Source organism: Eptatretus burgeri, chromosome 6 (assembly GCF_056783735.1).
Source record: "Eptatretus burgeri isolate ZD-2024b chromosome 6, Ebu_testis_v1, whole genome shotgun sequence".
Classification (NCBI taxonomy): domain Eukaryota; kingdom Metazoa; phylum Chordata; class Myxini; order Myxiniformes; family Myxinidae; genus Eptatretus; species Eptatretus burgeri.
The window spans coordinates 73898990-73971078 of NC_140966.1; the positions used below are offsets into that span (position 1 = coordinate 73898990).

The 72089-nt window shown below is 43.0% G+C and overlaps 2 protein-coding genes and 1 pseudogene across 2 annotated transcripts in view; 1 reads left to right on the forward strand and 2 right to left on the reverse strand.

The window, feature by feature from the left end:
- LOC147025063 (peroxidasin homolog) overlaps nt 1–3070 on the reverse strand; it is a 21451-nt gene extending 18381 nt beyond the window's left edge. The window contains exon 1 of the mRNA XM_085885629.1: nt 2810–3070. Coding sequence (XP_085741755.1) covers nt 2810–2864 — 55 coding nt within the window. The 5' untranslated portion in view covers nt 2865–3070. The remainder of the gene's footprint in view (nt 1–2809) is intronic.
- Nucleotides 3071–27192: 24122 nt separating this feature from the next.
- LOC147025064 (uncharacterized) lies at nt 27193–33302 on the forward strand (annotated as a pseudogene).
- A 139-nt stretch (nt 33303–33441) lies between these two features.
- Nucleotides 33442–58746, reverse strand: LOC147025065 (T-cell surface glycoprotein CD4-like). The gene is made up of 7 exons (XM_085885645.1): nt 58506–58746; nt 53589–53951; nt 53250–53483; nt 50402–50671; nt 50058–50297; nt 35146–35253; nt 33442–34740 (listed from the first exon to the last, which is right to left on the reverse strand). The coding sequence occupies exons 1-7, from the start codon at nt 58558–58560 to the stop codon at nt 34709–34711; spliced, it is 1302 nt and encodes a 433-aa protein (XP_085741771.1). The 5' UTR covers nt 58561–58746; the 3' UTR covers nt 33442–34708.
- Nucleotides 58747–72089: the final 13343 nt, after the last annotated feature.

Below are 72089 nucleotides of genomic sequence, written 5' to 3' on the forward strand. Positions count from 1 at the left end.
AACAAATTCTTCACTCACATCAGAACTATCAGACATGAGGACATAGATCTTCTTAGAGACTCGTGACTTACTTCCGGGATGTAAAAAAACTCATGTCAGAACAACTGTAGACACAAAGGCACAACGTGAAAGCCCGTTTTGATATATTTATGCTAATCAGCCGTGAACAGCTGATTTTGCACACGGACGTTGGAATGTGGTTCTTCCTGTCGCGCCGCGAGTTCGTATCGACGGCATTTTGCCGCTATCGCTCAGGCGGGCATGAGGGTGTCGCGATGTTGATGGCGCTGTGGTGGGGATGGCGTGGTTGTAGAGTTGTTGGCGTTGTGGTGGAGGTGGTGTGGTTGTTGAGTTTGTTGTTGAGGAGATGTTGTTTGTTTAAAATAAAAGATATAAAAATAATAACGGCTAACTCAAAGATGCACAGCCCGGCACACGAACAAGTCCCGTTATACATCGGTGGGGGAACCTAACCTGAAACATATACTTATCGAAATAACTGATCTCTGGGGAGCCTGAATGGTGGTTTGTGAATTTCCACAACCGTAACAATACATATATATATATATACACACACACACACACACACACACACACACACACACACACACACACACACACACACACACACACACACACACACACACACACACACACACACACACACACACACATACACACACACACGTCGATACTTTCAGGTCCGATCGGTCTCCATTTCATTTCTTGAATCCCACCCACGTGTGGAGAAACCTGATCATTTTTTGTGAAATGGTTCATTGGGAATTTTCACAATTGACTCTGTGAAGCCAAATCTATGAGGGAAAGTCCCTCAACAGGATCTGGCCCCTCCCTTTTGTACATTTCTTAATCCAGTTGAGGAACAGATTACTATAACCTGTATAACTGATTACTCTAACCACTTACAACAGATTACTATAACCACTTGAAACAGATTACTATAACCTGTACAACGGATTACTCTCACCACTTACGACAGATTATTATAACCTGTACAACTGATTACTCTCACCACTAACTACAGATAACTATAACCTGTACCACAGATTACTTTAACATGTACAACTGATTAATCTCACCACTTACTACAGATTATTATAACCTGTACAACTGATTACTCTCACCACTTACTACAGATTATTATAACCTGTACCACAGATTGCTTTTACCTGTACAACAGATTAATATCATGACAATTTCAATTCCTAGAACGTGGAGATTAGATCGCTGAAAAAAAAACAATAATATATATATATATATATACCTCTGCCACCGAAGGTGAAGGAGGTTATGCTTTTACCCCTTTCTGTCTGTCTCTCTGTTTGTCTGTGTACAGGATATCTCACAAAGTTCTGGGCGGATCCGAATGAAATTTTGTGGACATGTTCGGTGTATGATAAGTCCGAACTGATTAGATTTTGGTGAAGATCCGCATCCGGATCCGGCTATTAGAATTTTTGAAGTGATTCTTCACCATTGAGAGATTGGGCCAAAAACGATACATAGCACGATATCTCAAAAAGTTGGGGACGGATTCGGACGAAACTTGATGGACACGTCCGGTGTGTCATAAGGATGAATTGATTCGATTTTGGTGAAGATCTGAATCCGGATCTGGATACGAGAATTATTTAATTTCCAAAGTGATTCTTCACCATTGAGAGATAGGGCCAAAACGATCGAGTTCTGTATAACATGATATTTCAAAAATGTTTTGGGCCCGACATGTTCTCGTGGATCAGGCATGACGTGGCGGAGGGATGCGCTCCACCGAGTGCCCTTCTAGCCTCGTTTTGTGTTTGTTACTTGAAGGTTATGTTGTTATCCCTATCCGTCTCTGCTTGTTTGTCTTCTGTGAGCAACATATTTCAAAAGGTTTTGGACGAATTCGGACGAAACTTGGGGGACAGGTTGGGTGTTTGACAAGGACCAATTGATTTGATTTTTGTGAAGATCCAGATCTGGATCTGATAATTTCATCGGTGAGTCTTCACCATTGAGAGATAAAGCCAAAAATGATACATGGAATGATATTTCAAAAAGTTGTGGACGAGTTATGACAAAACTATGGGTATGAGTTGGTTAGGTGACAAGAACAAGCCGATTTGATTTTGGTTAAAATCCAGCCCATCGGTGGGTTACAAAATGTGAACTGTTCAGCCTTGTGGAGGTACGCACACTACCGAGTGCCATTGTAGTTATATTTATTTTTGTGTATACAACCTCTGCGTATGTTTCGTCGTGGAGGCTCACCCTACCTTAGAATAATAAAAAGGTGACAAGACATATTTACAGTCATCCATAAAGTATATTTTTCAAGAACAAAGAATCTGAACTTCTATATAAAACAGAGAATGACATAAGATGAATATCTTATATCTGTTCCACTAACTACCAACTACCATTCAGATACTCACAAATACATTTTACCTTACAATTTTTTTTTCATGAAATATGTGGAGGCCCCCTGGTTGTGGAGGCCCCTGGGCAACTGCCCTGCTTGCGCATGCCTAAATCCAGCCCTGCTTTATATGATATTGTTTAAGGTTAGTTTGGTAACCTCCTGCACCGCTGAACTTACTGCTGAACCTGCACCCATGATGTTACCCCTTCGTCAAAAGAGCAGACAAAGGATTAACGTTCGAAACGTCATGCACATCTCGATCCCCACGTTGATTAACTCACTTACATCAGATTTCCGTTGTTGACCTCCATTACACTCAGACCGAAACGCACCTTCACAAAGACTAATACTCCATTCGATAAGCAGCACAATAATATTACTCACATGGAAGCAGAAACATCAAAGTAAGGAGAAGACTTTGAATGTTGAAGTTGTCCATGTTAGGTTTGTTAAAACCACGAGAATATCAGTAAAAATGAACCTGAACAGACTCTTTTCACTTCTTTCGCCGGTCCTTAGGAGGTTTTGAACTCTTGCTGTACCTGAACACCTGACATCAAAACTGTACGCACAATGCAAAGGGAGAACACAAGACAAGTGGGAAATGGAAGGGTTTTTTAAAATATTTTTTTCCATTCTGTTCTTGCTAAACGTGATTGTGGTTTTTGTGAGCTGAGTGTGGTTGTACACAACAATCTCGACAATCAGCTGACTGTTTTTTTGTATTTCGTTTTTAATATGAGGGAGGAAACAAGAAAGTATACTTCCTTTTTGTTGTTGGAAAATTTATAGTTTCTTCTTCCAACTGCTTTTTTATTTTTTATTTTTAAATACCAAATGGTGAATGGACAATAAACTTCACTATGATGAAGGAAATCATGGACTCGTGCATTGCATTGTTTTTACAAAAACTTGTGTGGAAGTCGAGTTGAGGGATGAACACCCTGTTTGGTCATATTGAAATGTTGGGAAGGAATGGAACCCCCTGTTGTTGATGTGTTGTTGCTATAAACATGATCTTGTATCCCCTTTACTAAAGCTGCCTCTTTTATTATCATTTTTATTCTATTCCATATCGAGAGTTCCAGGCTGTACAAAGAACTCAACTGAGGCAGATGGGTGATTTCCTCACGATGGAGGGTGTGATTCGGATTATAATACCGTATTTAAGAGGTACAAGGAACTACCAGTTGGGTTTGGAGCCTGACAAGAGTCCCAGCAGTTGGGCACTCAACCTGTGAGAACGTTTCTGCAGTTCGGACATACCTGAGGAGAGAATTGACTGCAGTTTGGACATACCTGAGGAGAGAGTTGACTGCAGTTCCCACATACATGAGGAGAGAATTGACTGCAGTTTAGACATACCTTAGGAGAGAAATTACAGCAGTTTGGAGATACCTTAGGAGAAAATTGACTGCAATTCGGACATACCATTGGATAGAATTGACTGCAGTTCGGACATACCTTAGGATAAAATTGATTGCAATTCGGACATACCTTCGGATATAACTGATTGCAATTCGGACATACCTTCGGATAGAATTGACTGCAGTTTGGACATACGTTAGGAGACAATTGACTGCAGTTTGGACATACGTTAGGAGAGAATTGACTGCAGTTTGGACATACGTTAGGAGAGAATTGACTGCAGTTTCGATATACCTTCGGAGAGAATTGACTGCAGTTTGGACATACCTTAGGAGAGAATTGACTGCAGTTTGGACATACCTTAAGAGAGAATTGACTGTAATTCGGACATACCATAGGATAGAATTGACTGCAATTCGGACATAGCTTAAGAGAGAATTGACTGCGGTTTGGACATACCTTAGGAGAGAATTGACTGCAGTTTGGACATACTTTAGGAGAGAATTGACTGCAGTTTGGACATACCTTAGGAGAGAATTGACTGCAGTTTGGACATACGTTAGGAGAGAATTGACTGCAGTTTGGACATACCTTAGGAGAGAATTGACTGCAGTTTGGACATACGTTAGGAGAGAATTGACTGCAGTTTGGACATACCTTAAGAGAGAATTGACTGCAGTTTCGATATACCTTCGGAGAGAATTGACTGCAGTTTGGACATACCTTAAGAGAGAATTGACTGTAATTCGGACATACCATAGGATAGAATTGACTGCAATTCGGACATAGCTTAAGAGAGAATTGACTGCGGTTTGGACATACCTTAGGAGAGAATTGACTGCAGTTTGGACATACTTTAGGAGAGAATTGACTGCAGTTTGGACATACCTTAGGAGAGAATTGACTGCAGTTTGGACATACGTTAGGAGAGAATTGACTGCAGTTTGGACATACCTTAGGAGAGAATTGACTGCAGTTTGGACATACGTTAGGAGAGAATTGACTGCAGTTTGGACATACCTTAGGAGAGAATTGACTGCAGTTTGGACATACCTTAAGAGAGAATTGACTGTAATTCGGATAATACCATAGGATAGAATTGACTGCAATTCGGACATAGCTTAAGAGAGAATTGACTGCGGTTTGGACATACCTTAGGAGAGAATTGACTGAAGTTTCGACATACCTTAGGAGAGAATTGACTGCAGTTTGGACATACCTTAGGAGAGAATTGACTGCAGTTTGGACATACGTTAGGAGAGAATTGACTGAAGTTTGGAGATACCTTAGGAGAAAATTGACTGCAATTCAGACATACCATTGGATAGAATTGACTGCAGTTTGGACATACCTTAGGAGAGAATTGACTGCAGTTTGGACATACGTTAGGAGAGAATTGACTGCAGTTTCGATATACCTTCGGAGAGAATTGACTGCAGTTTGGACATACCTTAGGAGAGAATTGACTGCAGTTTGGACATACCTTAAGAGAGAATTGACTGTAATTCGGACATACCATAGGATAGAATTGACTGCAATTCGGACATAGCTTAAGAGAGAATTGACTGCGGTTTGGACATACCTTAGGAGAGAATTGACTGCAGTTTGGACATACTTTAGGAGAGAATTGACTGCAGTTTGGACATACGTTAGGAGAGAATTGACTGCAGTTTGGACATACCTTAAGAGAGAATTGACTGCAGTTTCGATATACCTTCGGAGAGAATTGACTGCAGTTTGGACATACCTTAGGAGAGAATTGACTGCAGTTTGGACATACCTTAAGAGAGAATTGACTGTAATTCGGACATACCATAGGATAGAATTGACTGCAATTCGGACATAGCTTAAGAGAGAATTGACTGCGGTTTGGACATACCTTAGGAGAGAATTGACTGCAGTTTGGACATACTTTAGGAGAGAATTGACTGCAGTTTGGACATACCTTAGGAGAGAATTGACTGCAGTTTGGACATACGTTAGGAGAGAATTGACTGCAGTTTGGACATACCTTAGGAGAGAATTGACTGCAGTTTGGACATACGTTAGGAGAGAATTGACTGCAGTTTGGACATACCTTAGGAGAGAATTGACTGCAGTTTGGACATACCTTAAGAGAGAATTGACTGTAATTCGGATAATACCATAGGATAGAATTGACTGCAATTCGGACATAGCTTAAGAGAGAATTGACTGCGGTTTGGACATACCTTAGGAGAGAATTGACTGAAGTTTCGACATACCTTAGGAGAGAATTGACTGCAGTTTGGACATACGTTAGGAGAGAATTGACTGAAGTTTGGAGATACCTTAGGAGAAAATTGACTGCAATTCAGACATACCATTGGATAGAATTGACTGCAGTTTGGACATACCTTAGGAGAGAATTGACTGCAGTTTGGACATACGTTAGGAGAGAATTGACTGCAGTTTGGACATACCTTAGGAGAGAATTGACTGCAGTTTGGACATACCTTAGGAGAGAGTTAACTGCAATTCGGACATACATTAGGAGAGAATTGACTGTAATTTGGACATACCATACGATAGAATTGACTGCAGTTCGACATACCTTAGGATATAATTGACTGCAATTTGGACATACCTTCGGATATAATTCAATGCAATTCGGACATACCTGAGGATAGAATTGACTGCAATTCGGACATACCTTCGGATATAATTGACTGCAATTCAGACATACCTGAGGATAGAATTGACTAATTCGGACATACCATAGGATAGAATTGACTGCAGTTCGGACATACCTTAGGATAGAATTGACTGCAATTCGGACATACCTTAGGATAGAATTGACTGCAATTCGGACATACCATAGGATAGAATTGACTGCAGTTCAGACATACCTTAGGATAGCATTGACTGCAATTCGGACATACCTTCCCATAGAATTGACTGTAATTCGGACATACCATAGGATAGAATTGACTGCAATTCGGACATACCTTCGGATAGAATTGACTGCAGTTCGGACATACCTTTGGATAGAATTGACTGCAATTTGGACATACCTTCAGATAGAATTGACTGTAATTCGGACATACCATAGGATAGAATTGACTGCAATTCGGACATAGCTTAACAGAGAATTGACTGCGGTTTGGACATACCTTAGGAGAGAATTGACTGCAGTTTGGACATACCTTAAGAGAGAATTGACTGTAATTCGGACATACCATAGGATAGAATTGACTGCAATTCAGACATAGCTTAAGAGAGAATTAACTGCGGTTTGGACATACCTTAGGAGAGAATTGACTGAAGTTTCGACATACCTTAGGAGAGAATTGACTGCAGTTTGGATATACCTTAGGAGAGTTGACTGCAGTTTGGACATGCCTTAGGAGAGAATTGACTGCAGTTTGGACATACGTTAGGAGAGAATTGACTGCAGTTTGGACATACCTTAGGAGAGAATTGACTGCAGTTTGGACATACGTTAGGAGAGAATTGACTGCAGTTTGGACATACCTTAGGAGAGAATTGACTGCAGTTTGGACATACCTTAGGAGAGAATTGACTGCAGTTTGGACATACCTTAGGAGAGAGTTGACTGCAGTTCCGACATACATGAGGAGAGAATTGACTGCAGTTTAGACATACCTTAGGAGAGAAATTACAGCAGTTTGGAGATACCTTAGGAGAAAATTGACTGCAATTCGGACATACCATTGGATAGAATTGACTGCAGTTCGGACATACCTTTGGATAGAATTGACTGCAATTTGGACATACCTTCAGATAGAATTGACTGTAATTCGGACATACCATAGGATAGAATTGACTGCAATTCGGACATAGCTTAACAGAGAATTGACTGCGGTTTGGACATACCTTAGGAGAGAATTGACTGCAGTTTGGACATACCTTAAGAGAGAATTGACTGTAATTCGGACATACCATAGGATAGAATTGACTGCAATTCAGACATAGCTTAAGAGAGAATTAACTGCGGTTTGGACATACCTTAGGAGAGAATTGACTGAAGTTTCGACATACCTTAGGAGAGAATTGACTGCAGTTTGGATATACCTTAGGAGAGTTGACTGCAGTTTGGACATGCCTTAGGAGAGAATTGACTGCAGTTTGGACATACGTTAGGAGAGAATTGACTGCAGTTTGGACATACCTTAGGAGAGAATTGACTGCAGTTTGGACATACGTTAGGAGAGAATTGACTGCAGTTTGGACATACCTTAGGAGAGAATTGACTGCAGTTTGGACATACCTTAGGAGAGAATTGACTGCAGTTTGGACATACCTTAGGAGAGAGTTGACTGCAGTTCCGACATACATGAGGAGAGAATTGACTGCAGTTTAGACATACCTTAGGAGAGAAATTACAGCAGTTTGGAGATACCTTAGGAGAAAATTGACTGCAATTCGGACATACCATTGGATAGAATTGACTGCAGTTCGGACATACCTTAGGATAAAATTGATTGCAATTCGGACATACCTTCGGATATAACTGATTGCAATTCGGACATACCTTCGGATAGAATTGACTGCAGTTTGGACATACGTTAGGAGAGAATTGACTGCAGTTTGGACATATCAAGTTAGAATTGACTGCAGTTTGGACATACCTTAGGAGAGAATTGACTGCAGTTTGGACATACGTTAGGAGAGAAATGACTGCAGTTTGGACATACGTTAGGAGAGAATTGACTGCAGTTTGGACATACGTTAGAGAATTGACTGCAGTTTGGACATACCTTAGGAGAGAATTGACTGCAGTTTGGACATACCTTAGGAGAGAATTGACTGCAGTTTGGACATACGTTAGGAGAGAATTGACTGCAGTTTGGACATACGTTAGAGAATTGACTGCAGTTTGGACATACCTTAGGAGAGAATTGACTGCAGTTTGGACATACGTTTGGAGAGAAATGACTGCAGTTTGGACATACCTTAGGAGAGAATTGACTGCAGTTTGGACATACGTTAGGAGAGAATTGACTGCAGTTTGGACATACCTTCGGAGAGAATTGACTGCAGTTTAGACATACCTTAGGAGAGAGTTGACTGCAGTTCGGACATACATGAGGAGAGAATTGACTGCAGTTTGGACATACCTTAGGAGAGAAATCACAGCAGTTTGGAGATACCTTCAGAGAGAATTGACTGCAATTCGGACATACCATTGGATGGAATTGACTGCAGTTCGGACATACCTTAGGATAAAATTGATTGCAATTCGGACATACCTTCGGATATAACTGATTGCAATTCGGACATACCTTCGGATAGAATTGACTGCAGTTTGGACATACGTTAGGAGACAATTGACTGCAGTTTGGACATACGTTAGGAGAGAATTGACTGCAGTTTCGATATACCTTCGGAGAGAATTGACTGCAGTTTGGACATACCTTAGGAGAGAATTGACTGCAGTTTGGACATACCTTAAGAGAGAATTGACTGTAATTCGGACATACCATAGGATAGAATTGACTGCAATTCGGACATAGCTTAAGAGAGAATTGACTGCGGTTTGGACATACCTTAGGAGAGAATTGACTGCAGTTTGGACATACTTTAGGAGAGAATTGACTGCAGTTTGGACATACCTTAGGAGAGAATTGACTGCAGTTTGGACATACGTTAGGAGAGAATTGACTGCAGTTTGGACATACCTTAGGAGAGAATTGACTGCAGTTTGGACATACGTTAGGAGAGAATTGACTGCAGTTTGGACATACCTTAAGAGAGAATTGACTGCAGTTTCGATATACCTTCGGAGAGAATTGACTGCAGTTTGGACATACCTTAGGAGAGAATTGACTGCAGTTTGGACATACCTTAAGAGAGAATTGACTGTAATTCGGACATACCATAGGATAGAATTGACTGCAATTCGGACATAGCTTAAGAGAGAATTGACTGCGGTTTGGACATACCTTAGGAGAGAATTGACTGCAGTTTGGACATACTTTAGGAGAGAATTGACTGCAGTTTGGACATACCTTAGGAGAGAATTGACTGCAGTTTGGACATACGTTAGGAGAGAATTGACTGCAGTTTGGACATACGTTAGAGAATTGACTGCAGTTTGGACATACGTTAGGAGAGAATTGACTGCAGTTTGGACATACCTTAGGAGAGAATTGACTGCAGTTTGGACATTCCTTAAGAGAGAATTGACTGTAATTCGGATAATACCATAGGATAGAATTGACTGCAATTCGGACATAGCTTAAGAGAGAATTGACTGCGGTTTGGACATACCTTAGGAGAGAATTGACTGAAGTTTCGACATACCTTAGGAGAGAATTGACTGCAGTTTGGACATACCTTAGGAGAGAATTGACTGCAGTTTGGACATACGTTAGGAGAGAATTGACTGAAGTTTGGAGATACCTTAGGAGAAAATTGACTGCAATTCAGACATACCATTGGATAGAATTGACTGCAGTTTGGACATACCTTAGGAGAGAATTGACTGCAGTTTGGACATACGTTAGGAGAGAATTGACTGCAGTTTGGACATACCTTAGGAGAGAATTGACTGCAGTTTGGACATACCTTAGGAGAGAGTTAACTGCAATTCGGACATACATTAGGAGAGAATTGACTGTAATTTGGACATACCATACGATAGAATTGACTGCAGTTCGGACATACCTTAGGATATAATTGACTGCAATTTGGACATACCTTCGGATATAATTCAATGCAATTCGGACATACCTGAGGATAGAATTGACTGCAATTCGGACATACCTTCGGATATAATTGACTGCAATTCAGACATACCTGAGGATAGAATTGACTAATTCGGACATACCATAGGATAGAATTGACTGCAGTTCGGACATACCTTAGGATAGAATTGACTGCAATTCGGACATACCTTAGGATAGAATTGACTGCAATTCGGACATACCATAGGATAGAATTGACTGCAGTTCAGACATACCTTAGGATAGCATTGACTGCAATTCGGACATACCTTCCCATAGAATTGACTGTAATTCGGACATACCATAGGATAGAATTGACTGCACTGGACATACCTTCGGATAGAATTGACTGCAGTTCGGACATACCTTTGGATAGAATTGACTGCAATTTGGACATACCTTCAGATAGAATTGACTGTAATTCGGACATACCATAGGATAGAATTGACTGCAATTCGGACATAGCTTAACAGAGGAATTGACTGCGGTTTGGACATACCTTAGGAGAGAATTGACTGCAGTTTGGACATACCTTAAGAGAGAATTGACTGTAATTCGGACATACCATAGGATAGAATTGACTGCAATTCAGACATAGCTTAAGAGAGAATTAACTGCGGTTTGGACATACCTTAGGAGAGAATTGACTGAAGTTTCGACATACCTTAGGAGAGAATTGACTGCAGTTTGGATATACCTTAGGAGAGTTGACTGCAGTTTGGACATGCCTTAGGAGAGAATTGACTGCAGTTTGGACATACGTTAGGAGAGAATTGACTGCAGTTTGGACATACCTTAGGAGAGAATTGACTGCAGTTTGGACATACCTTAGGAGAGAATTGACTGCAGTTTGGACATACCTTAGGAGAGAGTTGACTGCAGTTCCGACATACATGAGGAGAGAATTGACTGCAGTTTAGACATACCTTAGGAGAGAAATTACAGCAGTTTGGAGATACCTTAGGAGAAAATTGACTGCAATTCGGACATACCATTGGATAGAATTGACTGCAGTTCGGACATACCTTTGGATAGAATTGACTGCAATTTGGACATACCTTCAGATAGAATTGACTGTAATTCGGACATACCATAGGATAGAATTGACTGCAATTCGGACATAGCTTAACAGAGAATTGACTGCGGTTTGGACATACCTTAGGAGAGAATTGACTGCAGTTTGGACATACCTTAAGAGAGAATTGACTGTAATTCGGACATACCATAGGATAGAATTGACTGCAATTCAGACATAGCTTAAGAGAGAATTAACTGCGGTTTGGACATACCTTAGGAGAGAATTGACTGAAGTTTCGACATACCTTAGGAGAGAATTGACTGCAGTTTGGATATACCTTAGGAGAGTTGACTGCAGTTTGGACATGCCTTAGGAGAGAATTGACTGCAGTTTGGACATACGTTAGAGGAGAATTGACTGCAGTTTGGACATACCTTAGGAGAGAATTGACTGCAGTTTGGACATACGTTAGGAGAGAATTGACTGCAGTTTGGACATACCTTAGGAGAGAATTGACTGCAGTTTGGACATACCTTAGGAGAGAATTGACTGCAGTTTGGACATACCTTAGGAGAGAGTTGACTGCAGTTCCGACATACATGAGGAGAGAATTGACTGCAGTTTAGACATACCTTAGGAGAGAAATTACAGCAGTTTGGAGATACCTTAGGAGAAAATTGACTGCAATTCGGACATACCATTGGATAGAATTGACTGCAGTTCGGACATACCTTAGGATAAAATTGATTGCAATTCGGACATACCTTCGGATATAACTGATTGCAATTCGGACATACCTTCGGATAGAATTGACTGCAGTTTGGACATACGTTAGGAGAGAATTGACTGCAGTTTGGACATACGTTAGAGAATTGACTGCAGTTTGGACATACCTTAGGAGAGAATTGACTGCAGTTTGGACATACCTTAGGAGAGAATTGACTGCAGTTTGGACATACGTTAGGAGAGAATTGACTGCAGTTTGGACATACGTTAGAGAATTGACTGCAGTTTGGACATACCTTAGGAGAGAATTGACTGCAGTTTGGACATACGTTAGGAGAGAAATGACTGCAGTTTGGACATACCTTAGGAGAGAATTGACTGCAGTTTGGACATACGTTAGGAGAGAATTGACTGCAGTTTGGACATACCTTCGGAGAGAATTGACTGCAGTTTAGACATACCTTAGGAGAGAGTTGACTGCAGTTCGGACATACATGAGGAGAGAATTGACTGCAGTTTGGACATACCTTAGGAGAGAAATCACAGCAGTTTGGAGATACCTTCAGAGAGAATTGACTGCAATTCGGACATACCATTGGATGGAATTGACTGCAGTTCGGACATACCTTAGGATAAAATTGACTGCAATTCAGACATACCTTCGGATATAACTGATTGCAATTCGGACATACCTTCGGATAGAATTGACTGCAGTTCGGACATACCTTAGGATAGAATTGACAGCAGTTCGGACATACCTTAGGAGAGAATTGACTGTAATTTGGACATACCATACGATAGAATTGACTGCAGTTCGGACATACCTTAGGATAGAATTGACTGCAATTCGGACATACCTTCGGATATAACTGATTGCAATTCGGACATACCTTCGGATAGAATTGACTGCAGTTCGGACATACCTTAGGATAGAATTGACAGCAGTTCGGACATACCTTAGGAGAGAATTGACTGTAATTTGGACATACCATACGATAGAATTGACTGCAATTCGGACATACCTTCGGATAGAATTGACTGCAGTTCGGACATACCTTAGGAGAGAATTGACTTTAATTTGGACATACCATACGATAGAATTGACTGCAGTTCGGACATACCTTAGGATAGAATTGACTGCAATTCGGACATACCTTCGGATATAATTCACTGCAATTCGGACATACCTTCGGATATAATTCACTGCAATTCGGACATACCTTCAGATAGAATTGACTGTAATTCGGACATACCTTAGTTCGGATACCTTAGGATACCTTAGGAATTGACTGCAATTCGGACATACCTTCGGATAGAATTGACTGCAGTTCGGACATACCTTAGGATAGAATTGACTGCAGTTCGGACATACCTTAGGAGAGAATTGACTGCAGTTCGGACATACCTTCGGATAGAATTGACTGCAGTTCGGACATATCTTCAGATAGAATTGACTGTAATTCGAACATACCATAGGATAGAATTGACTGCAGTTCGGACATACCTTCGGATAGAATTGACTGCAGTTCGGACATACCTTCGGATAGAATTGACTGCAGTTCACCATGGAAGACTTCCACAGTTTTTTTATGGCCAGGGCTCAGGTTTTCATCACCTCCACCCCACAGGCGGATTTTGGTGGGGCATGGGAGTCAATAACCCCTCCCTTCATTCCGTCAATGCATCCATTTGTTTTCCTGCATTTCACTGTCATAATTATTGTAATTAAATTGTTTAAGGCTCACGTGCAGGCACCGTCTAAATGTATTGCCATTTGGAAGGAAGAGGCACAGCAATTGGGTATCTTCTAAATCATAATACACTTGTTCGTCCATCTGTCTGTGTGTCACATTCCGTTCCACCATTGGTTCACCTGACTCCACCCACAATGTCAACCTGAAAAATCATACAGCCGCCATATTGATGCGCAGCTGTTATATTTACAATCACCATGCCCTCCCTATAAGTTTGTGCTTCATTGTAAAATAACCAAAGCGACTGTTAAAAGGATCATCAAATATCCAAAGGATGGAGCCAATAGGCGTCGTGGGCCATGTGAAGATCATAGTACATATTGGCTTCAGTGATCAAGGTATCGGGGACTGTTGTCTATACACCATCCAAATCACTTCCGGTTCCGGGATTGGAGCGTCGAGAGGTCTCCTTCGGGGCTCTCTGCTGACATTCTCAAAGTTAAGTTTCCGGTCGTTATTTGTCCCGTTTTAACTGTTTCATTTTCTCACCTACATGTTACTGTGTGTTCCTAGTTCGGTTTTGTTTCAAAAATCGTGCTATTTTGTGAGTTTTTGTCGATGTTCTTACCGGGTGTTTGAGGCCGAGGCCTTGGCCTAGGCTTGAGGCCTACCGGTTCCCCTCGGTGTTCGATCGTTTTTTTTGTTTGTTTTTTCTCCCCATTACCTTCAATTTATATCCTCCCCACTTTCCTAACGTCCCCCATTCTCCCAACTAACCTCTCTATTTCTTATCTTAAAAAAAAAATAAAAAACTGCTAACCTTCTTCGTATTTGCACTCCGGCCACCGTAAAACCCTTCATTCCGCAAAACGCAAAAACGCAAAAAAATCTGAAAACCCACTCCGTGGGAGTACCTCCTGTGCAGCTTCCCTTCGCAGGGCAGCTCACCGGATGACGGTATTGGGGCAAAGCCTTCGGGACCCCCAATCTTTGATAGGAGGGAAACCACGGGGTAACATCCCTGGGTCAGATTGCGGGAGAGTGTGTCGGAGTGGTGCTGAGGTGTCGTCCACCAGACGGCAGTCTCCTTGGGCTAACCTGAGGCGGTCCCTTCGGGTGGGTGCCTGGAATGTCCTATCCCTAAGAGAGGATGATCACCTGTCTCTGTTATCATCTGAGCTCAAGCGTTTGGACATCGGGATTGCAGCTCTCTCTGAGGTTCGGAGACCGGATTGCGGCGAGATAATGGTGGGTGGTTACACCTACTATTGGTCTGGTCGCTCTGATGGTTACCATGCCCAAGGAGTTGCTGTAGCTGTGTCCAATAAGCTGACCCCAATGATAATTGAGGTAACACCGGTCAACGAGCGTATTATGAGATTAAGGATTCGTCACTCCTTAGGTGTCATTTCCCTGGTCTCTGTTTATGCTCCGACTGAGGCGAGTGATCTCACCGTGAAGGATGCATTCTACGCCACACTCGAGTCTGTGGTTGATCAGTGCCCCAGACGAGATACACTTCTAGTCTTGGGGGATTTCAATGCATCGACTGGAACTGATAGGGACGGTTATGAGGTGTGTGTTGGTCCCCATGGGTCAGGAACTATGAACCAGAATAGCACTAAGTTCCTTGACTTTGCAAGAAGTCGTGGACTTAGGGTGGCTGGTTCATGGTTTCAGCGCCCACAAGCTCATCGCTGGACTTGGTATTCCAACGCTGGCGGTGTGGCAAAGGAGATTGACCATGTCCTCATTGATGGTCGCTGGAGGATGATCCAGAACTGCAGGGTCTACCGGAGTGCTCAGTTCCTCAATACTGACCACAGGCTTGTTGTAGCAACTCTAAAGCTGCACCTTAAATCCTGGAGAATGGTACCATCCCAGCCGAGGCTGGATGTTGCCAAGCTCAGGGATGAGAGAGTAGCTGAGGAGTTTGCGAACAGGCTGAGTGGACACTTGGGGGGTCTGGGTGCTTTGGGGGGTCCTGAAGAGTTGTGGAGCGCCTTCAAGACCACCGTCCTTGATGTTGCCGGTGGATGCCTTGGAGCTCACCGCAGGGCAAAGAAGTATTTTGTCTCTCAAGGGACACTGGATACCATTGACCAGAGTCGCAGAGCCAGGCTGAATGGCAGAGCTGAGCTGTTCAGGGAGCTGTAGCGTAAAACTGTACGTGCACTGAGGGTGGACAAGGAGGCCTATGTGCGAGGAATCTGTGAGGGGGTAGAGCATCACCTGTGGACAGGTGATTCTCGTCCCGCTTACAGGGGAATTCGCGCATTACGTTCATCCAAGCCCATCCCTCGGAGCACTACAGTTCGAGCAGAGAGTGGTAGGCTCTTGACAGAGGAGTCTGAAGTGAAGGCCCGCTGGGCCGGTTACTTTGAGCGGTTGTACCAGGCTGATCCCCCAACTGTCGAGTTGGACGTCAAGGGTGTTACAATCACTGTTGCTGACCCTCGAATCAACTGTGGTCCACCTACGCTTGTGGAAACACGGGCTGCGGTGAACCAGTTGAAACGGGGCAAAGCTCCAGGGATTTGTGGCATCCATGCCGAACTTCTCAAGGCTGGTGGAAATGCTGCACTCGTGTCGTTGCATGCAGTTTTGTGCTCTGCCTGGAACACAGGCATCATCCCAACTGACTGGAAGAGGGGCCTTGTTGTCCCTCTCTGGAAAGGGAAGGGTGATCGCCAAGACTGCAACAACTACCGAGGGTGACGCTGCTCTCAGTGCCGGGCAAGGTCTTTGCTCGGATAATTCTCGATAGGGTTCGCCACCATCTGCTTGAGCACCAGCGTCCAGAGCAGTCAGGCTTTACACCAAAGAGGTCAACGATTGACCGTATCCTTGCACTTCGTGTCCTCACCGAACGCAGACGAGAGTTTCGGCAGGGGCTGCTTGCAGCCTATGTTGATCTCTGTAAAGCATTCGATTCAGTGAATCGGGATGTCCTCTGGAGGATTCTTGGTCTTCGTGGGGTTGAATTCTTGGTTGAATTGAATTCTTGGAGTTGAATTCTTGGTCTTCGTGGGGTGCCACCAAAACTGATCGATCTGATGTCTGAACTCTACTCTGGTACTGAGAGTGCTGTGAAGTGTGGTGGTACCATCTCTGACTTATTTCCAGTTGTTACTGGAGTTCGTCAGGGATGTGTACTTGCCCCCACACTTTTCAGCACTTGTATGGACTGGATTCTAGGGAGGATGTCGGAGAGATCAAGTTGCGGTGCGTCATTTGGGAATGTCAAGATCTCGGACCTTGACTTTGCAGATGATGCAGTCATCTTTGCGGAGACTTTAGACATCCTCTTGGGGGCCCTCGAGGTGCTGAATGAGGAGTCGGAGCCGTTGGGATTACGGGTTTCTTGGGTCAAAACTAAGATCCTGGCTTTCGGTGACATCTTGGATGCCGCTGTCCTGTCTGTGTCTGTTTGTGGTGAGGATGTTGAGGTCGTGGAGAGATTCACTTACCTTGGCAGTGATATCCATGTCTCTGCTGGCTGCGAGTCAGAGGTCAATAGACGTCTGGGTCAGGCCTGGGGAGTCTTGGATTCACTGGATCATGGGGTGTGGCGCTGCCGGTACCTGTGCGGGAGGACGAAAGTCCGAGTCTTCAGGTCCTTGGTACTTCCAGTCTTGCTCTATGGGTGCGAGACTTGGACTCTGACCAAGGATCTGAGACAGAGACTTAATTCCTTTGGTACCAGGTCTCTTCGGAGAATCCTTGGCTATCGCTGGTCGGATTTTGTGTCCAACGAGCGGTTGCTGAGAGAGACTCGGATGAGATTTGTTACCTGCATAGTCCGTGAGCGTCAGTTGCGGCTGTATGGACATGTGGCTCGTTTTCCTGACTCTGATCCTGCTCACCAGATTCTCTCAGCGAGGGAGTCTCATGAGTGGAGGAGGCCAGTGGGTCGACCACGTGCCTCATGGTTGCAACAGGTTGACCATCATCTCAAGGAGATGGGGATGGGCCTGGCATCTGCCTGGGGGATGGCCAGACGGAGGCCCCTGGAGTACCGGCGGAAAGTGGACGCAGCGACGTGCTGTTCTGGCACATGCTCCCATACCTGACCTTCTTCTTCTTCTTCTTCTTCTTCTTCTTCTTCTTCTTCTTCTTCTTCTTCTATTTCTTCTTCTTCTTCTTCTTCTATTTCTTCTTCTTCTTCTTCTTCTTCTTCTTCTTCTTCACTTCTTCTTCTTCACTTCTTCATCACTTCTTCTTCACTTCTTCTTCTTCTTCTTCTTCTTCTTATTCTTCTTCTTCTTCTTCTTCTTCTTCTTCTTCATCACTTCTTCTTCTTCTTCTTCATCACTTCTTCTTCTTCTTCTTCTTCTTCATCACTTCTTCTTCTTCTTCTTCTTCTTCTTCTTCATCACTTCTTCTTCTTCTTCTTCTTCATCACTTCTTCTTCTTCTTCTTCTTCATCACTTCTTCTTCTTCTTCTTCTTCTTCATCACTTCTTCTTCTTCTTCTTCTTCATCACTTCTTCTTCTTCTTCTTCATCACTTCTTCTTCTTCTTCTTCATCACTTCTTCTTCTTCATCACCTCTTCTTCTTCCTCCTATTTTTTTCTACAACACTTCCATGATCTAATCTGTTGAAAACGCTCAAACATTAATAATAATAACAAAAACGATCTTATGGGACATTTTCACACAAGTGGGTCAGGTAACGGTAAAGACTGTCTGAGATTTTTTTTTTCAAGCATATATTGCCCAGTCAGTGCAGAGGCCTTATGGTGAAGTTTACTCCCATTTTCCGCTACTCCGAAAAAATTATTGCTTCACAATATCGAAAACAGTATCGCATGCAATCAACTTCGAAGTGTCATATTTTCCATTCCGTTACCTGTCCAAAGTGAGACTTGGCTATTTCGGAACATCGTAGCATTCTAATCATCTGACAATATGACTTGAATCATTTATATAGATATATCAAGTATCATTGCTTCCACAATGCAGAAATCAGTAGTTTCGTCACCTCGGACGCTCAAGGTAATTGAGAGAATCAAAAAAAATTGAAACATTCGTCGTTTCAATTTCTTTACCGTTACCGTTTACAGTCTTCCAGTAATTTCAGTTCGGAGTTCTAATACCAGGAGTCGCCACAAGCAGTCACGTGACCGAAAAGTTTTCTGCCGCCATTTTATGAGCGAAATTAAAACGGCAAGAAGTGACAAATCGACAGTATCATAAGGTAAGCTCATATGTCACACATATTGAATTTCTTTACCGTTACCGCCATATTGTGCTCCATGTCTTGGCTATTGTGTGAGCTTTGATATAAGTCTTTTGCAAGTGAAATATGGTCCAGTTTCCCTGAATCCGAAGTCCGTTTTTTCTTTTGATCAAGAAAAAAAATCTCGCTTGATGTTCTTTACCGTTACCATGTTGGCTCTTTTCCATTATCTGTGTAACGGTAAAGAAAGGATCGGGCTGCCATTTGTCGAAAACTACTCTCGATCCTACGTTGGTGACATCATTTGAACATTTTTCTAGGCCTTATAAGTGGTTCAAGCACTATTTCGAGAATATCAAAGAAAGTTGATTTTTTTCAGTTTGTTCTAAACTGTTACTTAACCGCTTTTGTGAAAATGTCACTTATAATGCTTCATCCTCCTCTTTCACACGTGTGGTACTCTTTACTGTATCATAATGCACTACTCTTCTGCTATTTAACAGACTGCTCTCATTTCGACCTCTCCTTCATTCCTTGCGTAAAAAATCCAACTGTTACAGCGTTTCTTCTCTCCATTCTCTGAATTCGCCTTTATTGTATCCATCAAGAATTGTGTCAAATCAAATCTCTGACCTAAAACTTAAAAAAACCCCAGTTTGCGATGAATGTTCGCTTTCCATCAACCATTCTTTTTTTCCAACTTCAGTGCCAACTCACCCCTCACTCTCAAAGCAATCATCCCACTCTTCTGCCTCCAAGCCTCCCTCCCTCCTTGAATTGAATTTATTTTAATCCCATTACCTTGTTGATTCCGTTTCCGGGTTTGGAGCATCGAGAGGTCTCCTTCGGGGCTCTCTGCTGACGATCTCAAAGTTAAGTTCCCGGTCGTTATCTGTCCCGTTTTAACTCTTTATTTTTCTCACCTACATGTTACTGTGTGTTCCTCGTTCAGTTTTGTTTCAAAAATCGTGCTATTTTGTGAGATTTTGTCGACGTTGTCTTACCGGGTGCTTGAGGCCTCGGCTTGAGGCCTACCGGTTCCCCTCAGTGTACGATCGTGTTTATTTGCTTTTTCTCCCCATCACCTTCAATTTCTATCTTCCCCACTTTCCTAACGTCCCCCATCCCTCCCGAATAATCACTATTTCTTATCTTAAATCAAAAAAAAAAATAACAAACAAAAAAAAACGCTACCTTTCTCCTGAATATGCTGCTTCTTCTAATTCATCGCCTCTTCATCTTCTTCTTCCTCCTCTTCTTCTTCTTCCTCAACACTTCCATGACCTAATCTGTTGAAAACTCTCTCAAACATAAATAATAATAACAAAACGATCTCTTAAAATGCTTCATGTTCCTCTTTCACACATGTGGTACTCCTTACTGTATCATAATGCACTACTCTTCCGCTATTTTAACAGACTGCTCTCATTTCGACCTCTCCTTCATTCCTTGCGTAAAAAATCCAACTGTTACAGCGTTTCTTCTCTCCATTCTCTGAATTCGCCTTTATTGTATCCATCAAGAATTGTGTTAAATCAAATCTCTGACCTAAAACTTAAAAAAACCTCAGTTTGCGATGAATGTTCGCTTTCCATCAACCATTCTTTTTTTCCAACTTCAGTGCCAACTCACCCCTCACTCTCAAAGCAACCATCCCACTCTTCTCCCTCCAAGCCTCCCTCTCACCTCTCTCAAAAACTCCCCTCACCTTTCTCCCTCCATTCATCCCCCTCACTCATCCTTCTCAAAGTTGCCCCCCTCTCATCCACTAAGCTGCCTCCATCCACTGCTCTCTCACCTCCATCTCTTCACTCCACCTCCTCAAATCCTCAACTGCCTTCTTGTCCCCCCCCTCTCCCCCAGCACCACAGATCCTTTTCTCCTCCTCATTCGGCCCCTCCACTAGCTATTCTGCAATCCCCCACACTCTTTCAACAACCCTCCTTACCTCCCCCCCCTCGTCCCTTGTCCTACCCCCTCTCCCTCCCACACCCCCTGCACCCAAAGCCTCCTCCCCTACCTCTTCATTAAAAGTGTGGACCTCAAATATCCGGGGCCTTCGCTCAAACCTTTCAGATCTTTCCATACAGGTTGCCACTGTCAAACCAGACATAATCTGCCTAACAGAAACTTTCCTCTCCCAAGACGTGTCTGACTCCCAAGTATCTCTCCCCAGTTACTCCCTCCTCCGGTTTGAGAGACCTGAGCCTCGTCCTGGTGGAGGTGTTGCTCTCTTCATCAAAGACTCTATTCCTCACTCTCCATGCACTGCTCTCACTCCCCCACACCCCCAGGAATACCTCTGGCTATGGCTTCCCCTCCACTCCCACCTCATGTTTATATGTGTACTGTACCGTCCACCTAACAGTGATGACTCCATCTACACCTCACTATCCGAAAACATGGACCACCTTCTATCTTCTCATCCAAACTCTCTCTTCCTCTTATGTGGTGACTTCAATTGTCATCATGCCAGTTGGCTAGGTGTGGGTACCTCTCTCACCTGTCATGGCACCTCAGCAAAAGCTTTATGCGACTCATTGAGACTGACTCAATCAGTCAACTTCCCGACCCGGATCTCAACCAATGGTACTCCATCTCTTCTGGATCTGATTTTGACAAACTTACCTGACAATATCTGCTACTCTTCCTTTGCTCCAATCGGTTCTTCTGACCACGTCCTTCTCAAAGTGGACATCTCTCTGGCTGTTATCAGAGAACCACCTCACCGCCGTCGAGTCTGGCATTTCACTCAAGCCGACTGGCAGGGTCTCCAAGCAGCCATCAAACTTATAGACTGGTCTCCTATCACTACTTTCTCAAACATCAACTCATCCTGGGAATTCTTTCAAAGAAACTTGCTCTCCCTCATGCACAGATTTATCCCCTCCCGTCTTCAGTTGTCCTACCCTTCCTCCCGCCCTTGGTTCACTGAAGCTTGTGGCGAGGCAGTTGTCCTGAAACAACTTGCCTGTGCCTCATGGAAAGCAAACCCAACTGAGGGCATTCTCAGTTCCTTTCACAAAGCTCGGAACAAGTGTGTATCTACCCTCAGGAGAGCCAGAAAACAACATCTTTCTCATCTCAAGTCTGAACTCTCAATCCTCTCTCCCTCCTCAAAATCCTGGTGGCGTTTAATCAAATCTGTTTCTGGTGTATGTTCCCCCTCCATCCCTCCCTTACCTCAAATGGCCGCACTGTTGATACCACACGTGAAAAAGCTGAATGCCTAAACTCTGTGTTTGCAGCTAAAATTTGTGTCCTAAACCCATCACTTTCTCAACCCACATTACCCAGTTGCACCCAACTGACCCTGGACTCTGTCCTTTTCTCCTGACAAGGTGGAGAGATTGCTTTCAAACCTCGACTTAGATTCTGCAACCGGTCCAGACGGCATCAGCCCACTTGTTCTCAAAACCTGCTCTTCTGCTCTTGCTCACCCTCTCTCTGTTCTATTCACCCTCTCATATGCTCAAGGTCATCTGCCATCTGCTTGGAAATCTGCAAACATCACTGCCCTGCATAAAAAAGGTGCAAAAACAGATCCCTGAAACTACAGACCAATCAGCCTTCTCCCAATTATCAGCAAGGTTCTGGAATCCATCATCGCTTCAGACATGAAATCCTTCTGCTTCTCCAATGGCTTGATTTCCGATCATCAATTTGGTTTCAGACCAGGTCATACTACCATGGATATGCTGCTTCTGCTCTCCCATCAATGGATGGAGGTCCTCAATGCCAGACAGGAAATCCGAGCTGTATCCCTGGACATATCACATGCTATTGACACAGTCTGGCACCCTGCCCTACTCACCAAACTCTCTTCCCATGGTATTCAAGGCCATCTCCGCTCATGGCTCGCAGACTTCCTCTCCTGTCGCAGTCAACGTGTGGCCCTAAATGGAGTTCTTTCATCCCCTCTTCCTGTCCAGGCTGGAGTTCCTCAAGGTAGCGTTCTGGGCCATGTTCTTTTTCTGGTTTTCATCAATGATCTCGCTGACTCTCTGGAAAATCCTCTATATCTCTTTGCTGATGACTCCACCCTCTGCCGTACCATCTGTCATCCCTCAGACCGGCAAGCAGCAACTTCTTCGCTCACTGCAGATCTGGATAAAATCACAAGCTGGTCCAACACGTGGAACATGTCTTTCAATCCAGACAAATCTCACACTCTCACTATGTCTCTTCGAAAGGACCGTTTAGAAACACCCCCCCCCGCCCCCCAATCCACTTTCTCAACAATCCTCTGGAAGAAGTCTTTTCTTTCAAGCTTCTGGGTCTCACTATCTGCCATGACCTTTCCTGGGAAAGTCACATTTCCATCCTCGCCTCCAAAGCCAGTCGCCGACTAGGAATCCTCCGTTGTGCAAAGTCCTTCCTCGGCCCTCCTGAGCTCCTGACCACTCACAAAGCTTTTGTCCGGAGCCTGACGGAGTACTGCTCTCCTCTCTGCGCTGGTGCTCCTGCCTCCCACCTTTCTCGGCTTCACGCTGTCGAAACCAGGGCATTTAGGATCATCGGCATCTCCCGCAATGAAGCTGAGTCTTTGGGCCTCTCACTCAATCACCGCAGGTTGGTCGGTGGTGTTTCTGTCTTCTACCATCTCCTCCCCAGCCTTGCCCCCCCCCCTGCTCTCTCTGCGATTTGTCCCCACCACATTTCCACAGGGCGCTCAAGGTCCGCCAATAACCCCCTTCTGGTAAAACTACCAAAATCACGAATCACTGCTCACCTTCACTCTTTCATTCCTCTTTTTACCCGCCTTTGGATTAAACTCCCTCACTCGATTATTTCCCATTCTTCCCTCCAGGCTTTCAAAACAGCTGTTCACCACCACCTTTTATCACCCCCCCATCCAAATCCTCGATCTTTTCTACCCCCGATAATCCACCCAAGTCCACTTCCTTCAATTCCCCTGCTTTCCTTCCTGAAAGTCCCTGTAGTGTCCATCTTCTCTTCCCCATTTCCCCGTCCCATCCCTCTCCCTTCCACAGATCTCCTAATGTGTCTGTTCCCCACTGTTTTGTCCCTCCCACTCCCGCCCCTCTTGTCTCATGCCCCCCTTGATGTGCATTGTGTGTTTGCTCTCATACGAGTCTCGACAAGGTATACAAAAAAAAAAAAAAAAATCTTTTTCTATACACCATCCAAAAAGGCCATTTTTACTTTGTGGCATTCTCTCAAGAAGGGATTTCACCGTAGAGTTTATGTGAGTCCTTGCTCTTATTTCCGACTATTTTCTCTTAAATAACTCGACCAGGGACCATAAAACCAATGTCATTATAACGGTCTTTGTCCGAGGACTTCCAGGAATCTCGCGACATTGTGAAAGAAAACATTCATCATTATTTATTGCCTCTGCCAATGAAGGTGAAGGAGGTTATGTTTTCACCCCTTTCTGTCTGTTTGTCTGTCTGTGTGCAGAATATCTCAAAAAGTTGTGGACGGATCCGGATGAAATTTGGTGGTCAGGTTGGGTGTGTGACAAGGACGAAATAATTTGATTTTCGTGAAGATCTGGATCCGTCTACTCGAAATTTTTTTTTACTGATTCTTCACCATTGAGAGATGGGGCCAAAAATGATATATAGATCGACATCTCAAAAAAAGTTGTGGACAGATTTGGACGAAACTTGGTGGACATGTTGGATGATTGGCAAGGAAGAATTGATTCAATTTTGGTGAAGATCCAAATCCGGATCCGACAATTTTTTAAGTGATTCCTCACCATTGAGGATTCCTCATCATTGAATTTAAGTGATTCCTCACCATTGAAGGATAAACTAATGTATAGGCTCAGCACTTGTATGGACTAAACTCAGCACTTGTATGGACTGGATTTTAGGGAGGATGTCGGAGAGATCAAGTTGCGGTGCATCGTTTGGCAATGTCAAGATCTCGGACCTTGATTTTGCAGATGATGCAGTCATCTTTGCGGAGACTTTAGACATCCTCTTGGGGGCCCTCGAGGTGCTGAATGAGGAGTCGGAGCCGTTGGGATTACGGGTTTCTTGGGTCAAAACTAAGAGTTCAGGTGTGCTCATGTCTAATTAGAGCCAATACAAGCAATGATAAAATAGCAATGATAGTTCGACGAACTTTAAATGCTCGTGATGTGAACAGAATTTGCTTTTGAGAGATTTTTTTTATTGAATAGAAATTTTGTAGAAAGAATATAGAACACATTGATGCACAAAAACCAGCATGAAAGGAAATGCTTACTTCTGTGAAATGTAACTCAGGTACAAATATTATTGTATTTTAGATTGTTTTTGTATGTTTCACATAATTGTACTTTTTGGTTTATCCTGTTCCTGAAAATATATATCATATTACCATGTTTACCGGTGTATAAAACACTTTTTATTGGCAAAAAAGGTAAAAGTTGGGGGTTCAGTTAATACACGAGTATAGAAAAATAAATCAGTCTTAAAAACGATCAATGCTGAATTTCAATTTTTATTGGCAAAAAAGGTAAAAGTTGGGGGTGCAGTTAATACACGAGTATAGAAAAATAAATCAGTGTTAAAAACGATCAATGCTGAATTTCAATTTTTATTGGCAAAAAAGGTAAAAGTTAGGGGTGCAGTTAATACATGAGTATAGAAAAATAAATCAGTTTTAAAAACGATCAATGCTGAATTTCAATTATATTCCAAATGAACACTTGTTTTTATGAACACTGCTGTTAAGCTCAATTCCGCCATTTAAATTTGGAAAATCTGTTCCAGTTTAGAGTTTGTACAGCGTATGAACCATGTGCGGAAATTAAATAAAGTCACGCACGGAAATGTCCGGAGACACCCGGAGTTTAGGTGTGTGGCATATATGGAGCCTCGTGGCTTTCAAAACGCCATTAAACACAAAATAAGAAGAAGAACACCCGGTCTCACATCAAAAGAAAAATCATTCACAACAGCTAGAGTCTAATAACGAAGCACCCACCTCAAAAAACCTTGCGCGCAAACTTACATGCATCTGACAACAGGCTAGAGGCGGTCACATGACCCTCAAGAAGGGCCGCTTGTGCTTAATGAGTGCCATGGCTTCCGTCACCAGATTACGTCACGTATCATCCATTCTATCTATCTAGATGTCAAGGCGCCCATTCAAGACAATGTTCAAACTCTCCATCTGCTGGTCTTGTGGTAGCAATTTCTAGCCACCTTAAGACAGAAAACCTTTAGTTCAATACCAGCTGTTTATTCAATTAAATAAAAGACACTCCTATGCACAGAAGGAAGGCTTCAGCCTGCGACGTCATTGCAAGTGGAAGACTTAATTCTACATGGAATATTGAGTATATACAGTACAAGCTGGTAGGCGACATGGGTGGTCGCTATATAATTGCATACTAGTCATGCAGTTTTTGACGGATCGGGCTGAACATTTTTGACAAAGAGGTTGATAATAGTGCGCATAAAAGCACGGAAGCTGATTTTTCATTTTCGAAAAAAAACGATTTTCTCGGATTTTTTAAAAAAAATTCAAAGTCCCGTTGCTCGGCAACGGTGGCGTCCATAGCAACGTTGCTCAAAAGCATACAACTAGATCCTGGTATGAACCTACCAGTCAAGTTTCATCAAAATCGGTTGACTCCTCTGGCCTCCAGAGCTGTCCATTACATACAAACAAACAGACAGACATACAGACAGATGGAAAACCTGAGAATAAGGGTAGTCTAAGCGACCACCCAACATACAGTTTTACCAGGGTGTGTCTGGATAACATATGGAACTTTGTGAACTTTAAAATTGCAACATAGAAGGATAATTGGTCTGTTTTGGAGCTTGCTTATAGCCCCGGGAAGGGGTGTGGGGGAGATCATCATTTCTTATTGCTGGTTCAGATGGTCATCAGATCGATAAGGTTTTGCAAGGTTGTTTACGACTGCAGAGGAATGTGTGTATTCTGCCTTCTCCTAGTTTTCCCAGCATATATTTATTAAATTGTTTCTCAAAACACTAAACTAATTTAATTTGCATTTTTACATTGTTATAAATTCAATTAATAATCCAGTTTCCACAGTCTGCAGAAGAGTTTGGGAACCGGGAAGCTGGGAGGCGATTTGGCATGGACGAGTCGGTCATCCGGTACAGGAGAACAAGCAAGGCAGCGATAGAGAAGATGCCAAGGAAGAATAAGGTGCTGAGGGGAAAGTCAGCGAAGTGGCCGCAGCTCGAGGAGCATCTCATCACTTGGGTTCGGGAGAATACAGCAGAGGGTTGTGCCATCTCAACACTTGCTCTCAGGATGAAGGCGAGGAGCTTGGCTGAGGAGGATGACATTGGGGACTTCACGGCCAGCCCGTCTTGGGCCTACTGGTTCAAAGCACACCAACAACTGTCGGTTCGACGCCACACACACATCTCCCAATATCTACCCGATGATATGGCTGGTAAGACTATACGCTTCCAGTCCTACATCATCAAGCTTCGCCGAGAGCATGAATATCCCCTCGGCAGGATCGAGAATGCTGACGAGACTCCCCTTACCTTTGACATACTGAAAGGGACCACAATCACAGTGAAGGGGGAGTGCAATGTGACGATCAACACGACTGGTCACGAGAAGGACCCATTCACCGCCATGCTTGCCTGCAGCACAGACGATGACAAGCTTCCCCCTTTTGTCATGTTCAAGAGGAAGACACTGCCAAAGACAAGTTTCCAGCCAGTATCATTGTTCGTGCACAGCAGAAGGGGTGGATAGACGAGGGTCTTGTCCACGACTGGGTGTGCATTGTCTGGAGTAGTAGGCTGGATGCAGCCCCATCGCTCCTGCAGCCTCTCGATGTGTCCATCAACAAGCCATTCAAGGATGGGCTATGTTGCTGCTGGTCTGACTGGATAATTAGTGGGGGAAAAGACCTACACCTAGAGTGGGAGGATGAGAAAGGTCAACCTTCCAATGATCTTTGGCTGGATCATCAAGGTATGGGAGGAGATACCGTCAGACATCATCAGGCGAGCATTTCTGAAATACTGCCTCTCCAATAACATGGATGGCACAAAGGAAATTATTTGGGAAGAGGAGGCTGCAAATGATGGTGACGGCGACAGGGACTTGCTCTATCCTGATTCGGACAAGGAGTGATGTGCCATCTTCAAAGAAAACATTGACGAGGATTTCCTCAGGTTTATCTGAAAAGCTTCATCAAACCCCCTTGTTGTGCATTGTGTGTTTGCTCTCATACGGCCTCGACAATGTTTCCAATTTAAAAAAAACCCAAATGGCCCTTTTCTGGGCCATAAATCCACAAGAAATATGTATGATACCAATACAGTATGAATCGCTTTTCTTCCTTTTTCTAGTAACAAAAAAATCCTTTTTATAATAAAAAATAAGAAAGAAAAATATAACTTCTTGGTATCCTCTCATCTCTCTCCAACTTCTTGAAAATAAGAATAAGACTGTTAGACAAAATTAAATGGACGTGGAAGTAAGTATGTTGATACTTCTGTCACTTTGTTCCATACAAAGTTAATGTACAAATCTATTTTGATCTCGATCAGAAAATGATCAATATATTCATTTATTTTGAGGGTGAAAAACATGGGTCCAGTTAATACACCAGAAAAGTTAATTTTTTGTTTGTTTGTTTGTTTTTTTTGAGGGTGAAAAACTGGGGTGCTGTTAATACACAGATGTGGTTTCTACACTAGAAAATACGGTTGTTATCAATTCCAAATTTATATTGATCAGCAAATTAAACAATTATTTGTCCTCAAAGATTATCGACATTTTTGGTCATTTTGAAAACAAAACAAATGCACATGTCAGTACAAATAACAAAATCAAAAGATCTTGAGCATTATTGGAATGCTGCATTAGGTAGGGATAATGGATAATGAGAAGAGATGATGGTGCAGTAGGAGTTGTGCAAGGTAAAGTGAAATTGAAAAACCTCAGGAAGGTAGTTGCAAAGATAGTTGAGATAAAAGAGGAACAAAAGAGTGGATGTGTGCCGGAAGTCTGCATTTTAGGAGTTGGACCAAGAAGGGGTTACTGGAATTACCAGGGTTACTGCATCTTGGAGGAGCTGGAGAGGGTCTGAGGACTGAGAGAACAGATAGATGTATACCAGATGAGAGGAGGTTAAGAAGAGTAAAATAATGTTTTGTACATTGTGAAGATGAGAAATTCCAGCAAAGCTTGACAAAGCATAGAGTACAGGATGCACAGTACTCTACGCTTTATCAAGATGATGTTCACAAATTTCATTTCTTCTCTGACATTCATCACTCCCTATCATAAATACTTTTCAATTTACTTTCTTGGCAGTTTTCTTATTCACAATATACTTCTAACACACAAACTGACACACACGTACCCACCCACACTGAAACGTTGTACGCAAACTATTTCATCAACACATTTAGAACATTGTCCCTATACCACCATAAAACATCCGTTGTTCCACTGCAAAAAGATTTCAGGCACAATGAACGAATAGACTTTAGAAGACTCAATTCCACAAACATCCTTAACACATAATTCATCATTTTTTACAAATACAAATCACAATCATACATTTGTCAAACAGCAAAAAGGGGCCATGAAAACTTAAATGATGATAACCCTTGGGACTCCAAGTCCTCATACACTCCTCGGGGATCACTTGGTGAGGAGTGACAGGAGCCACTCAAAACATTTGAATGCCTAGATAAAAACATTCGAACCTGGCACAGATTACCACAACCCGGCTTTCCAGGCATGGATTACCACAACCCGGCTTTCCCAGCATGGATTACCACAACCCGGCTTTCCCAGCATGGATTACCACAACCCGGCTTTACAGCGCTAAGCTGACTCAACTAAATGACTCAACTCAATTTCCTCGGGTTCGCATCACCCAGTAGGGTCAGAGGCAAGGCACATGGCTTTAGTGAGTGCAGGACACAGTGAAAGAGTCAGGGAAGGAAATCTGTTGCGGTCCCCTTACCTGCTCCCTTAATAGTTAGGGAATTTTAGCAAATTGTATTGACCATCTGCGAAAAAATTGCTCACCAAAAAATTTCTTCACTAACGTATTCATCTCGGTGTCTACTAACACCTATCAATTAGTGCAAACCCAAATCCTTGTGGAAAATTTTCTGGGGAGCCAATCAAAGTTCGGGTGCTCAAAGGGCCTGCGCGAAAAAATCGGAAAAATTAACTTTTGCCAATATTGACTTGCGGGATGTCTAACTTGGGGTTTTTGGGGGTGCTGAATTGATTCCAACCATTAGATTTGAGGAAAAAAGAATCCCTGGCCGTAAAATATTGATATCATACATTTTTAGATATCTCAGTCTGTGTTTTGCGGTAATTTGGCTCAATTGATTCAGACTGCAAGACTCTGGGCTGCAAGAGGTCATACAGCTAGTTTATCCAGGCAGCACCACAGCAGAACACATCCTCTCAGGCGAGGCTTATGCCAAGGCCATTCGGTTTCACCTTCTTGCATCTGCAAAAATTGCCAAGTTCGTGCTGAGAGGTGTCTTCAGTGAGCAGGAGTACGAAGACATGGAGGACTTCATCAGGACTGCAAAAGATGAGACAACAGGTTATCAAAATTCCTCTAATCTAACATATGCACCAAGGATAGTCACTGTCTTCGAGGAGAGGATGGCAGAGAGATTGAAGATCTTAGCTGAAGGGGGAAGGACACCAGCACTCTGGGTCTGGTACTATGGCAGAATTGACCTCATCAAGGTATTCATCAGGAGTGAGCATGTCCCAGACCACACAGGTCTTCTCAGCTGCATCATTGGAATGCTCAATACCTTCACAGCAGTGGGCCACCATCAGTACGCAAAGGGAGCAAGGCTGTATGTACAGCTGATGCATCAGCGACAGGAGAGTCCCATGTTAGAGGAAACTATCCAAGTTCACTTTGTACGGCAACCATGTAGTCAGGTTCTCAGACCATGAATGGTCCGGCACATGGACCGACATCACGATAGAAACCACACTCATACGTGAGGCAAAATCCTCAGGTGGTCTAAACAGAGGCCGCTTTCGGAATGAGTCTTCTCATAAGTCTTGGGTTCAGACTCTGAACCACTTCGCGTTCATTCACCAAGAGCGAGAAAGAAGCATGCTCAAATGTGGGGTACCTGTCTTCACCGACGTTAAATGAAGAGATGAAGAGTTAAATGAAGAGAGATAATGATGCTGTCAACACCATAGTTGGGTAGTTGGAGGAAGTCAACCCTTTCGATGCCACACGGGACAAGAAGACTCTGGTGTCCTCAACTGGGTTCAGCAGCACTCCCGAAGACCAAGGCAACGCTGATCAAGCAGAAGAAGTTGGCAGAGCCATACAGGCTAAGATGGATGGGAAAACTGTTGTGGATGCAATGGTAACCAAACACAAGGTCAAATCACTTGCAAGCCTCAGATCTGGACCCAAAGTCAATGGCAAGAAGCTGGTCATTGACTCACTGAAGCTATTCAACCGCCTCATTGTCATCAGTGAGCGTGAAGTCAAGACCAAAGAAGCTCTGCGCTTTGAGTTGACGCCAAAACCGATGTCTCTGTTTGACAAAAATCAAAAGTTGTGAAAGCCAGACTGGGCTGCCCTAGCAAGCTCCCTGAAGGCATGTGTGGCACCTGTCGAACAACCCCCCTGCTCAAGCCTTGTGGTTGATGGTGGGTGGCTCCTGCACAATGTCAAGTGGGAGGCTAACCTTACTTGGAAGGATGTTGCCGAGAGCTACCTCCAGTTTGTGAAGTCCATGGGGAGCTGTCGCCTCCGGATAACGGTGGTCTTTGACGGATATGGCAGCTCCACCAAGGACCATGACCACTTGCGACGAACAAAGAATGCATGCTGTGACATTCAGATTCGTCTGGATCTCAAAATCATCATTGCAAAGGAAAAGTTCCCCGATAACAAGAACAACAAAGCCCAGCTCGTTCTGCTCCTTGCTGAGACATTTAGTAGGAATGGAATCAGTGTACAGCAATGCTCCTATGATGCCGACACCTCCATCATCCGCGCAGCTCTAGATGAGGCAAGAGAGTCCCCTGTCGAGGTGAGGGCTGAAGACACAGACGTCCTGGTTATGCTGATTCATCATGTTGCAGACCATCCGATCTTCCTCACGACAGCCAAAGAAACATCTTACGATGTCAGAAAGATCCGGGAGGCCCTCCCAGAGATATACCAGAGGTATCTCATCGTCTTGCACAGATTCTCTGGCTGCGATACAGTGTCTGCAATTTTTGGGTTTAGCAAACCAACTTTGCTAAGCAAGCTCTGCAAGACAGATGAAGCAGAGAGGGCAGTGGACGTGTTTATGGACATTCGAGCTAAGAAAGGTGATATCACTAAAGCAGACTGTGATCTTTTCAAGCTCATGTTCCATGGGAAATCCTCCAAACACTTGGAAGACTTGAGATTCGACATCTTCAGCAAGCGAGCTGCTACTGGGAGCATAAAACCTGAGAAACTCCCCCCGACAACAGGAGCTGCAGCACAGCACTCTCTCCGAGCTTACCTCCAGACTAGAGACTGGCTGATGCTGCAAAGTCCATCGTTGGATGCCCGGGACTATGGATGGCCACTCACTGAGCAAGGATATGCACCAGTCCCTTCTACAGACCCCATTGCACCAGACTACCTCCTGACGTTTGCCAGCTGCAACTGTGCGGGGGACTGCAGCTCACTCAGGTGCTGCTGTAAAAAGCAAGGAGTCAAGTGTATTTCTGCTTGCGGCATCTGTCATGGTAACTCTTGCCTGAACATAAACCAGCTGGATGACAAGAGGAGTGAGGAAGATACTGGGGAGTTTGATGAATAAGGTTGTAAAAGCTGACAAAGCAACATTTCCATTGAGCACAGTTCTGTTAAAAATGTCAATAAAATACATTTTATATGATCAAGGAGTGTTTTTTTCTCAAAAATAATGGTTGGAATCAATTCAGTACCCCAAAAAACCCCTAGTTAGACATCCCACAAGTCAATATTGGCAAAAGTTAATTTTTCCGATTTTTTTCGCGCAGGCCCTCTGAGCACCCAAACTTTGATTGGCTCCCCAAAATTTTCCACAAGGATTTGGGTTTGCACTAATTGATTGGTGTTAGTAGACATGGAGATGAATACGTTAGTGAAGAAAATTTTTAGTAAGCAATTTTTTCACAGATGGTCAATACAATTTTCTAAAATTCCCTAACTATAAGTGGCCACCTGCGTCCGCACCACCTCAGCCGATGTCACCTCGACCTCCGGTCCTCCCGGGAGGTTGCGAGCCCTGCTCGCTGCACCAATTTCTGTGGTGGAATCACTTGAACCTCCAGTGGAATCAAACGTCACTCCAGTAACTCCAGTCCCAGTGTGAGTTGAATCATTTATTTATGTGTACATGGAAAGAAACAAATACACAGAGCAACACCAAGATGAGCTCCTGTGAACTTTCTTCTCTGAGTTCTGTTTCATAGGCCTAGCTTCGTTATACTGTAGAAAAGTTATTTGCATAGAAGGAGGGGGCATGGTTTGGACAAGAAACAGTACATGTCATTGAAGCTTACTGACATCTTAATGGCCTGTTAAGAGATTTCCCAAGCTGAAAACATTCCAGTGTCAAGGTTAAAGGTGTGGTGTTCTGATAATACACAGCTGTGCGCAGCATTTTATGACCACACATGGTATTCTATAGAAATAAGGAGAGGTAACTGACAAAGAAACAGTGTAAGAGAAGGAGCCCAGGATACAATGCTACGCACTTAACAAGACAGGAATATATATTTGGCAGGCAAAACCAAACTCCCGAGCTTCGCAGCTGGAGATTTATCAGCCGAAGGTTCTAGCCTGCTTGGCAAATGTTTCTGGGTGAGTGTGTTTTAAAACACACTTCATTGATTCTTTTATTCAACTAAAACCTCACTTTCACCCTTCATAATTATTATTATTATTACGTTAGTTATTAGTTTAATTTGCAATAAGAATATAAAGTTCTATCAATTATGTCCCCCAGAGACATTACATGCATGTCCATGGGGCTCAAACATTTCATCACACAAGCTTCAATCAAGTCAATCATTACTCATACATGGGTATAATTAATATCAAACACTGATACATACTCATAAAATCAATGTAATAATCATGTTTATAATGAGGTTTTAAATCAATCATTGTCTATCATCGAGGTTTCACTTATATATTTATTATGTTTGGGATAAAAGCCTTTATTTGTGAAGTTAAATCAATCATTAAGCTTAATTGGGCCACAGCCAAACTGAAAAACCATAGAGCTAATATTTTAAGAGAAATTTACCACCACAACACAATATTTACTGAGCATCAGAATATTATGAGATGCACACACGTGCATGTAAGAATCTTTTAAAAGAAAAAAAAAAAGCTTTGAAAGTGCATCTGAACCCAGGGTGAGTAAACATGAGATGGTCCTTCTGCCGCAGCTTAAGAATGTGAACTTTATGGTGCATGGAAATATTTCAATTATGATCAAAGTTCAGTTGTTTGATATAATTGAAGCAGGAGAATGGACCACATGTTTCTGGGTTGTATACAATCATGAACAGGTACAAATCCGCTTATTTTAAACTTTCAGGTGTAATGTCGTGTATTTCGTTTCATCTATTTATTCCTCGGCTTCTTCTGGTTCATTCCTGTTAAATAAAACAACACAAGTGGGATTGTTTTAGAACTGGTTTAAATTGTCTAATAAACACATAATGGACAACTTGGTGTGTCTTTGTTGCTATATCCACATCAGTTACAAAACGAATATTTCATTAAAATGGCTCTCAGCATGCTTTTATTAAAATATACATAAATTTTGTTTGCAATTGTCTCATGTTTAGAATTTCCAAAATTATATAATCTCAATAATGCCTGTTGTTAGTTTTGGAATGTTCACATTTCATGTATAAAGGGACACGAAAGATAAAGCAAATTCCAATAATTGCGTTTCCCTTTGCTTTCACTTTTCCTGTTTGTTTCTCCAAAAAATATAAATCTTTAAAGTAAATACCCAGTCAAAGTTCATGTCATGTGCAAGGATTGGTTCCTACCTTTCTTTTTGAGCAGGCACCAAATCAGAAGTGTTGAAACAATGGCCAACAAGAGCACATATGCAACGAATATCCAAATGAATATCATACAATGCTGAGGGCCTTGACCTGTGGAACAAAACACCAGGGAAATATTTATAATTATATAATACATCTTATTTTTATAAAATTATGTTTTAGAAATGCATTGATTGTTGCTAATGTGTTCATTTTCATACAATGTTTATGGCACTTGCACACACATCACATTTAGGACAAAGAAAAAAAAATATTCCATTTTTGTTTTTTTTTGGACATGTTATCACACTGGTCAATGTCTGCTCCCCATGGGATCAAGGGGAGTTTTCAGGATTGATAATTTCTCAATCGTCAAAACCCCTTCCTTCCAGCAGGGGTCAGCGGTTAAACTACTTTCACAATTCCATGTGTACAAGTGAAAATCCCAAGTCATCTCCCCACACTCGGGGAGGAGGAAGGAGAGGAGAGAATAATTTAATGTCCATGACCTGACTCTCGGTATCCCAAGCATGAATGCAAAATTTGGATGCAAAGTTTCACATTAAGATGTCAAGCATGAATGGAAGGGACCCCACCTCGACCCCTCACCTTTCTCTCTTCTTTTTTTTTCCATACATACAAACATACATATGTATGTATATGGATGTATGTAAATGTATATCTCTGTCTCTCTCTGTCTCTGGACATATCCTAATGGTCGTTTTGTCTGGACGGTGGTTATGTCTGGGCGTGTTTGTCTCTGGACGTGTCTGGTTGGGAGATTGTTTCCAGACGTCTGGTTGGGAGATTGTCTCCGGACGTGTCTGTAAGGGAGTTTGTGTCCAGGCGGTGTTTATGTCTGGACGGGAGTTTGTCTCCGGTTGTATCCGAGCACTGTTTGTCTTTGGACAGCTTGGCTCCGGACGCATCTGAGCAGTGTTTGTCTCCGAACATGTCTGGGCGGTGTTTAAGTCCGGACGGGATTTTGTCTCCCGACGCGTATCTCCATATGTGTCTGGATGGTGGTTATGTCTGGGTGGGGTTTGGGTCCAGAGGGGCCAGATGGGAATTTGTCGCTGGATGTGTCTGGATGGGAGTTTGTCTCCACACGCGTTTGGATGAGAGTGTCTCTGGACGTGTCCGGATGGGAGTTTGTCTCCGGACGTGTCCGGATGGGACTTTGTTTCTGGTGGGATTAGTTGTTATATTTTGTTTCTGATTATTTTGATTGATTTGAATCCACTTATTTTCAACACAAGGAAATAAAAAGTTCTTTAGTTCATTTATTATCTTGCCAAAACGAAGTTTTTGCAAGATATGTTAGTCAGCTTGTATGTTTTTATTTTTTGTTTTTTTTTGTTTGTCTGTAATCACGTATAAAAAATTCTGCAGAGCACAGTTATTGGAAATTTTTGTAACTTCGCATATCAGAGGCCTATAGAGGTCCCTTTCAGCGCATAAAATTTTGAAGGTCAAGGTCAAAGGTCAAGGTCACTTTGTTGCAAATCAGGGGAGTCGACGAAACCCTTATTTTTTGAGTAATTTTGATCGGATCGTCTTCAAACTTCATGGGAATATTGTTCATGGTCTGGCGCTCAGCTGATTAGTTTTTGGTGGCGATTGGCCTTGACCTTCATGGTTAGCGCCTCAGGTCAAACATATTTGACCCCAAGGTCAAATTTTCAAGTTTTAGGAACCATATCGTGTAGTACCTCAAATTGAACACCTCAATGAGTGCTTTCTAGATATGTCAAGCTTGAGACATTATGACGTCATTTGGTGACGTTATGAGGCAAACGCATATTTTTCATTGTTACTCTGTAGAACGATTCTCATTGGAATCTCTCGTAGGCAGATATTCCTCAAGGAGTCGCTCCTGGTGGATAGCATCTCTGTTCACCTCAGTGTGACCTTAAAGAAGTCACACGTGGTCACCTTTTGGCAAGATACGGGTCACCCTGCAGGTGACATTGGTTTTTTGTTTTTATTATTAATAAATTTATGGTTGGCGTTTCAACCAGTCCATGCTTGTCCTTTCCTTCCATTGATCCAGCAATGTCTGAACCAAGGTAGACTGGGAGGTAGTTCCCAAACTAATTAACCTGTCATAGTCGGCATGCACCAGCGGTTAACGCTCGGCTGCCCGACTTAAGATCTAATCAAGGTACGATTGGTGCCTCGCTGAGGGAGCATCCCCCGTTCAGGAAGCCACATGACCTCGAGTTAAACGGAAAAATTAGGCGGTGGACACTGGAACTCGTGGTTAACTAAGTGACATTCGTGGTTGTAAAGCAACCCACTATGCCACAAAGTTAATTGTGAGCGGTGGCTCCAGGTCTGGCTCTTCCGAGGAGAAATGGAGATCAACCCCCTCGCAATACATTGGTACCCGTGGTGATAACAAGAAATATATATATATATATATATATATATATATATATATATATATATATATATATATATATATATATATTGAAAAAGAGAGAATAATTCAAATTTAAAGCCTGACGTTTCAAGAACAAACCAGTTCTCTTCCTCAGATGTGTTGAGAGTGCTGTGGTGTTAACACCATTAAGTTCCTTTGGCAACAGTTCACATCATGAATTAGTCCAAGTCCTTCCTTGCAATTGAATGACTCTGCTGTTTGGGTTGACGTTGTCATTGATTGTGTAGTGCTTTTTCTGTGGGATGCAAGTCGATGTGGCGGTTGATGGAGTTTTCACAACAGTACCACGCCTCGATAATCTCACGGTTCTCTCTTGATGATCCTGTGCTAAGGATAGTTGTCTGATTCCATGAGAGAGAGAGAGAGAGAGAGAGAGAGAGAGAGAGAGAGAGAGAGAGAGAGAGAGAGAGAGAGAGAGAGAGAGAGAGAGAGAGAGAGAGAGAGAGAGAGAGAGAGAGAGAGAGAGAGAGAGAGAGAGAGAGAGAGAGAGAGAGATATATATATATATATATATATATATATATATATATATATATATTGTTGTGGTTACCAAATTCGCAAACCACCATTCAGGTCCCTTAGGTGAGATATCTCGGTAAGTACATGTGTAGTTAGGCCCAAACCCGTTGTCTAGTGGGAATACATGTCATTTATGCGTGCTGCGACTCTTCAGGATAGCCGTTTTTCTTTTACTATCTTTAATTTGGACCAACCGCCATTGTTACCACCACCAGTCACAACATCAACCACCAACCACAACGCCGCTTCACCACAACCGCCACGACCTTCCCGTCACACCTCGCAACCGTCGCATCGCCACCGTTCTTGCGCCGTTTGTGGGTACCGGTGTTGGACTCATGCAGGGCGCGCGCCGAACAGCGTGTACAAAATCACGGATTTTGTGCTTCAAAAACGGATCAAAAACGACACACGCCCACTTTTGCCGTCCAATCGGTGAGCAAGGGGCGATTTGGCCCCGCCCCCAGGGCGTTGGAAGGCGATCGATATATGCAAATTTATGGATGAAAAAGAATTCACGCCCACTTTTTCTCGGGCCAATGGGGAGCGAGGTGAAAGGTCGAAGGGAGGGGGTCAAAGATGAGAGGGCGAAGCCACGGGGCTGATATAAGCGACCGTGTTCGTCAGTCCAGTGAGTAGTAGAGTCGAGAGAGAACAGAGAGTTAAGACTTCGCGGGCGGTGGAGTTGGCAAGAAGGAGCTGGTCGTCGTGTGCGTTGGAGTCGGAGCGGAGGGGACGGAGCTGTGGAGAGGCGGCGAGGGCAGACGAGGGGGTGCTCGCGTCGTGCAGGGAGCTGCACCCCAGGGAGGCCGACAGCGCGACCTGGCCGAGGTGGAGACGCTCGTCGCGGGACTCGAGGCAGAATAGGAATCCTCTATACCCCGAGCATCAGCAACCCCCTCCTGTTTCCCCCCGCGCTGAGATAGTGCGACCAAGGGGGCCCCCTTCCCACCCCCTACCAGACACTGTCCGCGAGGCCCGCGGAGTTGAGGCACCATCGCCGCTCCGCGTCTCATCACCAGACGGGTAGGCCCGACCCGGTCTCGGCCTCAGGCCCGCCTCATCCTTGAGGGTATTCTTTTCCTTGGTTTTGGGTATGTGTTGTCGGCGCCGTCTGTGAAGTAAAATTGTATAAGTGTTGCCGTGTGCTCGTGTAATCGGTATTAGATCTGCATTGTCGCATTTGCTTTTTGTGTAAATTGAATTGTGTTTTTCTTTTCTGTGTGCTTTTGGTGGAATTGTATATGTGTGCTTTCCGTTCATCGCGAATAAATGTGCTTTGTGTTGAACTGTTTCCCGCTTCGCTTCGTCATTTCCTTCATTGAATCCTCATCTTGCTTCACGTAAAGCGTTGGTAGTGGGCTGAATACGCCCGATAATTAATCGAACCGTCGAGGTCGACGATAACACCGCTCGGTTATCCCGATAGTACGGAACGGGTCGCTTAAGTGGCCCGTGTCCGAAGTCGACCTGCGGCGAGGTGCGATCGCCCGGTCTACCCTCCGCGTGGGTACTTAGGTAGGTCGAATTTGGCGAGCAACCCTATCCCACGCGGGGGCCGATTGGCTCGATCGCGGTGAGACCGAAAGGTCCACCCGTGACTGGTTCCCGGCGTTAGTCCGAGAGGGTCACGACTGGATTGTCCGTCCGGTGGGCGGCGTGCCGCGATTCGAGTTACGTGGCCGTCAGCACGCGGGCGGGCGCGAATCCGCAACAATATATATATATAGATATATAGATATGTTGCAACCAAGAACAACTTGTCTTGTCGCATTACAGCACGTTGGTATTTGGTTCATCATGTGGATAAGCATTTGGACGTTTGGCCAACGTATTTGGTTTCACAATCTTCACACGGGATGCTATTAGATGACGTCATTTCTGTCAAATTAGTTCACGTGGTCCTTCGGCTTTGACAGCTGTGCTGGTAAGGATGATTGTGGTTTGTGGGTGATGTTGACATTGTACTCGCATTGTATATGGCTTGTGGTTTCAGAAGCATGTTGTATGTAAGTAAGTGCTGCCATGTGTGTGTTGGTGTGGTCAGACTGTCGCTGTTGTAGTTGGGTTTCCGGCGACAGGATTTGATCAATGAATTCGGGTATTGGTTTTCTTGCAGTATTTGAGTGACATGTAGTATTGCCATCTGCCATCGTTCAAGGTCATTGCAGTGTGCTTTTGCATGGTCTACGCAGTTGCGATCACAACTTCTCCTGTGACAGGTCGGATGGCTACTTCGGTCATCCAAAACTTTGTCCATGTGGGTGGGTTTACGGTACACCCGTGAGTGTAACTTGCCATCTCTGTCCCTGGAGAGATGTACGTCCAGGAATGGCAGAGATCCAGCTTGTTCTACCTCACACGTGAACTGTATTGCTGGCCATATTGGATTGATCTTTACAAGGAAACGGTCAACATCTGCCTTCTTTATGATCACAAATGTGTCATCAACATACTGCAGCCACAACCTTGGAGAAGGTTCACCATGTCATGTGAGTTCTTCAAAGTGTTGTATCACCAGTTTGGCGTTGAGCACCGAGATGATGGGTGAGCCCATCGGGGTTCCTTCATGTTGATGGGAAATGGTGCCGTCAAATGCAAAGTACGTTGATTGACATGAGATGACCAGAGTTGAGGGCGCCGGTGCTGGAGAGAGGGTGTGTAATTGTGACGTAAATAATCTACCCCCACCAAACGAGGAAGTGAAAGTGGTTGCTTCCTCTCCTTTACGATCCACTGTACAGGACAGTGTGGACGATATGGAGGTATGTGTTATGGATACCAGGAAAAAATGGCCAAAAACGGTCAAATGTTGATGCCTTTGATGCTAAGGAGCAGAATAAGGTCCAGATCGTGTCAGGCTCGGTGGACTTCCAAGATACGTCTCACATTGGAAACCCCTTAGTGGTACCGGAGTCGTGTGCGGATGTGGAAACTTCGCTTGCTCCACTGGCCGACTCCGAGCGGGACACAGAGAACAGTGAGGAATCTCAGGATGTTTTAAGTGTTTGTCCTGTTAGCCAAACTTGTTCAGACCAGTTAACAGCAATGTCTGACAGTGATGGAGAAATAAATAAAGGGGAAAATCCCTGTGAGTTAAATGTCAACCCCTCCCTCAGAGATGATGATGTAAGGGTTGTAGAGGGGAAGGACATGGACAAGGCAAATTCGGTGGGGTCCGTAAACAGAGCAGAACTTTCTGTTGAGCCAAAAGTAAATGTTCCACAAGTAATAGGAGAGGTTATAGATGAAGGACTTCATTCAGATGAAACCTCTTCTACCCCACATTTTAGTGCTTCAAGCGTTCAAGAGGATGAATGGGGAAACAATACAACCTTAGTGTCTCAAGAAAATGTGATTAAATTCCTGGATGATACATTCAGGAAAAGAAACTAAAAATCAAAGATTACTTCCCGAATTTACACAATTTCATTAAAACTGCAAGGAGTATGATTCGTGATCCTTCTCAGGTTAACATGTCAGAGCCTCAGTTACAAAGGTTAAGGAAATGTGTTACTCGGGCTGGTAAAGAGCTTCAAGACTAACTAACAGAATGGAGATAAAAGTAGCATCTCTGAACATCAATGGAGGCCACAGTTGTGTGCGTCTCCTCCAGGTATTTCAGCTCTTCCAAAATGAAAAAAAATTGATGTGTTAATGCTACAGGAGATGCATGCAAATCGGTCTTTTGTGGATGAGTGGTGTAAAATCTTTAAAGGTTGTCTTTTTTTCTCGAGTGGTCTTGTTGAGGCCAAGGCTGGTGTGGCAATAGTGTTGCATCCTCGACTCCAGCCTTCGGAGATAACTTGCAAGGAAATTTGCAAAGGTTAGTTACTGTCTGTGCAATTTGTCAGTAGTAACCTAAAGATTTGCATGACAAATGTTTACTGTCCTTGTGCTAACTCTGAAAGAGGTGCCTTTCTGCACAAGTTGGCAGAGTTTGGAAGCACCATTGACTTAACCATGTTGTTGTGTCTGGGGGGTGACTACAACTGCACCCTCGACCCACAACTTGATCGGAACACTTGTGAGCCTCATCCACCCAGTGCAAGGCCTTTGGCACAGCTCGTCAAAAAGTTTAAACTGGTGGATGTGTGGCGGGTACAAAACCATAATATCCGTCAGTATGTGGGTTTGTGTATCAAGAAATGTTTTGACGATGGCTCGCCTCGACAGATTTTATGTTGATCATGAAATGGTAAACATTGTTAAGAACTCTTATAGAAGGCCGTCTGGTTTTTCCGATCATCACATGATTGTTATGGTGTGTGGCTTTCCTCATCATGTCTGTGGAAGTGCATATTGGACTTTTAATTTGAAACTTTTACAAAGTGCACATTTTATAGAAGCTTTTAAAATGGTATGGGAAAAATGCGAGTCACAAAAGGGTTCATATTTGAACTTGGTGGAACTGCACAAAGTCCCAAATCAAATGTTTTTGCCAACAATACTGCTCTTACAGCACATACAACGCTTTTGGTGTGATATCTGCTTTAAAAAAACGATATACTTATCTATGAGCAGAAAGCTGGATTGTCTGGTGTGAATTTCCAGCAGTTGTCGGAGAAAAGGACCCTTCTGGCTGAAATGGTGAAAGAGCAGGTGGCCGGTGCTTTCGTCCGACTGCGGAACGAAAAAATCCAACTTGACACACCAAACAAAGGGTTCTTCAATTTGGAAAAAATGGTCAAGACCTCTCAACAAATCCATGCTTTGCACTCTTCTGGTGGTGATTTGTTGACCTCCCAGAGTGATATCAAGCATGAACTACAAGACTATTTTTCTAAACTTCGCAAAAAGAGCTGTGAATGAGGAGAATAGGAATGCGATGCTTGAACAGCTCCCTTCTCTGTCTGAAGACTAACAACAATTGCTTGAGCCTGGCATTTCTCTTGGAGAACTTACTGCTGTGCTCAAGGACTGCAAGGATGGGAAAGCCCCTGGACTAGACTGCCTTCCGGCTGAATTTTATAAGACTTTCTGGGACATTCTAGGCCCTACTCTTCTTGAGGTCTTTCAGGAGAGTGTTGAACAAGGTGAATTGCCATTGAGCTGCCGGAGGGCAGTTTTGTGTCTCCTTCCGAAGAAAGGAAATCTACATGAGACCGCAAATTGGCGGCCTGTGTCACTCCTCAACACGGACTATAAAATATTATCTATCAAGATCAAGATATTATCTATCATTATCTATCACTATCAAGAGCACTTGCAACCCGTCTAAAGGAAGTCATCTCCTTCTTGATTGGCACTGATCAATCATACTGTGTTCCAGAACGTTCCATATACGATAATATTTTTTTGGTGAGAGACTCGATCAGTCTTGGTCGAACTACATCTCCTGGTTTTGGTTTATTACTTTGAGATCAAGAAAAAGCTTTTGACAGTGTTAACCATTCTTTTTTGTTTGATGTATTAAGGAGAACAGGGTTTGGGGAAAAGTTTATTGCTTATGTTAAGTTATTGTACAAAAATGCATCTTGCCTGCTGAAGGTTAATAATAGTCTTTGTTACCCTTTCCCCTTTCAGCGAGGCATCCGTCAGGGCTGTGCGCTATCAGGCATGCTCTACAATCTATCCGTTGAACCTTTATTAGTTTTACTTCTGAACTCAGTGTTCGGAGTCTCTCTTTCACAAAACTCCAAAGTCGTGGTTTCAGCTTATGCTAATGATATTTGTGTTGCTATTGCAAATCAAAAAGATGTTTCTGAGGTCTCTCGTTGCCTCACCCAGTTTGAGCTTGCTTCTACTGCAAGGGTAAATTGGAAAAAAAGTGTAGCCTTCTGGGTGGGCCCCAGATTGCCTTCCTCGTCCCTGCCTGTTTTACCAGGAGGAATACAGTGGAGTAGTGAGGGGTTTAAATATTTAGGCTTATTTCTAGGAATTGAAGCGTATGAACAAAAAAATTGGGAGAACTTCCTGGAAAAAATTAAATTGAAACTGGCAAGGTGGAGAAGATTGTACCAACTTCTCTCGCTTAAGACATGGGTATCAATCATAAACAACCTGGTGGTTCCATTTATTTAGCATAGAGTTATCCCACTTGAACCTCCGAGATACTTGATCACAGGCATTCAGAGGATTCTGACTGATTTTTTTTCTGGGGTGGCCACCATTGGCTGGGCCCAGATGTGGTCTGCAGACCCCGAAATATGGGTGGTCAAAATCTGATGCATATCCCAAGTCAGATAATGGTATTCCGGATTTCCACGATCAAGCGCCGACTGTTCAGTGAGCGTGTTCCTTGGCGACCTCTCACAAACGCCTGTTTGCAGAAAGTGGAAGGTCTGAAATATGACCGTGAACTTTTCCTCATCGACCTGCAACACGTTGACATGTCTCAGCTACCCAGTTTTCATCAGAGCCTTTTGAATGCTTGGCAAGTCCTCGGAGTGCAACGTTTAGAGGTATCATACGATGCCCAAAAGTTTGTGCATGAGCCATTAGTTCAGAATCCTTTATTCTCTAGAATTTCAACCTCCAGGTCGTTTATGCATTGTTTCACCAGTGTTGGAATAAACAGAGTGTGAGACCTGTTGCAGCCATCCTTGAATGCCTGGCTACCTGTAAGCTCACTTTCATCAAAAACTGGTGTTCGTTCTGCTCGTATTGTGGAAAATGTCTTGAAAGCAGTAATTCAAACCTTTCATAGACTAAACATAGGGTGGACTGGGTGGATGAAGTGGTAGACTCGCATCTCTATTTCCCTGAACTTCAAATTTCCTCAAAAAAACAAGAGGGTGTGTTCTCCTCAAACTTAGAGGAAATTGGTGTATTTCACGTCATGGGGAAAACGGCTATCTACAACATATGTCTGGAAACATGTATACCTGGTTTTACAAAACTGTTGAAAAATCGGTGGAATGAGACCTTCCCTGCTGGAGCTTTTTTAACTCCAGTGTGAAAGAAAATGTATAGTTCTCCAACTCTTGGGCGAACTGGAGACCTGAATTGGAGACGAGCGCATCAAGCCCTGGTCACACAGACATTACTCTAAAAGTTTAATTCTTCTGTTCCAATTTCTTGTCCTTTTTGTGATTTGATTGAAAATGTTGCCCACATTTTCATTGAATGTAAGAGATTGGTACCCCTCTTTCTCTTCCTTCAACAGCTTTTCTATAAATTTAATTTTGTTTTTTCCTTTCCAGTCTTAATTTATGGAATCGGGGTGGAATTATAAAAGTAAACCAGTCCTCTCATTTTTGTCTTTTCTGTTGGGCATTGCTAAACTGGCAATTTATAAAACCAGGAAAGCAAAATTGAAGGGGGAAAATGCAAATGTGCTTTTGTGCTTTAAAGGTATGGTTTCGGCACGAGTAAAAATGGAGCAGGCTTATCTTTCGATCCTGGATATTGTGGGTGATCAGTGGTACACTGATGAGGTTTTGAGTTTCTTTTCGTGAGGAATCTGTTTGTAAAAGTGTAAAGTACTTATTTACTTTTTTGCATATATGTATTATTCTATGGTGTGTTTGACATGAACAGACACCCTTGTTTGTATTGCTTTTGTTGAATTTATTTTTGCTGTAAAATTGTTTGGATTTGTTTTTATGGAGTGTGCTTTTTCTGGTGTGTTTTGATACTTTTATAATAAAAGCATACAAAAGTCTCTCTCTCTCTCTCTCTCTCTCACTCTCACTCTCACTCTCACTCTCACTCTCACTCTCACTCTCACTCTCACTCTCTCTCTCTCACTCCAGTGATTATGTCCAGGCATTGTTTATCTCCGGACAGTGTTTGTCTCTGGACTTGTGCGTATTTGTCTCTGATGGTGTTTGTCTCCGGACGTCTCTGGGTGGTATTTATCTACAGACGTGCCAGGGTGGTGTTTGTTTCCAGATGGTTTGGCTTCGGACACATCCGGTGGGTTTTATCTCCAGACATGTCTGGGCGGTGTTTGTCTCCGGACTGTGTTTATCTCCGGACATGGCTGGGCAGTGTTTGTCTTTCGGTGGAAGTTTCTATTTTCAATGTTATACTCTGCAGAATTATTTTGATGAGAGTATATGAATCGTAATTAAGGCACATCCTCCTTCCCTTCCTCTTACCTCACGCTGTCTTCCCTTCCCTCACCCCTCCTCACTCTCCCTCCCTTCTTGCTCCCACACCCCTCCTCACTTCCCTTCCTTGCTCTCGTTTTTTCACCCCACCTCCTCACTCCCACCTCTCCCCAATGCCTCTCCCTCTCCACCCTCTTCCCCCCACCCCTTTAGGCCTAGGTCACATTTGCCACGGCGGTCATGGGGTCTCCAAAATCTACGGCCACTAGCAATTATACGGCGGCTGCAGTATTTCCACGGTCATACAATGTAGCAGTCACATATGTTTTTATTTTTCGGGGAGCCGCACGGTGTATTTATAAATTGTGGAGACCGAAAACGTGGGGGTGCCGTACGGTCTTTGATTTGATGTCGCACGGTAACCTTAGGGCGTTCCTGTGGCGGCCATAGAATTTTCAAGGCAGATGCAAGGTGCCTGCAAGGTACCTGCAAGGTGCCTGCAAGGTACCTGCAAGGCGACCGCAGGGGGACCCTAAGCCAAACGTGCGGCCAGACGGACGGTAACGAGTGGTTCTTTTCTTTTTTTTCTTTTTTTTTCCCAGTTCTTTTGTTTTGACTTGTCGAATTGCTACGGCGAACGTCGAAATGAAAGAAGTTATAACTCTGCATTATAATTTCACGGTGACCTTACGTCTTGTAAAATATAGCCAAATGGCGTATTGCCACCCTGAGGCCACCTCAGAAACTCTGCGGCTGTCGCACGTTTCTGTCAATTCAGAGGGCGTACAGCCGCCGTATACTCGCCGTAGAGCAAATGTGACTTAGGCCTTAGTATCAGCGAAGCGATGGGTGGTATTTGCTTGTAAGTAATAAAGTCTTTATCTCCTCTCTTGGGCCCTAAAGTGGATCTCACCATTATGGCTTGTGGTTTGCCAGCCAAACCGTTCATTGATTATCTTTTTTAACGTGTGTAGAGCTTTCCTGGTGCCTTTTTTTGGCCGCAAGTCCTACCTTCCCACATCCACTAACAAGAGGTTTTTAAACATACAATGTTATCTCTCACGATACTGTCTATAAATTACATCCGCTGCATCCTCAGCATCATATATAACAAGACGACTTTGGCAGGTCAGAGATACATGTGTCGGTGCAATTAACATAATGGGTTTGAGGGTGATAAAACAATAATAAAATGTTGATAATTGAAACTTGATATTGAAATAAATGTATTACATCTGAAATAGAAAATGTACTCAAATATGATATGATTATATGTGCTTGAACATTTATCCATTTGAATTTTTAATTAACATAACCAAATCTATCCTTTTGTATTATATGGAAAGATCGACCTGACTATTACAAATGTAATGAGCAGGCCGACTTTTCAAGTAAGCTGAATTCAGTGAAAAGAATTGCCTTTGATTTATAAGCTATCTAAGGGATTTTTATAAAAGGTACCAACAAGTTGGAATGTGGGTCTCAGAAAATGTCCAGATGTATTCAGTAAGCTCTAAGCACTTCAAGATAATATATCTTTCCAGTCTGGGAGAAGCAGACTGACTTTTAACCTATATACTGTCGAAACCTATCAAAAAAATGCCCAAAAGAGTCGATGTTTGACATCATTCTTGCATTCTATTTGTTTTTGGTCCCGGGAGAGTATCAACATATCTGGATTTGAAATATATGTTACAACCATTCAACCAGTGCCTGGTGTTGTTTTAATGGTTTGGGTGGTGGGCTTGGGATCCTCAGATCCTAAGTTCAAATCCCACTCAGCTATTGAATTAATACCAGGTGGGGTTGACTCTGCCTGTCATCCTTCGAGGTCGGCAAAATGAGTGCCAGCATGCTGATATACTGTGTCGGAGTGGAGACCCGTCCAGGATTGTGCCCATTAGCCAAGGAGACTGCTTAGGCAGCACCAGATGCTCTGCACAGAGTATGGTCCCACTAGTATGGATTCACATAGAGTATGGATTCAACCAGGTCAAGTCGAGGCTGCACGAAGACTGAAGATAAAACTTCACCTGGGGAATGTCAAAACCTGACAAACTGTGGCACCAGCATTTGGAAATAAAAACAAGTGAAATCCTTCAATACAGCGCGTGTGGTGAAGCAAATGAGTACACTAATGTTAAAACATGCAATTTATGCTTTTTCAGTTGAAAAAAATTAAAAAGCATACTTAATATTTGAAATGTAAAAATCTTGTTATTATTGTGATAAGCACCTTTATATATAACAGAAGGAATGAAATCGTTCGATACAGCGTGGCAGGAGGCCGCAAAAGAATGATAGCATAAGAAGAACTTAGCTTTCAGCGTTCCACGCGAAATGCGATGGTAGGCGGAAATGACGTCTTTCGGCGCGAAATGCCATGGTGGGCAGAAATGACGTCCTTCATTCGTTCGTTCATGAGAGGGGCGCGTTTCTTGGTTTTTGTCCGTCAAGCAATAATTCAATGGTTTTCTTATATATATATATATATATAACACATTAGTTTCACAAATTTCCATTGAAATACTCGGGTATTTCCGTCAATTGTCGCCATTTCCGTCTAGTTACGCACTACCATCTACTGGACGGCCGTCATTGGCTGTCTTGAGGCATGTGGGGGGGGGGGGACACTGGAGACGTGGTAGATACCAGGGACATTTCAAACTTGGTGCAATTGTATACAGCGCACGCTCTGTAAAAATACATTATCTCACTGGAGTCTACATAAAGGACTTAACTTTATCATGTTTTTCAGAGATCTGGAATGCGTTTTGTATTCCCATCACTCCTATGCGCATATGTATGTGTTTGTATGTTGAATAAATGTTTTAAATGTACAGGACTTAAGAATTTCTTCAACACATGGAAATCTAACCTACTCGAAGCACACGGACCATACTTTTCCGACAACAATCTAGCTATGGACCCCTCCCCCCAAACACCACTTCCACATAACAATATAAAATTAGGTTGAAATTAACTGAGTGAACCAATTACTTTCCCACACTGCGCTACATGCGGGGTAATCAGCAGAATCAAGTACCAAATAAGAATTTTAAAATCCTGGGTATTCAAAAGGACCACATTGTAGCCTCAGGAATGTGATATTATCGTCAATTATTTTCTACTTTTAAATTTAATTTTCATCCGTACCTTTTTATTTTTGCAAACAGAGGTAGAACACCTCGATGACATGGAAGAGTAAGGGTGGAAGATTTACACATTGGCTGGGTGTCCAAGTCCTAAATTATTTAAATATCCAGAATGAACATACAGTTCCAATATCCAGGGCAAAAACATTCAAACTAGTGATGAAAATGAAAATCTTTGTTAAATGATGGTTTATCAAAAGATCATCTCATATATTTTGGGTGAATCTGAATTAATATTTCTTTAATTTCAAATAAATAAAAAATACAAACAAAATTCAGGCATTTGTGACATTTATGAGGTTAAACACCATACAACGTCATAAGATAAGGTGATTGACATTTGTGGATACAGTTAGTCTAGTTCTTCCTGTTATAAAATAAAGTTTAAATTATTTAAGTGTAAAACAAGGCTTTCCATCTGGATAAAAAAGGATAATCCGGGATCCTTCACATCATTCATGGTCAGGATTATTCTCGAAAAGGGCAGGCCATTTTCATTCTGACATCACAACCAGCAAGTGATTTTGTAACCACAGCACAGATGTGCACATCACCAAATTGAGGTTGTTGAATGCAGACTTTCCACAGTGGTTGGTTGCCCTGCAGCATCCACATTGTGGATCCTGTTTACACTGCATGTTGTTCAACAATATTTAATCACATTTAGCAAATAGCTTTCATTATTAATGTGAATAATGTAATAAATTCAATGTTGTGATAATTTGAGTTTTCTATATCCCCACTTTTGTCCATGAGCTCCATGAGCCGAGTCACGTATCCAAAAGGTACAAACCGTACCTGTAGTAATTATTTGTGAGGTTGTTGTGATGACCCTTCCTGATTCTCCATATAGAACACACATCCATGTTCCGGCATCTTCAGGAGCAAATGAGAGAGTCAAACTGGACTGGTTTGTGACGTCACGATCAGATGTTTCATGACGCCACCTGAACGTTACACCGGGTACAGGATGTGAAAGGTCACAGTTCAAAGTCACTGCAGTTCCTTCAGAAACTCCGTTCTTGGGAGTTACTTGGGCTGGAGGTGAAAGTAAGTATTTTATTTTTGCATTTTTTTATTACAGTTTTGAAATGCAGTTCAAACTCAATTTTTCTGAGAAAATACCTGTAAGAGCAGCTTACCTGTGACGGCGATAACCGATATATCAAAGGTAACCCGATCAGATCGACATTCGTAATGTCCGGTGTCCTTGGGACGAACATCAGAGATTGTCAGTGAGAAATCCTCAGTGATTGTGAATTTCCCATTTGTTTGTTCTTCTCCATCCTTTTTCCTTGATTGTAATTTCTTCACGTTATACCATTGAGTACCGCGATCATTTAAACATGGTAAGGTGATGTTACTTTTAACTGGTGTTATAAAAATACTTCTCTTTACACCATCACGTGATCCTGTAAGAGAGGGGGTCAGATGTTAAACAAGAGCGAGAATTGCTTTGCAATACATGTCCCTCCCGATGTGATATTTAGTGAGTCCAAAAGGGGCATAACTCTGTGAAAAATTGACAAAATGCCCTGAAAGTCGAACTTGTTCTGTAACTTATCATAATAAAGCCATGTATCAAGTTTCAGTTGAACATATTCAAGGGTATGGGGGATAAAACGTCTGAAAAACCACAAGTGGGTCGAAGAGACGTTGCACAAACCTATAGTGTCCTCCAGTCGATGACACCGGTCGGGGACTAATCACATGAGTAATTGAATCTTTAAGGCTAAATCACAAATGTGAATGAAAGAGAAACTAGAAGGGCACTCAGTAGAGTGCATACCTCTGCCACGTAATGCCTGATCCATGAGAACATTTATTGGGCCTGATACATTTTTGAAATATCATGCTACACATGTATATCGTTTTTGGTCCTATCTCTCAATGTTGAAGAATCACTTAAAAAATTAAATAATTATCGCATCCAGAGCCAGATTCAGATCTTCACCAAAGTCGAATTAATTCGTCCTTGTGATACACCCAACCTGTCCACCAAGTTTCGTCCGAATCCGTCCACAACTTTTTGAGATATTATGCAATGTCGTTTTTAGCCCCATCCCTCAATGGTGAAGAATCACCTAAAAATTAAATAATTCTCGTATTCGGATCTTCACTAAAATTGAATAATTTCTTCCTAGTGGCACTCCCAACCTGTCCACCAAGTTTCGTGTGACTCCAACCATAAGCTTTTGGGATATCGTGCTACATATAGTTTTTGGCCCGATCTCTCAATGGTGAAGAATCACTTTAAAAATTCTCAGATCCAGTTCCGGATTCGGATCTTCACCAAAATTAAGCATTGCTGTCCACGGCTTGTCAACTGCATACACAAAAAAATTTGCCATCCAAAATGTCCATGCCATCCAAAACATGTAAAACACCTTTTGGGCAGCAATTAGAAATTGAATCAACCAAATTTGTTACGCGCAACATTCATCATGGAAAACACTTGATAGGTCAAATTTTCCAAATTACTGAATTGCTATTTCCATGGCAACTATTAGTTATTTGGATTTTGCAAGTGCTATGCATGACATCTTTCTTGTTTGTGTGTTTGTTTGTTTGTTTGTTTGTCTGTGAGCAGGATATCTCAAAAGGTTATGAACGAATTCTATCGAAACTTGGGGGACAGCTTGGGTGTGTGACCAGGATAAATTGTTTCAATTTTGGTGAAAATCCGGATCCGGATGCAATCATTTTAAAGCGATTCTTCACCATTGAGAGATAAGGGCAAAAACGATATATAGCATGATATCTCAAAAAAATTATGGACCAATTTTGACAAAACTTTGTGAACAGGTTGGGTGTGTGACAAGGACGAATTGATGAGATATTGTTGAAGATTCTTTTCCAGATGTGAGAATTTTCTAAAATCTTTAAAGTGATTCTTCACCATTGAGAGGTGGGGCCGAAAACGGCATAAGATTAGTCTGCCATGATTTCCTTCGGTAACTTCGGTTGTGGAAAATTGGCCAACCAGATGATGAAAGCTGTGATAGCACCAACATCATTTGTATTGCCAAAGAGCACAACAGGCCAGCGATTGACTTTGCTTCTGGCAGTGTACAATGTAGCCAGGTGAAGTGGTGAAGGTTATCCACTACAATTTTGGTCATTTTGTGATGAAGTATGATCTCCGGCTTGTGAGCATCCCCTGAAACTGCCATCATGATGCATAGTAGAGTGAACTACTAAACCTGTACTTGGTCTTTTGCTGGTACATAGGAAACAAGAGTGACTTGATCTTTGAAACCAAACAATGAACGATGCATCTCCATGGAATGTTTGAATCTAACTGTTCCAACATACAGTAGGTCAAGTCGTCTTTCAATAGCTTCTCGGCTAGAGGGACAGACGTAAAATAAATTATCCATTGTGACATTCCTTCCACTTCTATGCCAGTGAGTCACCAGCTGCTTGACAATTCGTGATTCCTGTCCAATTTCATGTTGTTCACATCAACCTGAGCTGGTAAATCCTCTTGTTTAGAAACAGCCAGAGATATTGGGGGAGGATTGATAGGAGTTGCTTCAGTGTTACTGTGATCAGATGGCTCTGATACACGGTCATCTTTCAAACCAGGAATGTCAGCTTCAGGACTTTCATCAGAGTCATCTTGATCTTCTAAAATCAGTTGGAGGACTAATGCTGCTGTGTACCTTACTGGTCTTCCTTTGTCTGCAAATAAAGTATTCCAACCTGGTTACAAATACAAAATCAAGTGTAAAATTAGTGTCCATGCATACCAATGAAGTAAAACTTTTGAAGTCCTCCAAGACTCCAGATGAAATTTTGCTTGTAACTCCATCAGCAGGATGGAATTGGAAAACAACAAAGATTTAATATGGGCCCATATAGGTAAATAAATTTTAAAAACCCTCAAGTGCATTGTGTAACTCATATAGAAATAGCACATCAAATGTTCTCTCTGGGGCCCTAAAACAATGCAGTTGGTAGGACCAGGGTCAAAAAAATGGAATTTACCTTGATAGACGTTGATGAAGTGATTGATGGTGAGACGAGTTTTGTTCATGGTGGACACGATGCAGGTCCATTGTCCCCCATCAGTGATCTCCGTTTGTGAAAGTTTCATTTCCTTTCCCTTTCCTACTGACAGTTTCCCCCTCATCCACTCCACCTCACTCTCACTACCATCAGAGATCCTGCACATCAGGGTGGTTCCACTACCCTCGAGTACCGGGTCCTTCGGGCTCGTCACTGTGTGGAACAAACATTACATTTTAACCCTTACTTCGTTAATTTATATTACATGTCTTTATGAAATTGTTATATTTATTGATGAAGATAATGATAATTATTCACCTTCAGCAGTAATGAGTTCCACAACGAGTATGGTTTGTTTGGGATTTGAAAAATTTCTGTAGAAACAGGTGAATCTCCCATAATCATCAAACCGTACAGGTGAGATAAAAAGAGGAAAATCTCCTTCTTTGACTCCAAGGCCGGTGATGTTCATGTTGTTATTAGATGCACTCAGAGTGCTTTTTTTATTCGGAAAGTCTTTGTGGAGTTGGAAGATCTTGTGTGCGTTTCTCCTGTACCTACTCCATCCCATCCGAGCCCCTTCTTCCCACAATGATCTGTTGAACAAACATGGCAGCGTGACCGCGTCACCCACACGTACAAACACGGATTTCTCTTCCACAGCCTGTGTGTGCTGTGCATCTGAAAACACAAGAACACATTGTGAGTTATTAAGAGAATTGTTTATAAACATTTTCAGGTTTGTTCATTTAAGTGTTTATTGGAATACACAGTAATTGAATCGACGGATCGCGTTAAATCACGGAAGTTAAACCATTTTTTGAGTTAGTTTGTCAGAAAATAAGAAAAAGAATGAAAAACTGGCACTTATGGGTCTCATTTTTCGAGTTCAGCAATGATGTCCCAAAGAGTGTTATTGGATGGGAAATTATTTGCAGATGAGTGGTCGGTAACTTGTACTCTTAGGTATATAAGTTTTATCTTGGTAGATTTTTTTTGAGGAATTATATTGTATTGAGCCAGTGGACCATCCCTACATAAGTTTACCGACTTCTTGATACATATATTGCCTCTTACAATATGATTAAATACTTTGTGGTAAAATATTGTTACGGATTTGCCATCGGGATTATAAGGGGAGTTTTTACAATGGACTCCCCCAAAGCCACCACCCTGCAGATAACTCCGTGGTACAACAGGTTGCTTAGCAACCACAGACACCATATGAGAAGCTTAATTTAAGTAGGGTCCAGCATCCAAATCCCGCTTTACCTTCCCGGCAAATTATACACATCATGAACTTCATCATGCTTCCAAATGCGTAACCAATTCCAGGATATGGCCGAGTGTTACTGTAGGTTTATGCGTTGGCTACCGACTACCCACAATGGAACAGCTCGGGAGATTTCCCTGTCTGTTGCACACGATAACTATCCAAAAGAAACTGACAACCAGACAGTTTGAAAAGGATTATAATTTCAAGAAAGCACATATTTACAAGTCAGTCAAGCAGTGTCACAAATATAAATGCATTGCCTGTGCAAATAAGCCCCTTAATCAGTCAACTTAGCACAAATAACACAGGCACCACTCTCATTCTGAGAAAAATAAGACGAGCAAAAGGATAGACAGAAAGTGAGAGCAATGGGGTGTGTGGTCGACCCTGCTCTAACCCAGACGTGAACCGACTGGTCCACGTGGGAACGAATGGGAGGGAGGGAACGAGGAATGGGAAGGGGATATATGGTTTTGTGTGGAGAGGTGCGGAGGCTGAAGTGTGAGGGTGAAAGATGAGAGCGTGAGGTGTAAAAATGTCAGATAGGCACTGAAAAGAGCCATTGGTACTTTTGGTGATAGCTTTGCATCCAAGGAAAACGAGGAAGAGATAGCTTGAAAGGAAGATGTCTGTAAAGGTCAGTATGTATGGTGACCGCACCACGAAGTTCTTTCTGGATCACTCCCTCTGCCTCGGACTGGTTTTCGTTTTTTTGGGGGTCGCCGAAATAGGTGACCCTTATTGTCAGTAATTCTGTCTGTTTGTTTGGATGTCTGTTCGTTTGTCATCAGCATAATTGGTAGTAAACGTGGGCCGATTTTGACCAAACTTGGGTGGTTGGTACATCTTATGACCTCGTGCTTTGGAAATTGTGATGGTTGCTAGGGACGCTTTGGTTCCCGGGCAACAGCCGAAAAACCTTCAAAATCAGTACCGTTCACGCAAAATCAATTCCGAAAGCATTTATCCCACGTAGGCTTATGAAATTTGGCATGCATCATCTACAGGTGATGCTCAACCAAATATATTCCGGTTTTTGTGATATATGGAATAGTTTACCCCCAGCGCCCCCTACAAATGGGGTATGCCGAAAATTGAAGGCCCCCTAGCGACCAGGTGAGTGCATCGATCCGAATGAAACTTTGCAGGTTCATAGCACGCAATGAGTACTACAACTTTGCCTCAGGACATATTGACCGATATTGCTTAGGTCAGGGGTCAAAGGGCAAAAATCGATAATATGCGAGAGCTGGAGCCACTTCGCACCAAATGCGACTCCTCCTAGGGTTATGGTCAGATGGTTATGAAAATTCACACTAGTCAACTGGAATGCATTATGCACAAACGATCAAGCCGGATTTACGATTTATATCTTTGTTCACCCACAGCACCCCCTCGAACTTTGGGGATTTCCGATATCAAACCGCATTTTCAATACTTTTCATTCAAATTGATACCGAGTAGTTATTAGGAGATGGAACTCGATGAGATTTGGTTTGCATAATCATAAGGTGATTCTCTATCCGCTATATGACATCCATTTTGCTCTATATATTATAGTTTCCAAATGGTAACCCTCTCAACTTGGGTGTCCGAGGGCCATTGAGCATTCCAGCTGAAAATTCAAAGTACACTAGCTCCAAGACGGTTGAACCGAATCGAATGAATCTTTACATGCTTAAAGACCATAATGAGTACTACAACTGTGCTCATTTGCATAATGACATCTCTTGTAGTTCAGGGGTCAAAGGTCAATAAGTGCATTTTTCGGGCGAAATTACCATTCAAGGCACCCTTGCTCCTACACAGATTAACCGATACGAATGAAAGTTCATAGGTACATAGTACTCAATGAGTACTACAACTTTGCTTCAGGACATATTGACCTATCTTGGCTCGGTCAGGGGTCAAAGGTCAACGAGTGCATTATTTGGGCAAAATGACCATTCAAATCCCTTTTGCTCCTACACGGGTTAGCCGATGCAATTGCAATTTTGTAAGTTCTTAGTACGAGATTAACTCAGATCAGGGGTCAAAGGTCATCGGATGCTCGGCGACCCATGGCCGCCTGCCGGCTTGTCTCTCTCTGTCTCTCTCTCTCTCTCTCTCTGTCTCTCTCTGTCTCTCTCTGTCTCTCTCTGTCTCTCTCTGTCTCTCTCTGTCTCTCTCTGTCTCTGTCTCTGTCTCTGTCTCTGTCTCTGTCTCTGTCTCTGTCTCTGTCTCTGTCTCTCTCTCTCTCTCTCTCTCTCTCTCTCTCTCTCTCTGTGTCTCTGTCTGTCTCTCTCTCTCTCTCTCTCTCTCTCTCTCTCTCTCTCTCTCTCTCTCTCTCTCTCTCTCTACCCCTGTCTCTCTCTGTCTCTCTTTCTCTCTCTCTAGGCTCCATTTTTCTCTCCAGGCTTCTTCGATCTCTTGTTCAATACTCCCAGACACGGCGCACCATTCTGAACTCGAAGTCAGCCTTTTGCAATCCACAAAGTGTCTTCCACCACATCTGATTGCCCCATGATCCAGCTGCTTCCCCATTTGTAGTCTGTGTGATCCGGCAATGCTCATTCGGGGCTTTGTGGCATGGCTGTTGTTGAAATTCGGCACCGTGTCGCCACATGGCTCTTTGTTCATTACCATTTCGACAGCGAAAACAACTACAATGGGGCTGTGCTACTGCAAGCACAACACATGTTCCCTTCCCATCCTGAATGCTGGATTCCCAAGTTAGTTACACAATATACTACGAAATAACAACAACACCAGGGCTTTATGTGCTTTGGTACGCACCACCCCAGGGTTCTCAGAAATCCGTCACAATACGCACATCGTGTGCCTGTACATCGAAGTGTCCACAAATATATTCTTGATGAGCAAACTCTGTTGAGATGAACGGTGATAAGTTTAACAATTATAAACTTGAGATTCATACTTTCCAATTATAGTGTTCTTTGTAATCTTTCGATTAAACACATAAAGGAACGGTGCATAATGTTCTCCTTTTTGAAAACAGAAATGAAACTACATAAAGGGAACAATCGCTTCCAGAGGCAGACAATCTAACAGCTTGCATATTTGATTCAAAAAAGTTTTGAATAACTCAGTGGAACCACAACCATTCTATACAAAGTGAAATTCTACTTCCAAATGTGCAGATCACAGATATGATACCATAAACATTTATAATTCATGTTTTAATTCTCCCACTGGTATCAGTTCTAGTTTTCGCAAGTTGTGCTTTGTGATGGTGGGTGAAAGGTTTGTGAACATTCGTTCTGTTCTTGCATATGGCAGCTTGGCTGCTGGGGTAGCTTTCATTTCTTGGAAGCACAGCTGTGCCATTGGTGGCACAGACCCCTTATCTGGCACAGACTTAGGGTTTATAAGACCTTTTATACCCCTAAAACGCCTCACAACCATTAGATTGAAATGCTATTTAGGCCCTCCACCAGTACACTGTGGCTCATTTCACCAACCTCGGAAGAATGACAGGCTGAGTTAACCCCACCTGCTGTTAATTTAGCAGCCAACAGGGCTGGAACTCAGGACCCTAATATCCAAAGTCAGCCACCCTAACCACTAAGCCAAGCACCAGGCATGAGCATTAGTGAACTACAATGACCAGTATCAGACACAGTAAGATGATTAACATGAAAACAAACAAACAAACAGTGAATGGTCAGTTGTGTGTTGGTGTTTGATTTGAACTATACTCGTAATTAGATATCAATTCCAACTCTGAGCAACACCTTTTGTATATATTCTGTGCAACTATTGTATGTATCAAAATCTTTGCATGACAAAGTTTATTCGAAACTGATCACCTATATTGATTGAAATGCGATTTAAAATTATGCATCTTCCATTATCTTTATGATACAAAATCACATCACATATAATAATAATAATAATAATAATAATAATAATAATAATAATAATAATAATGCAAATTAAGGAAGGAGAAATGTACGTACATGTAAAGAGAGACATCAAAGCAAAAAGACCGTGAGGATTGTTGAAGTTTGCCATGAGAGGTTTGAAAATGCTCAGAATGGTCTTGAAAATGAAACAATTTTGATACGAACAGAAATCAAGTCTCTTTCATCGGCTCAGGTCTTTTTGAAGACGATCACCTCCAAATGCGCCTGACACCTGAACAGCTCTCCGGTTCGAACAGAGGAAAGGAAGAACCACACCGATCCCGAAATAATTGTTAAAATGGTTGGTTTGGCTCTTGGGTTGGTTTAGAGGAAGGATCGTGCAGCTTCATAACTTCGGTTCTCTTTTTGTGGACTAAGGATACACAGAATGTGTATAATTACCCTTGTCAGAGGAGTGGTGACTGCATTTGGGTCCTTTTGTTTGTTACCTTCGCATTCTGCGAAAGGTTATGTATTGGTCGCTGTGTATTTATTTATTTATTTATTTGTGAATATATGTGTGTGTGTGTGTTTGTTTGTTATTCGCATAACTCAGAAAGTATTAAACCAAATCGCTTGAAATTTGGTAGGATGATGGGTTATTATCCAAGGAACATTTGATTAGATTTTGGGAGCGATCGGGTCAAAGGTCAAGGTCAAGGTCACGGAAATGTCAAATTCATATTTTTACCATAGCACGGTCAATTTTTATCTAATTGGCATGCAACCGATGCCAAAATGTTCAGAATTCATTGCCCAATCTTGTGATGGGCGACATGACACAATTACATCATTACCCTTGTTTTTAAAAGAAAATGTCCCAAATCCTGGCATTATAATCAGTACCAAAATATATGTTTGTGGGAGATGCCAATGATTATTTATTTGTTTGTTATTCGCATAACTTAAAAAGTATTAAACCGAATTGCATGAAATTTGGTGGGATGATTGGGTATTAGCCAAGGACCATTTGATTAGATTTTGGGAGCAATAGGGTCAAAGGTCAAGGTCATGAAAAGGTCAAAATCGTCTTTTTACCATATCGTGGTCAATTTTTATCCAATTTGCATGAAACTAATGCCAAAATGTTCAGAATTTAATTCCCAATCTTGTAATATGCAACTTGACACAATGACGTAATTCCCCTTACTCGCGGTTGGGGGTCAAAGGTCAGGGGGGTCACGACCTTGCAGATGTGCGTATTTTTATCATAACGCAGTCAATTCTTATCCGATTCGTATGAAATCAGCACCAAAATGCTCCTTGTTCTGTTCCCCACACTCTTATGCCAAGAACAAAACAGTAGCGGCGGCGAAGGTATATGCTCTCTACGAGTGCCCGTTCTAGTTTGTTTGTGTGTTTGTCGACAGAGAACGTGAATATGTGTATTAATTACATAAAACCCCTATATACCTTTAGACCCCTTGAGACCCTTAACACCCTGAAGAGCCTTTAGAACCCAAAGACCCTTTAAGACCCCTAAGACTTTGAAGACACTAAAGATCTCTTATATCATTAATACTCGAAAGGCCCAGTTAGACCCTTTGAAACCCTTAGAAATCTAAGACACTTCAGAACCCCAAAGACCCCTACACTCCTTTCTACCCTCTTAAAGCCTGGTGTTGGCTTTGTGGTTATTGTGATGAGCTTGGAATCTTGGGAATTAACACCAGATGGGGTTGACTCAGCCTGTCATCCTTCTGGGGTCAGTGAAATGAGTGCCAGTGTACTGGTGTAGGGGCACAGCATCAGTGGTATACGTGTGCACCAACAAAATTATGGCTACCTGGCAGCCAAGCTGCCCCATGCAATAAGAAGAAGAAGACCCTGCTAGACCTTTTTTAACCATCACATCTTTCAGACATTTATATATGACGGGGTAATAAGACATCCTCCTTTTATACAACCCCTCTTTGATCGGATACCTGACGCTGATCCATGACGTTTTTTAAATTATTACTATTCATTATTCAATTTAATTAAGAATGGGATTTAAATAACTTCAATTCAAATTAAATGGAAGACCAAATAAGTACAATCCTGCATTGGAGTCATCAGAAGGAACTTGAACAGGCAAAAAGCAAAGATTAAGTCATCAGGAGGAACCTGGATCAGATTCGCATTTTAGCTGCTACTCTACGTGCTTGTTGTTTGTGTCCTTTATAATGTCCTTAAAAACAGTAACTTTCTTGTTTGGAATTATTTTCAATTTTGGCTGACTGCAGACAGGCAGACAGAGTCAAAAAAAATGATCTCCCTCCTCTCTGCACACGTACGATTGGGACAAATTCTGATCTAAAGTACATTAAAAACGACAGACTCATCTTCCTATTTATTTTCAGATTCGTGTTCAAAATATAACATTCATTTCAAATAAGCTGCTCCTTGATTATAAACTGATCGGACTAACGGACAAACTCGAACCAATTTCTTAACCCCACTTTTCACTTCACATGGTTGGGGTAAAAAAAAAAAAGTGCAAAAATTGATCCCCTTAACAGCCCTACCAGCTTACGTCCAAATCATCAGAAAGGTCATGGAATCATACATCGTAGTTGTTAAGAAATCCTTCCTTTTCTCCAACAACCTCATCCCAGATCACCAATTTGGTTTCAGCCCAAGTCATTCCACCTTGGACATGCTTGTTGGTGTTTCGTATGCAGCCTGTGGCTGCTGGTTGTATCATTTTCTGGAAGAGCGGCTGTGCTGCTGATGTAGTTCCAGGCAAAAATTCTGCAGTGAGAACGATAGTATATGAGATAGTTGGAAACATGTCCGACTACAGTAGTCTGCAGAGAATTACTACAGGAAAGGATTGTTTGATTCCTTTTTTTTTCTTCTTCTTTAGTTCCTTCACCCCCATCGTTGCATTCCAGTAATTCCCCCTTCTGCCTTTCTCAATCTCCCAATAACCCAACTAACCCTTTCACCCCATCAGTCTTACTTTCAACCCTGCAGCTGGTCAGGCGTCCCTCTGTGGTCATTAATCCTTTGGGTTGATCAGATTATCTTCACCGCATCGGAATTTGTTCCTTCTTGCATTTCACAAATTTGTGGCACAAAGCACGACTCTTGGTGCATTTGTCGTGAAACATGGCGCTTCTCACATGCATGTCCATGACAAGAGGTGCAGCACTTTTCCCATACGTAATATAGGGAAGCACATTTCGCATGCATGAAACAATGCACACTGTGGAGTGTAGCCTGAATGTTTGCACGCGAGGGAGGGAGCGGGTCCCTCGTCGCTACCATGGGCACGTGAAAGTAGGGGTGCGGGGGCTGCATGGAAAGTTCCCTCAGAAACGGTGTCATTTTCCATAAGCTGTGTTGTCGACACGCCCACATCAGATGTGCACCAATGAGAGAGAGGCTCGCACGAGGTGAGATGGGAGAAAGCCATGTCCTGTGAGGAGAAAGGAGTGCAGAGCTGGTCCTCATCTGTGTCCTGAAAGGTTGTCCAGAGACGAGCAGACGGGTGTGCAGAGTGTGAGAGGAGAAGGAAAGAGCTCATAGTGCGGAGAAAGGCAGGAGGAAAGCCTGGAATGCGGCTTGTTTTGTGGGGAGCTGCTGATCTCCTAGGCACAGGAGAATGAGGCTGCTTGCAGTTCACATATCCTGCACACCAGAGAGGACTTGCTTACTGGGTCAGGATACCTCAAAGACATGGCTGCGCATCCCAATGCACTGCATCGCCACTCCACTGCCCATATTCCCCATCTTCCCCCTCCCACAACTGATATATATATATATATATATATATATATATATATATATATATATATATATATATATATATATATATATATATATATATATTTGGACTGACAGCCCCGTTGGGCTGTGTGAGGTGAGGGAAGGAGTTGACCCCACGCTCCGCACTTTTCTTTTCTTGTCAGTTCTTCTTCTCCCCAGATTGAATGATGGCCATATGTCTTCGTGTAAATATGACTGCATAAGAGTTTGCGTTAGGGTTAAATCCACTCTTTTGTGCCTTTTGCTTTGGGTTTGGAAATCGTCGCTTTTAAATTATTTTGTGTGTGTGTCTGTAAATATGTTTGCTCTTATATGAGCCTCAACAATGTATGAAAAAAAATATATATATATATATATATTGTTACGGAAATGGCCCTTAATGGGATTACTAAGAATAGGATTAGCTCAGATCCCCCATTAAATGCCTGTTTAGATAGGTTGTTTGGTATAAGGGACGATAGCTGTGTGTCGGGAGATGAAGAAGACTGTGCTTTTCTGTTCATACGGTGGTGGAACGAGAGATGATGCTTTTTCCTCTCCTATAAGAGAGGAAGGGGTGTGGCCTAGGGAGAGAGGTGTGGCCTGGACAGGAAGTGACGCGAGGAGCGGGCCTTTGGTCACTGAGTCGCCTGGAGAGGGGGTTGGTAAAAAGGAAAGGAGAGAAAAAGGAGTTCTCAGTTGGAAAAGAGAGCTGAACGAAAGGAAAGAAGGGAAGCATCAAGTCAGTTTTTGGCGGTTTTGAAGACTGCAGGCGGTTGAGAGGAGTGCTCGTGTCTCAAAGCGAGCAAACAAAGGAGTGCTGTGTGTGAGGAACGGCCGGGTTCTCGAGGCATGCTCGGAGTCGCTTTGAGGCGAGCGAACGAAGGAGGCACCGTTTGGATCTGCCGGGAGAAACGCTGACCCGACCTGTACGTGTCGGTGATTCGACCAAGAGAGGCACTGAGAGGACGAGGCGGGAGTCGGGCTTCGAGGCGGGAAGGCCGGAGAGGAGATGCCGGACCTTCGGACAGTCCTTACCAACGGCGCGTCACGTTCGCCGATCCCCCTGTGGGACTCGGACCTCGACTTGGGCCTTGTATGGAGAACAGGCCAGGCCGGGATTTGTGTGCTGGACAGTGAGAGAGATCAGCTGAGGCCCATCTTCGACCCTACGCGAGGTCAGAGCGCGTGGAACGTGCGCACGCGGTGACTTGAGCAGGAGTACTGCACCGCCATTTTCTTGCCGCGCGGCACTTTCGAGCGGGGGTTCGAGCCTGTGGACACCCGCTTGTTTGCTACAAGCGCCATTCGTGCTTTTTGGACTTGGTCCTCTCATCCATGAGCCATCACCAAGTACTCTGTGTGCATGCATGCTGTTTTGTTTGTACGTGTTCAGGCATATTTCATAGAATCCCCTCGAAACCTTTAGCCGTGGTCCCCTAGTTAAGAATGGGTAGATAGTAAGTATAACCATTGTAGTGTTTATTGCTTGTGTTGTGATCCCTGATATTCCCCAATAAATCTGGTTAATTCTTATGCAGTTGCCACGATGGATTAATTTGTGTCGCGTCGAGGAACGATTCGTTTGATTGGCATACAAGACCAAAAATGGTTACAGGCTGGTAGACTCCACTCGGTCTCTGACAAAGCCAGTCTGTAACTAGGGGTTCTATCTCCCCAACTGGTAAGGTACAGGATTACGTTGGTATCGCGATTGAAGACGCGTGACCCGAGGCTGTGCCGAGCCGGCCGGCGTTATAGACTCCCGGAGATGGCGGTGGCGGGGCTGGTACCTAGGACCGGGTCAGATCACCGCCACTCCGGATCCGCAACAATTTGGTGTCAGTAGTGGGATATTTCTACCAGTGTGCATTTCGCACCCGGACATTGGTTACAAAACAAAAAAACTGGTCCAAATTTGATTTTATTTTATGCTTGAGTGTATCGGAGGAAAAACTTGCAAATTATAAAGAAAATGGAGTCACAAAATGGCGGCGCGGCTCCATCTTGGCGTGACACGAAGCGAGAGAGGGCTAATTATAGCGCAACGAACCGCGCGGCGCGAAGGAAACGCTCCCGCCCACCGGTTCAGGCCACATGGACACGGTATACGCTTGGGCAGACGAATGAGGATGCCAACGCATATATTCATGAGCTTCATGAACGAGTCTCGCATGCCTTGGGGCAGCGGAAGTGTGGTGATAACTATATGGAGGAATTGCATTTGTTTTCCATTAACTTGGACGAGCTATGGCGGCGCAGAGATGAGGTTCAGAAGGATTGTGTGCATGGGGAGTCACAACAATTGGCCGATGCACAGGAACTAATTCGGGGGCTGGAAGAGGACTTAGCCAACACAGTCAAGGGACTACATGGAGAAACGACGAAAGTAGAATGGTTTCGTGGGTTTTTGCTACAAAAGGCGAGCGAACAGAAGAAAAGAAAAGAGGAGGAGCAAATTAGTAATTCCCGGGATAGGAAGAGCTTGGAGGAAGAATGGGGAAAAAAGGTAGAAAAGGAAAAATGTGAACACGATTTGGAATTGAAACTACTGAAGGAAGAGGTAAGATCAGGCAATCAGATAAGAGAAAGCCAAGAACAGAAGATAAAAAGAGGAGAGAAATCTCTGGAGCAAAGGAAGGAAGAATTGTTGGAAAAGTCAAGACAGTTCAAAGAACTACAGGGAGAAATGAGGGAAGTAGAGGGGAGTACCCATAAGTTGGAACAAGTGAAGAGCAAACTGAACAAAAGAATAGAGGAGGAGCAAATTAGTAACTCCCGGGATAGGAAGAACTTGGAAGAAGAATGGAAAACAAAGCTGGAAAAGGAAAAACGGGAATTGGAACTACTGAAGGAAGAGGTAAGATCAGGCAATCAGAGAAGGGAGAGCCTGGAACAGGAGATAAAAAGAGAGAAAAATCTGGAGAAGAGGAAGGAAGAATTGTTGGAAAAGTCCGAACAGCTTCGGGAATTAAAGTCCAGGGGAAATGAACTGGCAAGTGAACTAGAAATTAGCAAGGGACACGGTAAGAGAATGGACGAATGGAGAAAGCAAGAATGCAAAAGAGGTGAGGAGATGAGAGAGGAATTATAGGAAAAAGCTTCTGAGTTAAGGAAACACCAAAGCAGAGAGAGGGAATTACAAAACGAGCTGAGGATGTTAAGTGAGAAAAGGAAGAGAACGGAGGATGAAACGTTAAGGAACCACACTGTGCAGATCGAACAGTTAGAAGCCAAGGCCAGATTAAAGAATGAGATGCAAGAAAGAGAATTGAAAGAAACCATGAGATTGGAGAATGAAGAACAACAGAGAGAGTGGAATAAGAAACAAAAAGAACAAGGAATGAAGCAGGAAAGGGAGATCAACCAATTGAAAGAAACGATGAGATTGGGGAAGGAAGAACAAGAGAGATAGTGGGATAAGAGAAGAGAGAAGAATGCTTTATTCTTTGGCCTGATACAAAATGTTAGTTAAAAAAAACAAAACAACTAACAATGAAAGCTTCGAATTACAAAAAAAACCGAGATCGCACGAACATTTCCTATGTGAGGTATAAATATAATTAAAAAAAAAAATCATTTACTGTAATTTAGGGTATCAAGGCCAGGGAACGACAAGGCCGATTTCCGGCCGTGGCCGTGCCCCGAAAAAATTGTGAGAAGTCTAGAACTGATATTCGCTGCCGAAAAGTTGACACTGAACGGACTTCAAAAACTTGTGAGGGTAAAGAATTCCAAATTGGAATGGGTCTAACTGCAAAAAAAATTTTTCAAATTTCTTTATTCAGTCTAATCCATTTCAAGCAATATTCATGATTTTTCCGTTGACCTGACCTAGAAGCCATTTCAAAATAATCTGAAAATGATAAAGAAACTAAACCAAACAGGATTTTATACACAAAAACGAGGTCCCTTACTACTCTTCTATGTTCCAAGGATTCCAATTTCAGTACTTTCAAACGATCTGGATAAGATAATCCAGCCATTCCTGGAATTCTACGCGTGATGGATCACTGAACACACTCAATTAAATCAATATCTTTAATTAAGCACGGATTCCACACTTCTGTAGCATACTCCAAAAGTGACCGAACGAAGGTGATGAACATTTTCACCAGAAAGTTTCTATCTCTACAATGGAACACTTTAAAAATTAAAGCAGCCATGATGAATGCCTTTTGTGCTATCATTTTGCAGTGTGCACTAAATTTAAGATCATCCGAAACAATTATGCCCAAATCACGCATGCATTTAACCGAGGGAACTGGAAAATCTTGGACTTCATACTGCGTCTTCGCATTTCCATGACTGATTTGAAGAACAAAGCACTTATTTACTGCGATTCTCAATTGCACATTGTCTGCCCAACTCATTATTTGTTTCAAATCTTCTTTAAGTTTAACATTTTGCTCGTTTCTTGGACATGAAATATATATTTTTGTGTCGTCCGCATACAACTTTAAAGAGGCTGTTTTCACATAGTTCACAATGTCATTGATATAGATTAAAAAAGGACTGGGCCAATTAAAGAGCCTTGTACAACCCCAGAGCTAACCGGACGATTCTCAGAAACAGCGTCTTCAACTTGTACAAATTGAGATTTGTTAAGCAAATAATTTCTAACCCAACTGATAATTTTCACATTAAAACCATAGGCGGTCATTTTTTGAATGAGTTTTGTATGACTAACTGAATCAAAAGCTTTTGCTATGTCCAAATAAATAACATCCACAGTATTGTTTTGATCGACAATCTTAGTCCAGTCATCCAAACAGGAGATGAGCTGCGTTATTGTAGAATGCTTAGGTAAAAAACCGTGTTGGCACTCCCCAATGATACTATTCTGTTTCAAATGTGTTAAAATATACTGACGAATAATCGATTCTAAAGGCTTACTCGCAACATTCAATAAACTGATTGGATGATAGTTTTCCACTACTGAAATGATGCCTTTCTTATGCAAAGGAACCACTTTCGCTATTTTCCAATTAGAAGGGAAAGTGCCAGAGTGAATAGACAACGAGTAAATTCTAGACAAAGGCTCCGACAACTCAAGTGCTAATTTAACCAAGAAATTCTGAGGAATAGAATCTGGGCCAGATGAAAATTTAGCCGAAAGAGCTTTAATATGTTCAAAAACATTCAGCCTATCACACACAGGCAAAGGAGGAGACCTAATATGATCAGGGTTGATCATATTTACCAGTTTACCATCATCTTCAGTGAAAACCGAAACAAAAAAATTGTTAAATATTTTCGCTTTTTCACCGTAATCTACCACTATATTTCCGTCCGCACCGACCATAGGCAGAATAACCGATCTGTTACTTAACCTTGACTTTATATAACTCCAGAATTTGTTAATTTGTTCCGATTTAAGAACTCCATTTTCTTGCATAAAAATATCTTTTCTTTTCAAAAATCTCACATTCCCAGATGCTGCCTTCCATTCCAGTTTGTGCTTATATTTTCCCGATTTTTTTTATACCCAAGATGAGTGCTCCGTTGTCTCTCGTAAGCACTGAAGGTTTCAGAGGACCAATTACAATTTTTTGGGCAAACGGGACAGAACGGGACCCATTTTAGGATGAGGAAAATTAAATAATTGGGCAGAATTTCCCACATTTGATCTACATTCACACAGAAAGAAAAGGCTGCTGTCCAGTCAAAAAGGCATAATTCACGAGAAATTTCTGCATAATTAGCATTTTTAAAGTCAGGTATGTCATTCCGACTAACAGATCGTTTATTACTTTGAAACGCAATTTTAAAAAAAATTGCAAAATGATCAGAGATATCATGAAACTGTTCTATTTCACACTGCTGCAGAAGAAATAAGTTGTTCACAAAAACTAAATCCAGAATATTTCCATCTACATGCGTCGGAACATGAACATGCTGAGTCAAGCTTATCTCAAACATAGCCTCACTAAACATTTCCTCATTTTTGTTTCCGACTGAGATACCGTCCCACTTTAAACCTGGTAAATTAAAGTCACCACAAAGCACAAACGAGGAAAAAGGATCATAATTAGTGCGGATATGATTGATCAAGGCATTAATCGAATCATTCTGTGGAAAAAAAAGGAGATCTATAGTAAACACCAAAAATTAACTTTTTTGTCGCCGTATGATCTCGAGAAATTGTACACCAAAGGGACTCGAAAAATTTGGATTTTTCAACTTTTACCTCACAATTTGTATACTTCTTTGGAATTAAAACTATAACACCCCCACCATGTCGTTCCCTGCCCTCCTCCTGACTCCTGTCACAGCGATACACAACAAAGTCATTCGAAAACCGACTGAAAAAGCCGCTCGGGATAGTCTCATGAAACCATGATTCAGTGATTAAAAAAACATTTTCAGGATTTTTTGTAGTCAGAAACAGCAAATCGTGCTCTTTTTGCAAAATATTACGAAAGTTAGTGAGGTAAAACGGAATAACATGCTCAGGCCCGCCTAGTTTCCCGAGCCGTCCCCACATCGGGACATAATTTCACCGCGACGGATGTAGATGTCGAGGTCTCCGGCATCTTTCCTGGCCTTCAAATCGGTGCACAGATCGCGGTCGACCTTCCTCTGCTTCGCCGTCTGGTCGGGTCGGACAAACGCGCGGAACTTGCCGTTTTTGACCTCCGCATCCCTGGCCATGAGCGAGCTCGCCCCCGTCAGGAACATCTGGCGCGCTGTGGAATCGCTAAACACCACCTTCATGATCCGATCCTTGCGGTCGTGCGATCTGTGGTAGTGCTTCGGCCCGTCGCGGATGTTCTTGACCACCAGCTCCTTCTTGATGCGCAGCTGGTCACACAGGCGGTTGATGATCACCCGGTCGCGTTCGTTCTGCTCGTTGTCCCACACCAAGGTAGTGTCCTCCTTCCAGCCGACACAGACCAGGTTGGGCTTTTTCTCCTTCAACTCCATCTGCTCCATGATGGTCTCAGAGGCCGCCTGGGATGCGGCCAACACGACTTGGGCCATGTCGAACGGTTGTTGTTGTAGCTGTCATTGATTCCCAACAACTTTCTGAGCCGTGACCTGAGTGGTCAGATTTGCGATCATTTCCGACAACGAGGCGATCTGCTGCGAGTTGGCCGTGACGATCTTGAGCAGAGCCGCGTAGAGATCGGCGGTGACAGGATCGGAGCTTTCCTGGCACTTCTTGCACATGTAGACCACGCCCGCGCAACCGAGCACTCGAGATGTGTCTTTCTTCTTGGTTTCGGTAACAGCCTTGGTGCAACCCATCAAGCACGCGATGCACGTCCACGATCCGCACATCGAGCATTGGACACATTCGTCGCGATTCCCCAAAGAAGTCTTGCATTCCATGCAGGGAGCCGGAGGAGAGTCATCCATAGCCGGTTGAGTCGCTTAGAGGTGGTCATTCCGGCCAAAAATATAAAACTTCTCTCACGTAGGGGCCCGTGCTTCAGAAATTCACACCAAAGAGTGTAAGAGAGGGGAAATGATGGAGCCAATGCGGAACCTTGCGGCAGCAAGGCTGGAACAAAAAAAAAGCAAGGCGGGAACCAGGTAAACAAATAAGAAACAAAAAGAACAAGGAATGAAGCAGGAAAGGGAGATCAACCAATTGAGGGAAGCAATGAGATTGGAGAAGGAAGAACAAGAGAGACAGTGGGATGAGAAACAAAAATAACAAGGAATGAAACAAAAAAGACAAGAACGACTAAAGGAGAAAGCAAGGTTGAAGTACGCGGAGATCGTGAAAGAACGACGAATGAAACAGGAAAAGGAGATCGGCCAATTGAAGGAAACTATGAGATTGGAGACTGAAGAGCATGAGAGACAGTGGAAGAGGAAACAAAAAGAGGGACAAGAACAACTAAAAGAGAAAGCAAGGTTGACGTACGCGGAGATAGTGAAAGAACGACGAATGAAACGGGAAAAAGAAATCAGCCAATTGAAAGAAACGATGAGATTGGAGGATGAAGAACATGAGAGACGGTGGGGTAGAAAACAAAAACAGTATGAATTTAAAATTGTCCAACTCAAGGAGAGAGCAAAGTTGGAGTCCACGGAGATGGAAAAACTCCGGAAAGATAACAAACAACTCAAAAGGCTCGGAGAGGAAGAACGACTCAAGTGGAAAAGAAAACGGAGCCAGGAAGTAGAACAGCACCATAATATGGGATGTGTGACATCACCACAGGGAGTAATGTTGGTGGTGCGGAACTTGATTGACATCACTCATCGGATGACACCACACTTAGAGTAAACCCTGGTGATTGAGACATTAAGGGAGCATACGAGGTTGTTGACGAGTGAGATACATTTTGAGCAGGTCCAGCATGTGGAGCTTGACAGCCCCAGAGGAGTGTGGCGAATCAATGATGAGCAACCTGCTGGAGAGAAGCGACCGGACAGAGGTGACTCTGGAACGAAGCAGGTACGTGGGTACGTGCATACATGGTGCGGACGATGAGCTTAGTGTAGAGATTGAATTTTGTGTTAATGAAGAGACTCTGTCCAATGGGGTGCACGTATGTGTGACCCCTGGATGTGTGTGTGGAGTGTCTGTGAACGAATGCTGTGAGCCCACAGTCCAGGCTACAGCACCGGTATGTGCTGCCGAGGCTGAAGTGTGTGTGTGGGTATTCACCTGGTGGTCGAGAATGTATCCCTGGAGTGTGAGGCAGTTGGTCAGTACACAGGCAAGGTTGAAGGTGTGGAATGTCAACACATAACCTTGGAATGTGTGCAGCCTGCTGTGTGTGGGAGTCCTGAGCATGGAATGAGTGGTGACATGGGAAATAGGTTTGAGGTGCAAGGGGAAATAGAAATGCCACCAAGACAGAACTTGAGCCAGGGGACGGAAACCATAATGGAAAGCTCCGCAGGGGTTCTTACAGAGTTTGAGGTGCTGCATCCAGGAGCAGTTTTAGATTGGATTTTAGAAATCCCAATTTCGAAATTGGATTTTAATTTCTTTATTAGCCTCACAGGAACTTTGCGGTAGAGCGCAGATGAGTGGCAGGTGGCACTGGCGTGTGTCACTTGGTCTTCGGACCTTTCTGAGCACACGAGTGGTTTGGCTAGCTGAATGGGGCTTATCTGTCTTCAGGGAGTTATGGAGAAGAGGAGGAGGCCATTCCCCAGATCGGGGTTTACCTGATTTCCGTGAACCCTGGCGAAGAGGGGGAGGCCATTCCACCTATTGGGGTTTACCTGATTTCCGTGAACCCTGGAGAAGAGGGGGAGGCCGTTCCACTTATAGGGGTTTACCTGATTTCTGTGAACCCTGGAGAAGAGGGGGAGGCCATTCCACCTATTGGGGTTTACCTGATTTCCGTGAACCCTCGAGAAGAGGGGGAGGCCGTTCCACCTATCGGGGTTTACCTGATTTCCGTGAACCCTGGAGAAGAGGAGGAGGCTATTCCACCGATTGAAGTTTACCGGATTTTAGTGAACCCTGGAAAAGAGGGGGAGGTCATTCCACCGATTGAGGTTTGCCTGACTTCCGCGAACCCTGGAGAAAAGGAGGGGGTAGATCACAGCCCCCATTGAGGCATGACCCCTTTGAGCCGTGGCGTAAAGGCGGCGGGGTCATGTAATGAGAAATGAGGGATTCGTTCCCTCACTCCCCTTCCAATGAGCCAAATAAGTAGGCCATATGGGGATGTGAAAATTTTGATTGGAAGTTGCACCAAAAGTGATTGCAAGATTAAGAGATGACAGAAGGCATAAGAGTGGCACGGGTGGATTTGGGAGATAATTGAAAAAAGTGATGGAGACATTACAGGCAGAGCGTTAAACACACCTGAAACAAGTGGATGACAAAGAGTGACTTGTTTGAGGGAAGATTGAAGTGCCTGGTTGGAACCATGCAGAGGTTCCATGGGACTGGTGAAGAGATTTTGATGTTTCGTTTAAACTATTGGA

Bases quoted from the DNA above. Each gene is read 5' to 3' on its own strand.
- LOC147025065 (XM_085885645.1), bottom strand. From the start codon at position 58,560: ATGGCAAACTTCAACAATCCTCACGGTCTTTTTGCTTTGATGTCTCTC. The intron at 53,952-58,505 runs GTACGTACATTT...TTGTGTTTTCAG, and splicing joins TTTGATGTCTCTCTTTACAT to ATGCACAGCACACACAGGCT. The intron at 35,254-50,057 runs GTACGGTTTGTA...TTTGTTCCACAG, and splicing joins CTCACAAATAATTACTACAG to GTCAAGGCCCTCAGCATTGT.